The 58,335-nt window shown below is 51.3% G+C and overlaps 4 protein-coding genes and 1 non-coding gene across 7 annotated transcripts; all 5 read right to left on the bottom strand.

Annotated features, from left to right (window-relative positions):
* Positions 1-8,632: 8,632 nt before the first annotated feature.
* Positions 8,633-10,258, bottom strand: TSTD1 (thiosulfate sulfurtransferase like domain containing 1). 2 transcript variants are annotated; one of them, XM_037504454.2, is made up of 4 exons: positions 10,183-10,258; positions 9,771-9,893; positions 9,156-9,318; positions 8,633-9,069 (listed from the first exon to the last, which is right to left on the bottom strand). In XM_037504454.2, the coding sequence occupies exons 1-4, from the start codon at positions 10,190-10,192 to the stop codon at positions 9,018-9,020; spliced, it is 348 nt and encodes a 115-aa protein (XP_037360351.1). In that variant the 5' UTR covers positions 10,193-10,258; the 3' UTR covers positions 8,633-9,017. The 2 variants fall into 2 exon arrangements, with proteins under 2 accessions (XP_037360351.1, XP_037360352.1); XM_037504455.2 differs by lacking the exon at positions 9,771-9,893.
* Positions 10,259-10,318: 60 nt separating this feature from the next.
* On the bottom strand, positions 10,319-16,504 carry USF1 (upstream transcription factor 1). Of its 2 annotated transcripts, XM_037506654.2 has the most exons (11): positions 16,395-16,504; positions 14,090-14,182; positions 13,686-13,735; positions 13,413-13,528; positions 12,971-13,072; positions 12,539-12,734; positions 12,258-12,345; positions 12,076-12,134; positions 11,841-11,935; positions 11,468-11,596; positions 10,319-11,294 (listed from the first exon to the last, which is right to left on the bottom strand). In XM_037506654.2, the coding sequence occupies exons 2-11, from the start codon at positions 14,095-14,097 to the stop codon at positions 11,205-11,207; spliced, it is 933 nt and encodes a 310-aa protein (XP_037362551.1). In that variant the 5' UTR covers positions 14,098-14,182; positions 16,395-16,504; the 3' UTR covers positions 10,319-11,204. The 2 variants fall into 2 exon arrangements, with proteins under 2 accessions (XP_037362551.1, XP_037362552.1); XM_037506655.2 differs by lacking the exons at positions 13,686-13,735; positions 14,090-14,182; positions 16,395-16,504 and having other exon boundaries at positions 13,444-13,481.
* Positions 16,505-17,903: 1,399 nt separating this feature from the next.
* Positions 17,904-34,462, bottom strand: ARHGAP30 (Rho GTPase activating protein 30). Its single transcript, XM_037506652.2, has 12 exons — positions 34,171-34,462; positions 28,878-28,980; positions 25,981-26,125; positions 25,084-25,166; positions 24,839-24,946; positions 24,317-24,444; positions 23,661-23,832; positions 23,473-23,576; positions 23,317-23,394; positions 22,113-22,514; positions 20,599-20,864; positions 17,904-20,509 (listed from the first exon to the last, which is right to left on the bottom strand). The coding sequence occupies exons 1-12, from the start codon at positions 34,265-34,267 to the stop codon at positions 18,899-18,901; spliced, it is 3,297 nt and encodes a 1,098-aa protein (XP_037362549.1). The 5' UTR covers positions 34,268-34,462; the 3' UTR covers positions 17,904-18,898.
* On the bottom strand, positions 18,500-18,608 carry LOC119242412 (U6 spliceosomal RNA). The gene has a single exon (XR_005124428.1). It is a non-coding gene; the product is annotated as a U6 spliceosomal RNA (small nuclear RNA).
* A 1,308-nt stretch (positions 34,463-35,770) lies between the features above and the next one.
* Positions 35,771-52,436, bottom strand: NECTIN4 (nectin cell adhesion molecule 4). The gene is made up of 9 exons (XM_037506651.2): positions 52,273-52,436; positions 43,369-43,728; positions 41,333-41,623; positions 40,276-40,396; positions 39,186-39,334; positions 38,784-38,940; positions 38,303-38,378; positions 37,841-37,915; positions 35,771-37,514 (listed from the first exon to the last, which is right to left on the bottom strand). The coding sequence occupies exons 1-9, from the start codon at positions 52,349-52,351 to the stop codon at positions 37,290-37,292; spliced, it is 1,533 nt and encodes a 510-aa protein (XP_037362548.1). The 5' UTR covers positions 52,352-52,436; the 3' UTR covers positions 35,771-37,289.
* Positions 52,437-58,335: the final 5,899 nt, after the last annotated feature.

The raw sequence follows: 58,335 nt of genomic DNA, 5'->3' as shown, positions 1-58,335 counted from the left end.
GACAGGAGAGGTCTGCTGTGCCATGTGGGTCATCTTCCTCTCAGGGGGATTGAACTCCTGCTGCAGTGGCCGCTGATAGCTTCATAGTGCTGAGACTTAACCTCTTGCATAACCCAGGGAGATCTCCTCCCTTTCAGAATTATCAATACTTATCTTCTCACTGTAATAGCTGGGTGCTGACTAAGCCCCTTTTCTTTAGACTGTCTCTATACTCAACCTGTCTGTCAATATTTATGTCGTTACATTATTTTTTATTGAAGTAACATTGGTTTATAACATTGTTTTTTGTTACATCAATGTTTAACCGAAACTCATCCTCCACAGCTTTACTATTTCTAGAGTCTGTTTTCTAGTGATTTAATTTTAACTGACTTAAGGTTGCTTGTAGGGAAAACTTCCTGAACATTAACTTATTACAAGTAAAAATTCCACTTTTTCCCAAAAACAGAGGTATTCTTCGACTTTTTGCTTTCACCTTTGTTCTTATTCCTTTGTCTACATCTCTTGGGTCAAAGGTCCACTTCTGGGGGGTGTGGGGGGTGAGAGGATTCACCAGAGACAGAGCAGGGAACAGAACAGGCAGATTGACTGAAATACACTGCTGAGGGGAGCAGTGGGCCAGTCAGGAGGGGTTTGCTGCGACATGTGGGTCACCTCCCTGGCAAGGGATCGAACACCTGCTGCAGTGGCTGCCAATAGCTTCATAGTGCTGCGTCTTAACCCCTTGCACCACCAGGGAGGTCCACCTGGTTTCACCCAACTTAAAGCAGTTATAAAGCACCTGGTGGGAGCTGTAGGGGAATACAAATAAATATAAACCACAGTCCCTGGCTTCACATGGCTTACAGCCTACTTCCAGGACTAATACAGGAAACGAGACAATATATATCCAATGAGAAACTTCATATTACTATAGTATTACTACACTATATTGCCCACGTACAAAGCTCTACTCTTTACCCTCAAAGGAATTTAAAGCCTTGAAGAGAAAGAAGTATATGCCAAGTTATGTACCAGAAAAAAGAGGAACAGAGGGAACCAAGCACTGTGGGCTGTGATTGTAAGGAGAAGCTTTAAGATGAGGGACTTTGAGGAAGATTTTAAGGTGGCCCTCCCTGGTGGCTCAAGGGGTTAAGACACAACCTATGATGCTGTCCACAGCCTCTGCAATACTGAGTTCGATCTCTGGTCAGGGAGCTAACCCACATGGCAGGTGTAACAGACCTTTCCTGACTCACCTGCTGCTCCCCTCAGCAGTGTATTTCAGTCAGTCTGCCTGTTCTGTTCCCCACTCCATCTCTGGTGAATCCTCTCACCCCCAGGACCTCTGGCCTCTACCCCAGTTCTTGTATGCATAAATTTATTTATTTTTTTTTGGAGGGGGGCATGTTTTATTTATTTCTTTGTTTGTTTGTTTGTTTGTTCTGTTTATACATGCACTGGGTACAGTCAGAAGCACGGGAGGGTGAGAGAATTCACCAGAGCCAGAGCAGGGAGCAGAGCAGGCAGAAGGACCGAAGTACACTGCTGAGGGGAGCAGCGGGCGGCAGGAGAGGTCTGCGCGCCATGTGGGACCCTCCTCTGGTGGCCGGGGAGCACCCGGGGATCGAACCGGCGCCGCAGAGGCTGCGGGCAGCTTCGCAACCCAGCGCTCAACTGCTGCGCCACCGGGGAGGCCCTATGCATAAATTTAAACAAAAATTTTTAACTCTATAGAGAACTGGAAGGATTTCCCATTGGAAAATACTATCAAGTGTGGTTTCTGAGGTCTCTCAACTTTTGGATTCATACTCTCTTTAGTCTCTGACCACAAGTTTTGTATTTTCTCCTTTTTTTAAGATTTATTTATTTATGCATACAAGAACTGGGGTACAGGCCAGAGGCGTGGGGAGTGAAAGGATTCACCAGAGACGGAGTGAGGAACAGAACAGGTGAACTGACTGAAATACACTGCTAAGGGGAGCAGCGAGGGAGTCAGAAGAGTCTGCAGCACCATGTGAGTAGCTCCCTGGCTGGGATCGAACTCATGCTGCAGTGGCTGCGGATAGCTTCATAGGTTGCATCTTAACCCCTTGAGCCACCAGGGTGGCCGTTATATTTTCTCTTAATTTTAAAATTATGCTTTTCTATTGCATACTTCTCACATCCAACTGTGCTTACTGTTTGTTTCTTTGGTTAATATGAAATTTCAAGAGACAGTCTATTACTCCCACGTAAACACTAACCACAATGTAGCTAGTATAGTTGGTCTTTTTTTTTTTTTTTAAGATTTATTTATGGGGCCTCCCCTGGTGGCGCAGTGGTTGAACGCTGGGCTGAGAAGCTGCCCGCAGCATCTGCAGTGCCGGTTCTATCCCCAACTGCCTGCGAGGGTCCCACATGGCATGCAGACCTCTCCTGCCACACCCGCTGCTCCCCTCAGCAGTGTATTTCGTCGGTCTGACTGTTCTGCTCTTCGCTCTGACTCTGGTGAATTCTCTCACCCTCCTGTGCTTCTGACTGTACCCAGTGCTTGTATGTATAAGTAAGTAAGTAAGTAAGTAAGTAAGTAAATAAATAAATAAATAAAATTTTAAAAAAGATTTATTTATGTATGCATACAAGAACTGGGGTATAGGCCAGAGGTGTGGGGGTGGTGAGTGGGTTCACCAGAGACAGAGCAGGGAACAGAACAGGCAGACTGACTGAAATACTGAGGGGAGAGGCAGGAGAGGTCGGCTGCGCCATGTGGGTTGCTCCCTGGCCGGCTGGGGATTGAACTCACGCTGCAGAGGTTGGTGATGGACAGCTTCACAGTACCATGCTTAACCCCTTGCGCCACCAAGGAGGCCCATAGCTGGTATAGTTGTATTAGCAGATAAAATAGACTTTCAAGGAAGAAAGAACATCAGCGATAAGGAGGGACATAATGAGAAAAGGATTGTTCAGGAGAAAACATAACAATTATAATTTTTTTAATTTTTCACATCTAGTAACATGGTCTCCAACTATATAAAGTAAAAATGACATAACTACAAGAAATTGACAAATCAAATCCAAATCATAGTGGATTTAAACACACCTCAGAAAGTAGCTGTCAGAACAAGCAGACCAAAAATAAAACCAGTAGAGATATAAATTTGAACAAAATAAACTGGGCCCAAATACTGTAGAATATACTCTTAACAAGTATTCATGGGATATTTACAAAAATTGACCATGTACTTGGTCATAAAGCAAATCTCAGCTGAGTTTAATGACTCAAATCATACAATGTATAAGTTTTCTAGCCACAGTGGTGGTTAAATTCGTTTGTCCACTTTGTAAAATAAAGATGAGCACTTACGATGTCTGACTCTATTAAATATTTGTAACATTGTTAGGGGGAAAAGGATGTACTAAAGTTAATTCCATACAGGCTTTGTGGACTCCACCCCCACCCCAGGCCCACAGCCAGGCAACCCGTTCAATATCGGGACTGCCCTATAACAACATGACATACTTTTTCACTGCCATTTAGTTTCCCTTATACCCACTTGCAGTATCTATGCTCTTTTTGTTTCCTCCTTGTGTTTACTGTTCATACAATGTTTATTCACCTTTTTCTATTTGATGTTCATACTATATACACTGCTAAAGGCCTATCCTATTATGTGGCAAGTACTTTATATATGTTATTGCTTTATTTATTTATTTATGAAAAATTATTTATTTATTGAAAACAACTTTTTTTTTTAAGATTTATTTATTTATTTATACAAGCACTGGGTACAGTCAGAAGCACGGGAGGATGAGAGAATTCACCAGAGCCAGAGCGGGGAACAGAACAGGCAGACTGACAAAGTGCATTGCTAAGGGGAGCAGCGGGCGGCAGGAGAGGTCTGCGCGCCATGTGGGACCCTCGCCCAGCAGCCAGGTATCGAACTGGTGCTGCAGAGGCTGCGGGCAGCTTCGCAGCCCAGCGCTCAACCGCTGTGCCACTAGGGGAGGCCCAAAATTTATTTATTTATACATACAGAAGTGGGGTGCAGGCCAGAGGTACAGGGGGAGAGGTGGTGAGAGGATTCACCAGAGAGAGTGGGGAGCAGAACAGGCAGGTCTACTGTAATATACTGCTGAGGATAGCTCAAAGGTTGTGTCTTTTTTTTTTTTTTTTTTTTTTTTTTATAGAGGCATGCTTTATTTATTTGTTTGCTGGTTTGTTTGTTTGTTTTGTTTATACATGCACTAGGTACAGTCAGAAGCACGGGAGGGTGAGAGAATTCACCAGAGCCAGAGTGGGGAGCAGAGCAGGCAGAAGGACCGAAGTACACTGCTGAGGGGAGCAGCGGGCGGCAGGAGAGGTCTGCACGCCATGTGGGACCCTCCTCCGGTGGCCGGGGAGCAGCCGGGGATCGAACCAGCGCCGCAGAGGCCGCGGGCAGCTTCGCAACCCAGCGCTCAACCGCTGCGCCACCGGGGAGGCCCTCAAAGGTTGTGTCTTAACCCCTTGCACCACCAGGGAGGGCCCTTACTGGTGATAGAGCTGAGACTTAACCCTTAGGCCACCAGGGAGGCCCTACCTCCCCACCCCCACCCTTATCCCTTTAAACACAACAATCCAAAGAGATAAATCATTTTAACCCCCATTCTACAGATAAAGTGCTGTGATCACCAGGTAGCACTGTCAGAATTTGAACTCACAACTCAGATTCTTAGCCTTTAATTTTACTCTATATTTTTTTAAACATTTATTTTATTTATTTATGCATACAAGAACTGGAGTGTAGGTCAGATATGGGGGGGTGAAAGTATTCATCAGAGACAGAGTGGGAACAGAATAGGCGGATCTACTGAAATACACTGCTGAGGGGAGCAGCGTGTAATACAGGCGAGGTCTGCTGCGCCATGTGGGTTAGCTCCCTGGCTGGGGATTGAACTTGTGCTACAGTGGCTGTGGATAGTGTCACAGTGCTGAGACTTAACTCCTTCCACCACTGGGGAGGCCCCCGATTTTCCTCTTTAACAACATGCTACCATACCTGAATATTGTTCCAAACTTTCTCCCCTTGCATTATTTTCCTCTTAACATTACTAAATATCTCAATAAGAATTCAACATCTGGGGACCTCCCTGATGGCGCAAGGGGTTAAGACACAATCTATGGGGCCTCCCCGGTGGCGCAGCGGTTGAGCGCTGGGTTGCGAAGCTGCGCGCGGCCTCTGCGGCGCCGGTTCGATCCCCGGCTGCTCCCCGGCCACCAGAGGAGGGTCCCACATGGAGCGCAGACCTCTCCCGCCGCCCGCTGCTCCCCTCAGCAGTGTACTTCGGTCCTTCTGCCTGCTCTGCTCCCCGCTCTGGCTCTGGTGAATTCTCTCGCCCTCCCGCGCTTCTGACTGTACCCAGTGCATGTATAAACAAACAAACCAGCAAACAAATAAATAAAGCATGCCTCTATAAAAAAAAAAATGAATAAAAGACACAATCTATGAAGCTACCTGCATCCACTGCAGCACATGTTCAATCCCTGGCCAGGGAGCTACCCACATGGTGCAGGGGACCTCTCCTGACTCACCTGCTGCTCCCCTCAGCAATGTATTTCAGTCAATCTGCCTGTTCTGTTCCCCACTCTGTCTCTGGTGAATCTTCTCACCCCTGTACCTCTGGCCTATACTCCAGCTCTTGCATGCACAAATAAATAAATCTTCAAAAAAAAAAAAGAAAAAGAAAAAAAGACTCAACATCTACCAAGTATCTCCTACATGCCAGGTTTTGGTTAAATTGTTGGTCATACAACAATGAAAGAAACAGACCCTCCCCCTTAAAGTGCTAAGTCTAAAAGGGAAGAACCAAGCAAGCATGATACAGCATGGTAAGTGCTACAGGAGAGGTGTGCACAGCTTTCCCACTGCTCTGCATGTTGTTCTTGGTATTCAGCTACATAATTTATCTGGTTATTTTTCTCTCTTCTGTTTCAATTTTAAAGCCCCCTAAGGCCTCCCTGGTGGCACAAGGGGTTAAGACACAACCTATGAACCTTCCCGCAGCCACTGCAGCACAAGTTTAATCCCCAGCCAGGGAGCTACCCACATGGTGCAGCAGACCTCTCCTGACTCACCCACTGCTCCCCTCAGCAGTGTATTTCAGTCAATCTGCCTGTTCTGTTTCTCACTCTGTCTCCAGTGAATCCTCTCACCCCCCACATCTGTGGCTTGTACCCCAGTTCTTGTATGCATAAATAAATCTTAAAAAAAAAAAAAAAAAAAGCCCTCTACATGAGGACAAGTGTTCTGCCAGAAACATTCTTCTAATTCTTGTGAAATTCAGAGTGGTACAAGAGACTGGAAACTCCCCAAACAGGGTAAATGGCAAGTAAAGCCAGGATGAGGAAGGAGGAGTGTGCATTTAGGTGGCTAGCAAACCCAGCTGAGAGCAGGCACTAAAAGATAAGTTTGGAAAGGCCCGGCAATGCCTAACATGGACTACAGATTGCTCAAAAGGAAAGAAGATTCTTTGTGCTGGAACCACGAGGCAACAAGGACCTATTGTAAATTATCAACTCTGGTTGATAAGATTAAAATGTTATTTTAAGATTACTCAATCAGCAATGTTTTAGAAAGGCTGAAATCAGAAGATTCTGAAAGTCAGAGGCGGGTGAGCCTCAACAAATACCTGAGAACTCTGGTTCCAGGCACTGGAGGGCTAGGCCAGTTCCTGCCTTGGAGGAGCTCACAACCAATAGAGAAAATTAACAAAAATGTAGTGTAGTAGCTATGATGACACAGGCATTGGTCAATACTACAAACCTGGGGAGATAAAGTACAGGGAGAAGGAGCTACTGTAGAAAAGAAAGGAAAGGACACAGAATGGTCAACATCAGTTCTTCAATTTCACTTGCCGAAATAGTTAGCTATGAGAAAATGAAAGAGAATGTTAGAGGGCAGATAAAGAGTTGGGACAACCTGTCTAGATTAGGAACCAAACAGCTAATGAAGGAGGAAGAGGAATGTTCTCTTAGCAGTGACAAACAAGAGGGCATGGTCATATAGTGGGCTAACTCAGTTTCCTTCCAGGATCCTCTATTAATCCTGTTCAACAAAACTGAAGACAGCAAACAGTGTAGGATGACAGGCCAGAAAGGAAGCTAGAAAATAATTTATGGTTGCCTAGAAAGGGATTCGGCATGGAATTGATGGAGAGGGGCCAAGGGAAATGTCGGGGATTTCAGTGTTCTCTATCTCGTATGGATGGTTGTAACCAGTGAACATACAATTGGCCAAACTCAAACCAAACACTTAAGAACTGTGCATTTTATTATAAAGTATATCGCTATTTTAAAAAAGAAAATAAATGCTAACATGAAATTATAATACTTGAAGAGGGCAAGAAAATACTAGAACTGTTAAGACTCAAACAAAGATGGAAATAAGACACAAAAACAAATTTCCCAACCAGTCTGAGAACCAAAGGGATTTGGGTAAAGGGTAACTGACACCTCCCATTTACCAGAACCTGAAATAGACTCTTTAAGATTTATTTTATTTATTTATGCATACAAGAGCTGGGGTGTAGGCCGGAGATGTGGGGGATGAGAGGATTCACTAGAGAAAGTGGGGAGCAGAACAGGTGGATTGACTGAAAAACACGGCTGAATGGAGCAGCGGGCAAGACAGGAGAGGTCTGCTGTGACATATGTGGGTTAGTTCCCTGGCTGGGGATGAAACTTGTGTTGCAGTGGTTGCTGATAGCTTCATAGTGCTGAGACTTAACCCCTTGCACCACCAGGGAGACCCAGAACAGAGTCTTTTGTGTATGTCAGCTGTCATCTCCAGATCCACACTGTTCAACTAAGCCCAGATAGATATGATCTCCTGATCATCCCAGGAGAGAGTGGCCTAGCTGTTACAGAGAAGGTGGGGCCAGATGAATGGAAACATTATAGAGAGTTGCATAGACTGTGATCTAAACTATGTAGGAAGGCTGGGTACCATCAGAAGGTAGAAAGGAAGAGGAAAAGGAGGTGGGGCAAAGGCAAGGGATGCAGGAAATGTCTGTGAGAATTTCCTTAGATACTTGAAAAAACAGGAAATTCAGTCCATCTCTGACCCAACATTCTCTCCAAAAAAATTAAAGAGTAATATATTTTAAAATCAAATTTAGTAAGTCAAAACTCTGCTGTTGAAGTATTTAAAAGGTCTGGAAAAACAAGCATCCCACTGTGACCACATGAAAGGAATTTTACACCTACTGTTGAATTTTCCTTTGGAAAGCACCTTTTTTTAAAAGATTTATTTATGCATACAAAAGCTGGGGTATAGGCCAGAGACGCAGGGGGGTGAGAGGATTCACCAGAAACAGAGTGAGGAGCAGAACACAGTTATACTGACTGAAATACACTGCTGAGGGGAGCAGCGGGAGAGATAGGAGAGGTCTGCTTCGCCATGTGGGTTGCTCCCTGGCTCGCTGGGGATCAAACTCATGCTAGAGACTGCGGATTGCTTCATAGTGTGGTGCTCAACTACTTTTGCCACCAGGGAGGCCCCATGTCTAAGTTTTTTATGCTACCAGTTATTCTGAGATGCATCCTAGGCTGAAAACAATTGTTCTAGGAGAAAGAATCCAGGACTGAATAGCGGTATAGATGAAGATCAGAAGTGTTTTCAGTTTACCTGATAAATTCAGTGCTTCCAATACTTTGATCAAAGGCTTTATTTGATACTTTCGTAAACACAACACTGTAAGGAACTGCCCAACCCAACACATCAGCCCATTCTTCACCATTAAGGGGGTGAGGCAAGATCAGGACGCCACCTTCCAGCTGTCTTCTTTTTTTTTTTTTTAAACATATTTATTTATTTATGCATACAAGAACTGGGGTATAGCCAGAGGTGCAGGGGGTGAGAGGATTCACCAGAGACAGAGTGGGGGCAGAAGGCAAGACAGGAGAGGTCTGCTGCACCATGTTGATTAGATCCCTGGGATCAAACTTATGCCATAGTGGCTGGTGATAGCTTGAGAGCGCTGAGACTTCAACCCCTGCACCACCAGGGAGGCCCCAGTTAACCTTCTTTCTGCAACCATTCTCTGTAGGCCCCTGCATAGTTGCGAGCCCTGTGGAGACAAAGAAGGTGAGGGAAGGAAGACCTGGGAGACAGCCCCCAATCCCTCCCCAGCTAGCAAATCACCCTCCCCCATACCCTGCATATCCAAGGTTCTGGGCCAGCTGTGTGGCAAGGAAGCCCCGCTTGCCAATCTGACAGAAGAAAATGAGATTCTCCTCTTCCAGCCTTGGTTTCTCAGCAGAGTACAAAGCCTGAAAAGCAGCTGGCTCCATCTGCAGGGCACTTTCCAGCTCAGACACTGAAGGAGGAGTCAAGAGGGCAGGGATAGGGATGGCCCTCTAGGGTTCAGAGACTGGGTCTGGAAGGACGCCTGAAGGTCGAACAAGTCTCCAGGGGCCCCTAAACAACACCTGATGGCCAACATCCCGAGCTCAAGAAGATCCTGCTGTCCCATGGGAAATCAGTCAAACAACCTTAGATCGGATACACTTCCCGAGGTACGAGGAAGGACAGACTCAGGCATCCAGCCCCAGGGCGGAGAGAGCTGGGCGGCCCCCTCCCAGCCTGTTATCCCCTCAAACAGGAAGGGCAAATTCTAAGGCCAAGGTCCGCCTCCAGTCAGCAATCCCAGAAAACTAAGAGGTAGTGAAGAGAATGCACGACCGACTCCCCACCCCCCTACATGAATTCCCATTGGCTAAGACCCTCTAGAGCCTTCTACTTCACCCGGCGCCCCAGTCCAGCCCATACCCGGAATGTTGAGCGCACTGGGGATGGTCCCCGCGGCAGCCTCCTCCCGGGACCTCACATCGATGAGCCGGGCCTGGCCCGAGGCCAGGAGCGAACGCAGTTCGGGGAGCGAGACAGTGGGCACTGAGGTGGGAGCATGTTAGCAGCGACAGGCGTCTCCCCCTCCCCCGGCAGCACCCAGCCAAGGAGGGTGTGCACTGGGGCCTCCAACCACGCCCTCGCCCCCCCCCCACTGCAAGCACCACCCGGGAGCACACTCAGGACCGGACGAGCCCTCCGGACCCCCGCACGCGCCTCCCCCCGCAGGATGCCGGAGGCACAGGCAGGACCGGACGAGTCCTCAGTTCGCCCCCATATGCGCGATTACCCGGAGGTTCCCGCCGCACCCCGGGGGCACACGCAGCGCAGGTACCTCTAGCCATGGTGCGCGCGGCGCCGGCGAGTCGCTGGAGGGTGACCCGGCCAGCCGGTGGGGCGCCCGCGGCATCTCGCCCGCGCCCCTCCGGGCCGGAACCGGAAGCGCAGGGACTGCCTCCCGCCCCGCCCCGCCCCTGCAGCACCTGCGCAGGGTGCCCAGACTCCAGCCCGCCGCAGATATCCTAGTGATTGTGGGCTGGGGCGGGTACACATGGGTCCCGCCCAGGTGCTAGGGCTTAGTGAAGGGTTCAGGTGCAGCGCTAGGACTACAGATAACTTTAGGGGCAGTACCTGAGCCTGGCCCAGCCGTTACTGGTCAAAGAGCAATGTGACCCTCCCTTGTGCCATGGGCCCCACAAAAAGAGGAAAACCAGGAAACAACTGTGGCTCTGAACATTTTATCTTAAAAAAGAAAGAAAGGAAAAAAACCTCCCCACAGGCGGACGGCCCGGAGTGGGCCTGTTCTCCCTGGTTCCAGAGACCATGAGACTTCCTCATAGGCCTTAGCTGTGTGCAGGCCAATCTCCTCTTCCTGGGAAGCAGCCACTGCTAAGCATCCTATCCCCAAGTTTCTCTAAAGCCTATTGCCCAGAGTCCTCAGGTGCCCATCTGAGTTCCAGGGACAGGAAGAACCAGCGGAATTGCCAGAGTCCTGGGGCAAATCAGAGCAGAGCTTGTCAGCCGAGTCTCTGCTGGCTCTGTTAGCAAGCACAGGGCCAGCCCCGCTGTGCCCAGCATCCAGTATGGAGGCAGCACATGCACTGTGCAAGAGAGACAGAGGGGCCCAGGGGCTGCATGGTGGCTTGGTGAGGCTGTCCCTGCATGTCCAAAAGTGTCCCTGTTTCACACCCCTGAAAGCCTCTTTATCTCAGGGCCTCTGTCCAAAGCCACACCTCTGAACACCCCCAGTCCCAACCCAGAGGTGGGCAGTGAAGGAAAAGGGCATGGGTTAGCCTGCTGCTCCTAGGCTCTGCAGTTCTCAAAAGGGCTGGAGGGTCCAAAGCCCTGAACCCCCAGTTAGTTGCTGTCGTTCTTGATGACGACCTCGACTCCATGGTGCCGTAACTGAGCTCGCAGCAGCAGGTTCTTGTTTTTAAGATCTTCCACCTGACACAGGAAGGAGGCAGTAAGGGGAGTGGGTGTGAAAGCTGGCACTCCAAGTCCCTCACTTATTCAGACATCTCCCAGGAAGGGGCAAAGATGGGAACAAAGTAGGGAGGCCCACACTGGCTCAGTGGCTCCAGGGTCGAGGAGGGTGATCCTGGGGACAGGGGTCTGACCTGCTGGCGAAGTACATCATTGTCCAACTGTAGCTGGTCAAAACCCTGCAGCTCCTCAGACAAGCGGTGGTTGCTCTGCCGAAGCTCCTGGATGTAATCACAGGCTTTGGATAGAATCCCACCTTTACTCTGCAAGAAGAAGCCCATCAAAATGAGTACATGATGCCAGCTATGGGATTTTCGTCCCAAAGCACCCTCACACTTTGGACCTCATTTTCCCCTGAGGGTGTTGGTACGATAGCTCCCAGGGATACAGATATTGCAGAGAGAGAAGAAAAGGAAAGCCATGTGTGCCCATTCTCCACCATGTCTGGAAACAATACCAGGAGACAAAATTCAGGCATCCTGCCCACTACCAGTGTCTTTCCATGACCTGGCCAGACTTGGTGCTCTCCATGGAGCAATCTGGGATGATCTTGGACAACTGCACAATCCAGTTGTTAATCTTGTCTCGGCGGCGACGCTCCACTGTGAGGGAAAGAGGGACAAGGTGACTCAGAGAGCGTTCACCACAGGCCTCAGGGCACAATTACCTGACCTTGCCCCAGCATGACAGCTGTCCCCAGTCCCACTAGACTCTCCTAGCTTCACAGCTGGATCCTACCTACCTTCATTATGCTGAGCCCTGCGTTTCTCATCCCGTGTCGTCCTGGGAGCTTCTGACTTCCTGACAACAGAGAGGGGGTAGTCAGAATTAGCATGAGACTGGAGTTAAGGAGTAAAGAATCACATAAGATTCAACAAATATCCAGACCACTTGGGGTAATTGAGAAGAAATTAGGTTACTCACGGCGAGTAAGGATGGGTCCTGGGGGCAATGGAACGCTGGCTCCCTCCCTGCAATACTTCCTGTGGTGACATCATCACAAAGAACTGACCTGTGAAGAGGCAGGGCCTATCAGGCCATGGGACCAGGAACCTTCTCAAGCTTCAAAGCCAAGCCATGGGTACCCTTCTTTAGAAGTACAGGTTTCTTCCTGCTAGACCGCCAGTCCCAGATTCATGGCCTGCCCAGGTCTTAGTTTGTTAAGGGATTATGAGCATATCCCACCCCCTCACAAGGTATCTCACCAGTGCCAGGAGGGGTCGCCTGCCCCAGCAATGCCTCTGAGCCCTGGGTAGTAACAACAGCGGCCGTACTCCCCGATGTGGCGCCCCCTGCCCCGTCTCCCACCGCAGTGCTGGGGAAGTAAGTATAGTGCGTCTCAGCAGCTGTCCCCTCCGTATCCACTGCATCATCACTGGTGAAGGCACCCTGGATCACTGCCTGGGAAGGGAGCAAGAGAACAGAATCCAGTGACATTCAGATGCTTTCCAATGAACTGCTCTGCAGCTTCTGTTCTTTGGGGAAGGGAGAGAGAAACATCTAGAAAGGAAGAAACTAGTGTCTGGGAACAGGCAGCCCTCGATGCCTCCCAAGCCCTAGCCACCCCCCAACCTGTTGGTTCCCTTTTTCATCTTATAACTCAGTTCTCTAGTGTCCCCCAACCCACACCTGTGTACCTGGGTCATAGACTGAGTGGCAGGGTAGCCACTGATGGCACCAGTGCCCTCAGTCTGGCCATCCAGCTGCCCCTCGGACACCTGGATCACCCTGTACATCACCTAGATGGGGAAGGAAGAGAGAGGATGGGCAGAGAAAATAACAGAGTAAGTACAGAGGCTCCCATGACTCCTCATAAAGATTATCTTAGATAGGGCCCCCAAACAAGACAGATACAGCTATTCTCCTGACAGAGGTTTTAGAATAGCTTTCCCCAGAGGTTTTAGAATAGCCCCAACCCATTACCAATCTCTACCCCAAAGCTTATATCCCAACACCCTCCCCCCAAACAGTCCACACTGACATCACATCCTCCAAGTCAGGTCTCCCCACAACAAATTCCATCACCTCCCTCAATCCCAACCCCAGATAAACCTGTAGCCACCTGGCCCCCTCCCTTACCTGGCCCCCATTCTCAGTTCTGAAGACGTACTTGACGTTGGGATCAGGGAAAGTGGCAGCGGACTGGATGCTGGCAATCGCCACACTGGTGGGGTCCTCCCCAGTTGCCACTGCACCTGAATTACAAGAGCCAAGGAAAAGGCTATACATTCCTGCCTGTCACCCTGGGTTCCACTTGCAAGTCATTTAGAAGGCAAAAGGTGCATAGGAGATAGAATGGGGGACAGGTAGGGAAGGGGGGTATATTAGTCTCAGTTCAGTTTCTACACTCACCTTCCTGAATCTGAACTGTCCCCTCTTCAGTTTCGGCTGTCTTCTGCTGCCTGTTTGTGAAGGGACAAAAGGGAAAATAAGGGAAGAAGAATAAATTAAGAGGTCATTGGCCCTTAACATGTGGCTCCCAAACTCAATGGCCTTCCCCACAAACTCTAGGTTAGGTTAAAGTGACAGCAGCTAGTACTTACTACAGAAGTAGGCCATGAGCTGAAATTGAAGCAGGAACCATCTAATTTAATACTAAGAAGGGCACTTAGAGATAGATTAATACTACCTGTACTTTATAAATGGGGAAATCACACTGCTTGTAACTGGACCTGACTCCAGAGCCAGTAGTCTGAGACATCTGCATTCTCTCAGGAATCCCTCCACATCCCAGACCCCACCTCTTCTTCACTCACCCCTTCATCTCTCTGTAAGGGGGCGCATCCGAGGATCTGGTCCTGCTTTGGGGATCTTCAGATCTCCTGTTCCACAGGCCTGAGTGCTAAGTCCTGATAAAAATCAAGGAGCTTGTAGTAAGTCACGAAAACTGAACAGCCTCCTCTTTCCAAAACTAAGGCTCCGTGATGACACAACCCAGTCATTGAAAGGGACCACCCACTTCATTCTCACACCAATGGGACTCCAGTGATTGAAAAAGCAAATTTACAAAGTATTTCTCAACTCTCACCTCTCCCCCTTATATCAGTGGGATGATACTGGAAGACTGAAACAATGTATTTCTGGATGGATTACTCTTAAAGCTACTAAAATGTATCAGGACAGGGAATTAGGAAGGGCCACCATTATCAAAAAACACAGGGTCATGAGCACAAAGCTTCCCAGCCACATACTGTGCACCAAGAAATTTCTGTTCTGTCATCTAGGAAGGGGAAACTTGAAACCCAATGCTATGGGAAAACCCTCAACCATAAAGACCAGAGTTGGCCCTTGCACCCCATACCACTGACAAGGCTCTTGTTTGGAGGTGTCTAGCTTTATGTAATGTGTTAAGATTCTAAGTTCAAGTGCATTATCTTCAAGGCTTTTCCATTTTATTTATCAAGCCTTCCTGTAGAAAAACACAGTTGCTAAAATGTTGCCATGATCACTCCAAATCAGCTGAGCCTCAACAAGAAGGGAAAAACCATGTCTCCCTGGTGGCCTAAGGGTTAAGTCTCAGGGCTACCACCGCCTACCACAGGCAGAGTTCCGTGGTAGGCAGAGTTCGGTTCCTGAGTTCCATGCCCCACCAGGGAGCTAACCCCACATGGCTCAGCAGACCTCTCCTGTCTCCGCTGCTCCCCTTAGCAGTGTATTTCAGTGGCTCCACCTGTTCTTCTCCCCACTCTATTTCTGGTGCATTCTCTCATCCCTCCCCCCTGCACCTCTGGCCTACACCCGAGTTCTAGCAAAAATAAGTACAATCAAAATCTTATAATAAAGGAATAATTCTTTAAAAAAAAAAAAAGAAGAAGAAGAAGTAGAAGAAGAGGAAGAAGGGGAAAATCTCCAGGCTCAGGGTTCTAAGGGAGAAGAGAGAATATGGGAGAAATCCATTGCCCTAGGACCTAGCACCCCCACACCTATCCGAAGAGCAGGAAAAACAAAAGGCTGAGCAGAAAGATACCTCCAGAAAGAAACAGCACAAAACAATAAAATAATCCCGTCGCAAAAGGGGTGGGATTTTTGTAAACTCTCCACCCATAGGTCCCCCAAACCTTTCCTCTCAAGGAAAAACGAGCCTTGTAAAGCCCATTTTTACGTAAAGTGTTAACCCCCAACACCTACCCCCGCGCCAAAAATAAAAAGGAACTGAAAGTGAAACTACGCAGAGGAAGTAGCGCCGCAAGAAGAAAGATCCCAGTCCCTAAGGGGAAGTAGAAGCAGACTACTGTTTCGGGACCACCTACCTCCTCCCAATCGGCAAAACTGAGGAGGGAGTAAGCGCTCCCCCGACCTTGCAGCGGGCTGCAGGGGGAGGCAGTGACGCTAGCACGGGGCGCAGGAGGCGGCTCGATCGCCCACAGCTGTCAGGCGCGGCGCCCCCGAGGGCACCTAGCAGCGGGGTCAGACGACCTATTCCAGCCTTAGCTGGCCCTCCGGAAGCCTTTCCTGAGTTTTAGGCTATGCGATGCCGACACCGGCCTAGGACACGGCATGCTCAGGCCAGGAGGGCCCAGAGAGAGCACTGGCTAAGTCTGGATACAAAAGGGAAAAAACCCAAGCCCCGAAAGAAAGTCGGGCGCCTGGAGCAACCCCAGAACGCGGCGTCGCCTCTCAGGGCACCCTCCAGCCCAAAGCGGGAGCCCAGCCCCAGGCGCAATGACCGCCAGCTCGCCGCGCGCAGAGAAGGCAGGGGCGCGGGGGGCCGGGCCCCGGAGGCGGGGGGCGCAGGGGTCTGGATCGCAGGAGGCAAGGGGCGCGGTGGCTCGGAACGCAGGAGGCGGGGTGCGGAGGCCCTGGGTGGCAGAAAGCAAGAATCGGGGGGCGCGAGGGCTAGCAGCAGGCAGGGGCACAGGGACCCCAGCAGTCGCGGGCGGCGCAGGGAGGGCTTGGGGTGCGTTCGGCCCACAAAGGGGGCCCGAGATAAAGAAGCTGGCGCGGCCCCCTCCCTCAAAACAAAGGCGTGTTCTCGGGACCTCCTAGACTACAAAACCACGGCTGGCCGCCCTGCCAGCCCTCCCGCCCAAGTCTCCACACCCCGCCCGGCCCCACACTCACTGGCCTCGGTTGCCTCGCTCGCCGATCTCCCCCGACAGTGTGCTAGGTCTCCGGACCGGGGTCTCTCCATGGGCAGCTGCTCATGCGCACTGCCTGCCCACTGCCATGTTAGTGAGGGGCGGAAGTTCTCCCAGACGCGGCCCGCCCCCCGCGTCTTTGTGCCGCCCACTTCCGGTCGCGACATCTTGTTGCGGGCTGAAAGGGGCGGACGTAGTCGGGGTTCGCTAGCTCACGGGTCCCGCTGAATCGCGGGAGAAGTACGGCAGGAGCAGGAGGGGAGCTTGTGCTACTGGATAGGGTGTTTTTAGTTCCAGGAGTTCCAGGAGTTCCAGGAGAAGAGGGAGAGAGTCCAGCTTTCATGCAGGGAGGGACTTAGGCCGAAGGCGCCATCTTTAACAAGGGCCATTTGGACGCCATCTTGGATCAGGACACCTTTTGAAGAGCCTCACACTAGTGATCAGCATAGATCTGCGCATGTATGGCTTTGGACATGCCTCTGTGTTAGCGTCAGCGGTCACTAACCAAAATACCTTTAAGGCTACCAACTTCTGTGAGCGGGACCTTGACTCCAGTCTTAGGACTTACCCTTAATGGATTTGGAGACACGAGGTGTAATGGAGAATTCGGTCTCTGGGGCCAGACAAACCCAGTTTGCTATCCTACTTCTGTTATAGAGCAACCCCGATATTAAAATGGGTTCCTGGCTGTGGGTCCTCACCCGCGCGCTTTAAAGGGACTTATGAAAACTCTACTACACACACAAAGGTTAATAAAAGGTTTATTTACAAGAGAAAAGGAAATAAGGAAAATGTACAACTCAGGGAAAAAAATAGGGAAATAAAGTCTTTAATGCGTCCTACCCGATCCGACGACCTGGAAACCCAAAGTCACTCTCCAAGCTGGCGGGACCCTGCGAGCTGGCGGAGAGCCAAAAATGGGGGATCCTCCAAAGCCCACATGTCTGCCTTTTATATCCACCTGGCTGCTTAACCCCACCCTCAGGTCCCAGCCACCTTCCTTTGGTGATGGTGGGATTTGGAGTTCCCAGTGTCTTTGACTTTGACCTAGGGTGGGGGTGGAGTCCACAAAGCCTATATGGAATTAGCTTTGGGACATCCTTTTCCCCCTAACACTTCCACCACTTCTTACCTAAGCTCTTTGGCAAGTCTTTTAATGTTGTCTTAGTTTTCTCATCTGTAAAATGGTTGGTACTAGTGCCAACCTCACACAATTATTAGGTGTATTAAATAAAACCAAAGGCATAGATTCTGTGCACACAGACTATCCAGCCTTCACTGGCACCTAGTGAACATTATGTAAAGTAAGTTTCTCTTCCTCTTTTGCTAACCACCATGAACCCAGCTCTAGTTTCTAGCCACAGGTCTCCATGGCAACAACTAAGGAAAGCACCCAAACAACAACAACAAAAAGACAAGGTTTGGCTAAACATATACTTATAAGTCAAGGTTTCAATAAGAATAATGAGACTCCACACTATTTACATGTAAACATCCAAGGTTTATTCTGAAACATTACCCTTGACTAAAATGTGATGTGTGACCCCAGCTTGGAGATAAACCCAAGGGCTTGAGTGAGGCCATTCCCCTTTCCAAAAATAGGAGGAAGTGATTCCAAAGGGAATAGGAGAGGCCAGAGAGAGCTGAATAGGGTTCTCTTCCTCAAGGCCACTGGAGGCAGAGGGGGGCATAACTGGAATGGAGGTCAGTCCTTCCAGGGCCTCAACTCTAGAAGAGTCTTTGTCTTCTCTGCCTCCACCCAGGGTCTCCATGAAAAGGTCACAGCATCAGAAAAGGGCAGGAACGTAGCTACCTGAAGTTCCCCCTTCTTTTTTTTTTTTTATCATTTTGTTTTATATATTTTTTTACATCATTTTTCATTTTTGTACAACGTGTGCATTTTTCTCAGTTGTAGTTACTGAGAAATTCCCATCACCCATTCACTCTTGAACGAATTATCCCCTCCTCTCCAGGGCAGAAGGTCTCTAGTTTATAGTTGCCTGTTGATTTTGATTTTTACTTTATTATGATTACTTTTTTTTTCCCCGGAACCCTATTTGCATCATCTACATTTCTTGTGATAAATGAAAAAATAGGGAACGCTTCACGAATTCGCATGTCATCCTGGTGCTTGGGCCCTTCTACTCTCCTGTGTATCATTCAAATTTTAGTATATGTGCTGCCGAAGCGAGACCACCTCCTTTATTCTTTGCTTTAGAAGACTCCATTTCCTCTTTGGTCAGTAGCTTCAATCTTTGGAAACAACATTGATGACTCTTAAGCATCTCTTGGGGGATAAGTGCTTTGTGAATGAGCCACTCAGGGAAATGGATGAGTGCAGTGCCTCCTACAGTTCAGAAGTGAAGCTGCAGGACCAAAGTCTAGAGAGTTGGATATTACAGCTTCTCAGACTGCGTAAGAAACTGTCTAAAACTGAAAAAAGTCAAGCCCACATACCGTGCCCTTTGCCTAGGGCTCTAGTCCTAATCACAGTCCCTTACTTTTCCCAGGGTCATCCTGTGTTTCGATTGTATATGATCGGCACTGGGGAAGCATAATGGGGTCAGGGGGCAAGGATTCTCTAAGGGGAAGACTAAGACGACTCCGGGGTCCAGACCCTTCTTTGCCTTCAGATGACAGGTCCAGGCAGCTAAGGGGCCGAGGAGAATGGGCAGGGGCGATGCTACAGGGGGAGGTTCTGGGGATGAGGCTATAGTCCCCACCACCTGTACAAGTCTGGGTCCGTCGAACTCCGTGAGCCTCAGTCTTCTGGCGTTCCCGGGCTAGGGCCACAGCAGCATCAAAGGAAAGACTGCCCCCATTCTTCCAAGAGGAGCGGGAGGTTCGGGACCCCAAAGCCCTTTCCCCAGGAGTCCCATCCAGTCGACCAGGTCTTGGGCTTGGCTTTGCAGGCGCCACATGGATCTTGCTACACATTGTACTGGGCATCTTGGCAAACTGTGGTTTAGGGGGCACCACAGGCACAGAGCGGACCTGTTGGACTTGGACCAGGGTGGAAGCAAAGCGCATGCCCACACCACCAGCTGAACCAAGGGGACAGGGGCACACATGGCAACCTTCTGAACTGGTCTGCCCCTCAGGCTCCATTTCCTCTGGCTGGGGTGGTTCTGGGGCCACCTGTTTCATCTCACAGGACTGGGAATTGTCCTCTTTGGCATTGTCAACCTGCAGGGACTCTACATACAACTTTTCAGGAAGGGAGCCCTCTTCTAAATGGCCATCTCCAGCACTCTGGTCTCTCTCAGCCTCTCCATCCCCACTCTCCTGTTCCTTGCTGACCTCCTCTTCTTCAGCTGCTGCTTTTGCCCTTCTGCCATCTTCATCATCTCCTTGGTCTTCTCTTACCTCTTGGTCCCCATTCTCCCTCTGTCCTTTGATCTCATCTTCTATGACTCCCTCAGCCTCTTCTTTCTGAACAACTTCCCAGCTTTCCTTGTCAACTTGGCTTTCCTGGGCTATCGGCTCTGTGTCTCTCCCAGCTTCTGCCTGGGCCTCCTCTCCTTCTCCAGTCACTTTTTCTCTCTCTGTCTTTCTTTCCTCCTTATCTTTACCCTGCTCATCTCCTGTCTCCTCAACACACTTATTTTCCTCCCTTTTCTCATCCTCCTTCTCATCTTTGGACTTCTCTCCCTTGGTCTCTGTCAACTCCCCACTCCCTTCTTTCAAACTGACCATCACCTCTTGGCTTCCCCTAGTCTCCCTGCCTTCCTCAACAGCCTCTCTAGCCTCTACCTCACTCTCTGGACTTCCCTCAGCATCCTCCCTGATGTCCCATCTTCTTCCAGGCTCAGCATCCTTGTTCTCCCCAACTCCCCAACACCCTTTCTCTTCCTCAGTCAAAGTCCCACACCCTGCCACCTTTTCCTCCGGACTCCTTGGACCCTCCAAGCTTGGGGGTTTGGGCCCCAAAAGGGGACTTAGGTCATCATAGGCACTCAAAAAGACTTCCTCCCCACTTTCTTCCTCTGCTTCAGGCCTGGAGTCAGAGTTTGGGGAACAGCAGCTTGGAGCCAAGACGAACTGTGCCTCATCCAGAGACAAGTCATCCAGCGGGGGCTCCACAGAGAATTCCTCCACCTGTAGGCACAACATTGTGGCTCAGCACCAGTGGCCCTGTCTACTCTGGATTCCTTACCACCCCCAAACCCAGGACAGCTCCTCCTTACCTGAGGCCCAACTCCCAGGAGCTCCTCCAGGTAGCCCATCCCAGAGTCGTCCTCGCCAGGGGAGAAGGCTGCTCCTGTTGCTCCTGCCTTGGCCACCGCCCCATCCTCCACCCCCACCAAATCGGGCTCTGAGCTGCTTGAGTCCTCTAGGAAGGAGAAGGTATCCTGCACCTCCTGGGACAGGCAGTCGTCCAGAGCTGGGGCCATGTCCATTGGGCCTGAGGCAGCCAGGTGACCTGGGACTGAACCTGACTCTGACTTCTCATCTGTTGGGAGAGAGAGAGTCCCAAGAATACAAAGGTCAAGACTAGCCCTGGCTCTTTCCAATGTAGATCTTCCTAGCTAGAGTGTGGGGCCAACACTCCCAGTGTAGAAATTCCATATGGCTGTCCATTCAGACCAAATATCCTAATGGATGGCTTATGACTACTTTCACTGACCTTCTTCCAGGTGCCATACACCATACTATACATTTTATGATGTGCTGTCTTACTTTCCTTACAAAACACTCCTATAATTTATCCCTATTTTACACGTGAGAAAATTAAGCCTCAGAGAGCTTAAATGGTCTCTCCAAGGCCACAAGCAAGTGGCACCATCAAAATTTGAACTCAAGTCTACTTAATTCTATAGCCCATCTCCTTACCCACCACCCTCTGTTGCCTCCATCTTCTCATCCATGACACTTCAGGATCTGGAGTCAGAGCAAAGATCAGATCCCCACTAATTTACTGCCTATATCACCAGTAAATTGCTTCATATAAATATCAAGTTCTGGAGCCTCCCTAGTGGCACAAGAGGTTAAGCATCAGCACTATGAAGCTATCCACAGCTACTGCAGCATGAGTTCGATCCCCAGCCAAGGAGCTAACCCACATGGCACAGCAGACCTCTCCTGTCTTGCCTGCTGCTCCCCTCAGCAGTGTGTTTCAGTCAATCTGCTTGTTCTGCTCCCAACTCTGACTCTGGTGAATCCTCTCACCCCTGCAACTCTGCCTTACACCCCAGCTCTAGTATGCATAAAGAAGTTTTGTTTTTTTAAAAGATGTGTAATGTGAATTTTTAATTAATTAATTAATTTCAAGTTCTGCTGTGAGCAATACCTGTGTCTAAAGGTTATGGGAAAATAAGCTAATGCTTGCTGAGTCCTTAACATAGCACATAATAAGTTCCCTTTAAATGTTAGCTATTAGTATTAATGTTATCGTCATCATTCTCATCTACTATCTAGTCCCACTAGTATTTAGTAACCCCTGCTGTACATGTCTGACACAGACCCCCATTCTTGAGTATCTCAAAATCTGAAGGCTTCCAGAGATCCTCTCCCTACATATTTCATACAACCTGGTAATATTGCTGATTCTCCCCAACCTCAAATCCAGAGAAACAGCTGAAGGTAAAGCCCCAAAGTCCAAGGACTGAGGCCTCTGACCTTCCCTGAATAGTAAAATCAGACCTTCAGCCTAGAGTTCTGGTCCCTTCTTCTAAATCCTGGGCAATCCCAGAGTCCTTACCTGGAGGCCCAGGGCCGGGGCCAGGGCCAGGGCCAGGGCCAGAGGCAGGGCTAGGACGTGGCTGTAGAGCGGGGCACTCAAGGCCACGGGTAAGTCTGGTCAAGGAGACGTTAGAGATGATGTTTGGGGGCATGCTGAGGATGGAAGTGATGTGTAGAGGGAGGTTGACATTGTAGGGATCTGAGATGTGGACACCGGCACAGCGCTCTGCACGATTGCTGCACCCAGAGCGGATTGCTGACCGGCCAGCTCGAGGGGTGCCTGGCTCAGAATTCGTGCTGTCCAATCTCTCTGCCTCAGTCTCTTGCTCCTCCTCTGTTGCCTCCACAGACTCCATCTCAAGGCTCTCAGGCAGCAGTGGACATGGCTGGGGACTACTGGGTCCCACTACACCCTCTGGCTCTGGGAGTACAAAGAGGTAGGCAGTAAATCCAGATGCAAGGGACTAGGATGCCTCCGAAGGCTCTGGAGAACACTCCCTTCTTTCTCAAGTTGGAAAGGCAGGAAGGCACCAGGTCCAGCTTCCTTGACCACTACTATCAACCCTCATTGGTCCACAAGGTCATCCCACTTAATATACCTAAGGAGACCCCTTCCCTTCCTGCAGCTAAAGTCACTGCCATCAGGGGCCTCCCCGGTGGCGCAGCGGTTGAGCGCTGGGTTGAGAAGCTGCCCACAGCCTCTGCAGAGCCGGTTTGATCCCCGGCTGCTCCCCGGCCACCGGAGGAGGGTCCCACATGGCGCGCAGACCTCTCCTGCCGCCCGCTGCTCCCCTCAGCAGTGTACTTTGGTCCTTCTGCCTGCTCTGCTCCCCACTCTGGCTCTGGTGAATTCTCTCACCCTCCCGTGCTTCTGACTGTACCCAGTGCTTGTATAAATAAAAAAATAAATCTTAAAAAAAAAAAAAAGTTTAAAAAAAAAAAGAAACATGATTCTTTAAAAAAAAAATAATAAAAAAAAAATAAAGTCACTGCCATCAAACCCCTCCCACACAAACACCCCCCCCACACACACACACACTGTCCTTCCACATACTCATATGAACACACCCACAGACAAGAGGATAAGCCCATCTCTGGAAGCCTAGCATCCAGGACTGTGGCTACAATATAACAGGCACTCACTACATTTTTTTTTAAATTATTGAGCACACTTGGCCACATGTAGAGACATAAACACACAGAGTAGTGACACCTACACTCACCATCGCTCACCCCGGCAGCAGCACTCAGGGAGTCCATGCTCTTGGCTGGCCGCAGTGTCCCCTTATCAGACTTTTCCTCTGCAAGACAGGGATGTGCATAGGGCTGGCGTCTGGCCTGCACTCAACATAGCTCCCCCTACTTTTCCCCACACTTACCCCTGTCCTCAGCCCCCCGTAGAAATTTACGCTTGGTTTCATGGCCCGAGCGACCCAGGTTGAAGATAGATCTCCACTTCCTGACCTTCAGAGACCCCTTCCTCCTGGAGGGAATGGCGAGATCAATGGGGCGTCCATCACGGCCCAAGGATCAGTACAGGGAAGGAGGCCCCAGGTGGAGGCCTTACTTGTGGTCTGCGATCTCGATGATAGTGTGGTAGGGTCGCATTTGTGGGGGACCATCACCAGCCTGCAGGATGCTCGGCAGGTTGTAGGGCACTGCCCTCGGCATAAAGTCCTCAGGGTTGCCTGATGCACGGGCCCCGGGAAGTGACTGCCACCGGCCCTCCACCTCACCACCTGGGAAAAGCAGAGGAGTTGACCAACCAGAGCAGAGACCAGAGAGCCCTCTGGACCTTGCTCTTCACTGTTCCCTCCCATTCACCAACAACTCTTCCAAGGATACTCAGAACCCAGGAGACACTCCTTCATGCCTAACTCTCCAAGAAGGTGTCTTTGGGGGCAAAGAGGACAAGGAGAGCCCAGGACTTTGGCCTGGTGGGCTGGGGTAGGAATGACCAGGCACTAGGGCACTAGCCTTGAGAGCCAGGACAGGAATTGACAGATCAGTCTGTGCCCTGGAGAGAGAGCAGAAGCCTGCTCAAGTCCTGAGTGCCGCATCATCTCTCCAGTGTCTTCAAGTATCCATAAACACCACCTCTCTATCAGCCTCAGTTTTCTCATCTGCAAAATGGGGCAATGAACTGCATGATATTTGGGGCACTCTGAGACTCTGATATGATTCTCCAGACAGATGGTGGTGATGGGGGGCACAGCTACTAACCAGAGAGAGCAGCACCCCCAAAGAGCTGGTCCACATGCGTGAGGATGAACTCGACCACGATGGATTGCACACGCACCTCCATGAAAGCTGCCGTCCCATTGAAGCCCGAGGCCTCTATGTCCTTAGACCTGTAGAGATGTGGGTATTCCTCCTCAAGCCCTCCACATTGCATTATCTGAATTCTTCCCCAAAATACCACATCCTCTCTCCCCTGCATGCTTTTAACCCAATCTTTTCCTCTTACATCCCATGATGAATCAAGACTCAAATGAGGAAGTGTCCTCAAAGAAGCTTCTTCTTGGACATCCACCTCAAATTTTATATCTACTTTACTCACACTCAGAGAAGGGGCTCAAGTGGGTGTGGCGAATCTCACTCAATGTTATCTTCACCCTTCCTGCTTCTCACTGGGCTCTGTGTGACCCCCATCCCCTCTCCAGTGTATCCACAGAGTCACACCCCAACAGGTACATTCTCCAGGCTCTACTAGAATCCCAACATACTGCCCACACACGTGCCCACCTCAGCAGGTTGGGGGCCCACACGATGGCCAGGTTGCGAGCATGCATGTTGGTCTGGGCGCTGAAAGAGGCCATGTGCACCAAGTGCCGCATGAGGAACTCCAGCGTCCTGCAGAAAGGGGGCAGAATCGGGTAGGAGGCACATGGGAATCCCTTGGGAAGGAATGGGGCCTGGGAGCCAGAAAAGAAGGGTCTAGTCAAGGCTCCAGGGTAGAGAGAGAACATGGGCAGTGTGAGGGAGCCCACCTGTAGTTTGGGATAGGGAGTTCTCGCAGCACCTCCTGGATCTTAACCAAACGCTCAGGCTCCAACTGCACTGCCACAGCCTCCTGATTGGGGACAAGTGTCCAAGAAGTAGGAGTCAGTGACGCAGCATTTCCCATGCTCACTCCCCAGACCTCTGAGCCAGGCTCTCAGGAGGCATCTGTTCTGTTGCCCACATGTCCCACAAGACATGCAGATGAATCTTGGTTATGCCACTTAATAACTTTGGGACCTTAAGCTACTGTCACTCTCTGCCTTAGCATCTTCATTGCAAACCTAGAACTGGAGTGCATCGGTGGCACATCCATCCATCCTGTGGGTGCCCCTGGGCCTGAGAGTTATTCCAAGATCTCCTAGAAAGCCTGTGTCCGCCCAGTCTCGCCTCCAGGTTTCAAGCCTGAAGGTTTCAGGGTGTGGGGCAGTTGCTCTACGTCTCCAAATACTCCTGTGGGCAATGCAATGTATTTATGTTTAAAGTGTCACCCAATCCAGGATAGCATTTTTCTCATGTGTATGAGAGTTCATGGTGGTGCATCCTAGAAAAAGTTTTGACTTCTAAGAAGGGTTCTCATTCTCTTTGATGAAGGAAGGTCTGGGCTAGGTGATTTCCATGGCCATCCTACTCTGATCACCTGGTCTCTGCTCTGCCCCAGTCTCAAGCCCCCTACACGGGGTCTGCAGACCTTAGTGAAAGGACATGGAGGAGGGAAAATGAAGAGAGGGAGAAACGCGAGGCTCAAGGAGAGGAGTCTTTTCCCCAGTAATGTATTATGTATCATTCACGATCACTAGGATTCTGGCACTGAACACACTGAGAATGTGAAAACCAGAGCAATCATACCTGAGCCCGCTCTTCCACACCCCTGCCTTTCAACTCACAGCAAACTTGTCATAGAGCCGGTAAGTGAGCAGGGGGTCCGGCAGTTCTCTGAAGTAGGCCTTGCACAGGGAGGAGACGCAGTGTATGTCCTGCAGGTAAACATCTTTCCGCAGGTCTGGTTTCCGTTCAGCTTCAAACTCCTGCCTGGGGGGGTGCAGAGTGGTCAGGCGTAGTGGGGACCAGGGGATGTAGAGATGGCTCAGGCAGGGTTGAGGGTGAATATGTGTGGGATGTGGACAGAGACAGTTGGGGTTGGGGCTTGTATACACATGAGGCAAGTGGAAGGCTTTGCACATGCTGACATGTGGAGGATATTGAAGATGAGGTAGTGGATCTGTGCATGGACAGGGATACAGATCAGAGATATAGCTTCAAGTTTGAGTAGCAAATGAGGGTGTGCTGGTGGAAGTGGTGGTTGAGCCTAAATGCTTTTGGGGGGGGGGTAAACGTAAAAATAAGTGAATGTAATTCTTAGAAGTCAACATAAGTATAAATCTTCATGACCTGGGATTAGGCAACAGTTTCTTAGATATGACTGACACCCAAAGTACTAGCAACCAAAGAAAAAAATATGATATATTGAACATCAAAATTACAAACTTTTCTGTGTCTAAGAAAGTGAAACCAGGAGCTCCCTGGAGGTGGAAGGGGTTAAGCGTCAGCACTTTGAAGCTATCCACAACTACTGCAGCATGAGTTCCATGCCTGGCCAGGGAGGTGACACACATGGAGCAGCAGACCTCTCCTGTGTTGCTCCCTTCAGCAGTGTGTTTCAGTAGATCTGCCTGTTCTGCTCCCACTCTGTCTCTGGTAAATGCTCTCACCCTACCCCTTCCCCTGCATCACTGGCCTCTACCCCAGTTCTTGAATGCACAAAAAAATAAATCTTTTAAAAATTATTTTAAAAATCCAATCCAATAATAATAAAAAAAGAAAGCAAAGCCAACCCATTGAATGGGGGAAAATATTTGCAAATTGTAGACATAATAAACATCTAATATTCGGAATATAAAAAGAACTCTTGCAACTCAAAAGAAAAAAATTGGCCCTCCCCGGTGGCGCAGCAGGTTGAGCACTGTGCTGTGAAGCTGTCCACAGCCTCTGCAGTGAGGGTTCGATTCCTGGCCAGCCAGGGAAAACCCACATGGCATGGCGGACCTCTCCTGCCTCGCCCGCTGCTCCCCTCAGCAGTATCTTGGGTCCATCTGCCTGTTCTGCTCCCTGCTCTGTCTATGGTGAATTCTCACTCTCCCGTGCCTCTGACTATACCCCAGTTCTTGTATAAATAAATAAATCTTTAAAAAAAAACAAATTTAAAATGGGCACTGTATTTGAATGGGCATTTCCCCAAAGAAGATCTGCAAATGGCCTATATGCACATAAAGAGATGTTCAATATCATTAGCTACTAGGATAATGCAAATATAGATATCACTTCATACCCACTAGGATGGCTATAATTAAAAAGTCACACAGTAGGAAGAATAAGCAAGGATGTAGAGAATTTGGAACCCTCTTACATTATCGGTGGGAATGTAAAGCAATTCTATCACTATGGAAACCAATTTGGTAGTTCCTTAAAAAGTTCAACATAGAGTTACCATATGACTCAGCAATTGCGCTCCTAGGTATAGTTTCAAGAGAACTGAAACCATCTATCCACACAATACTTGTGATGAATGTTCAGAGCAGCATATTTATCATAGCGAAAAGGTGGAAACAACCCAAATAGCCATCAGCTGATAACTGGATAAACAAAATGTGGCATAATCATACAATGGAATGTTAATCAGGCACAAAAAAGAAATGAAAGTACTGCCACATGCAGCAGCATCCATGAACTCTGAAAATACGCTTAAGTCAAAAGAGCTAGACATAAAAAGTTAACAATTATATGACTCCATTTACATGAAATGTCCAGGAAAGGCAAATCCATGGAAACAGAAAATAGATTAGTGGTTGCCAGGGACAGGGGGAACAGAAAGATATGGAATGACTGCTAATGGGTCTAGGGTTTTTTTTGGGGTGATTAAATGTTCTGGAATTAGCTAGTGATGATGATTGTACAATCTTGTGAATATACTTTCCTATTTTTAATATATAAATTTAAAAATATTTAGTACACAAATTACTTACAACACAAAATTTTTAATAAATAACAATATAAAAATTAAGATTTAAAACAATATATAAACAATAAAATAATATATTAAAATGTATATATTATCTATAAATAGCTATAATATGTGACATTTATTCTAATATATACATTTTTAATATATAAAACCATGGAATCATATATTTATGTATGGTGGCTTTTATGGTATATGAATTATATCTAATTTTTTTTAAAGATTTCATTTATTTATGCATACAAGAACTGGGGTGTAGGCCAGAGGTGCAGGGGGTGAGAGGATTCACCAGAGACAGAGTGGGGAACAGAACAGGCAGACTGAGTGAAATACACTGCTGAGGGGAGCAGCAGGCAAGACAGGAGAGGTCTGCTGCGCCATGTGGGTTGCTCCCTGGCGGGGGATAGAACTCGTGCTGCAGTGGCTGCGGATAGCTTCATAGTGCTGTATCTTAACCCTTTGCACCACCAGGGAGGTCCCATATCTAATTTTTTTTAAAGCTGGGTATGTGTATGTGGGAGTGGAAGAGTGTGTGTGTGAGTGTGAGAGCGTGTGTGAGAGTGTAAGAGTGTGTGTATGAGTGAACTTGTGTGTGCACATGCTTGTGTGTGCACAGGCTGGGGCATGGGGGAGTGATCTCTCCTTTCCTGAGGAGATTGCTCTAGAACACCTCCCTTAGACAGTGCCTAACACCTATATCTCTTCCCCTCCCTTCTTGCTCCCCAGCCTCCTGGCCCTGCAGCCCGGCCTCACTGCCCCACTCACCGGAGCTTCTGGATGTTGGAGGAGACCCCTGAGAGGCGATAGATCCCATCTACCACACCATGCTCCTCCACAAAGTCTGCACAGCTCTTTAGCACCTGCGGCACTAGGGACAAAACACAGAGAAGCAGTCAGAATTCTGGGAGGGGGCACACTTCAAGGGGCCTGAGAAACAGAAGCTTGCGGGGAGGGGGCTGGGGAAGATTGAGAGCAAAACTCATGAAATAAAAACTTGTTCAAAAGATTCTTGCAAGACATCAGCTCCAACTGGGCCAATGCCTCTATAATATCCCTCCCCATGGGGTTTGGAGCCTCAGGAGAAGCATAATGTCCCCTCATGCCCCAGGGAGGAGGGCCCACTGCCTCTCCAGGCTTCCCAGCCCTTTGTTAGAAAGTCCTGCCTTTGTTAACTTGAAATTTGTCTCTTTATAATTACCAGTTGCTACTCCAGCATTTTTATGGGGCAGCAATCTGGCTGGAAAGAGAGTCAAGGAAAAGGACTGGTCTAAGAAGAGCATTTACATAAGTCTGGTTAAAGGAACATTGTGGGCGTGGGTGGAGACTGGGCATCTGGTGGAGGGCGTGGTGTGATAAATAGTTGCTGAGGTGAGAAGCTGCATCCTGGAAACCTATACAGCGAGGTTACCTCAACAAAAAAATAGAAAAAGGAACATCGATTCCTTGGTACAGTACCAATATTCCCTTCTGGCAAGAAGGTAGACAAAATCATGACAGCCGGTCAGACAGGCCAGCTCAGAAGAGAAGCATCCAGGTAGTTCAAGGCCCCTACTCCCATTTTACATACAAGGAAATGGAACATTCAGGAAATCACGAGTGCCCAGTGTCACCCAGAATTCAAATACAGGAGTGCAAGAGTGCAAAAAAAGTTGTCTTAGCTCTTCCAACCCCTGGCTCACCCCTGCTCCTAGACTAAGCTACTAAGGGCAAGATCTAAGTGTGGCCCATCTCATTATTCCTCAGATTGGCATCTCGCACCTGGGAAACCCTCAAAAACCCTCTCCACAAGGCCAGCTGACTCCAGAGTCATCTTTCTAAAGCACTTCCCTGCTTTGACTCCTTACGGAAGCGTCCTGCTCCATCCCAGTCTCCATTGCCAACTACAGATGCTGAATAAAGCAAGCTCCTCAGCATGGCATAGGAGACCTTTCACCACAGGGCCAGCTGCCATGCGGGCCGCAGCTCTAGCCAGTTCCCCAGCAAAGCCTGGGACCACGCCCTGTGCTACTACACCAACAAGCCTTGGTACCATCACTTATTCTGCTGCCTGGAAATACCCACTTCCCCGTCTGCCTGGTGAACTCCTATACATTCACCAAAACACATCTCAAACATCACCTCTAATTTTGAATCTTTTGTCTACATCTGTATTTTCCTTCCCCAGTCCTTGGATTACACACCTGAATTATAGTTCTTATGGCCTTTTGTTCTTAGTTTCTTTTGTATCCATATCTTGTGAGACATGGTAACATCCTCCCCAGCATTGTACCAAAACACAGGTACTCAATAAATATTTATTAAATGTCACTGAATGAATCAATCAGTTATGGGGCTTGCTGGAGCCCCTTGGTATTGAATAGAGAATATTGCCTGACACCGAGCATTGAGCCCCTCTAACTGAGACTCACCAGAGCAATCACCATCAGGTGTCAGTGGCAGGAAAAAACTGTGTTTCTCCTATGCTATCCCTTTTCTTTTTCTTACAGGCTTTATGAGTCTTGTACCTGATTATATTACTTTTCTAACCACAAGTAAAGCTCAGCTCCCATATTTAGGAATCATATAGAACCACCTGGTAAGCATTTCTGGGTACTAATCTTACCCTTGTTTTCCCTTCAACCCAACTCTTTCCCTCGTTAATTGTGAAGTTTTGGGTTTTGTGCAATTAAGTAAGATAGAAATATATAAAGAAGGCATTCATTAATACATGTATCAACCACTATTTTAAACCCTTCTCACATGACCTGGTGTCTACACCTTTTTTTTTTTTAAAGATTTTTCATGCATACAAGAACTGGGGTACAGACCAGAGGTGTGGGGAGTGAGTAGATTCACCAGAGCCAGAATAGGAAACAGAACAGGCAGATCTACTGAAATACACTACTGAGGGGAGCAGCAGGAAAGACAAGAGAGTTCTGCTGTGCCATGTGGGTCAGCTCCCTGGCTGGGAATTGAACTCGTGCTTTAGCAGTGTCTGCAGATATCTTCATAATGCTGCATCTTAACCCCTTGTGCCACCACGGAGGCCCCAGTATGTCTACACCTTTTGCCCTTCTGCACAGAGCCACAATTTGGGTGAGACAAGGAAGGTATCTTCCAAAATCTAAGGAAGCTCTCAGTCTTTGGGTTGTGCAAATGCCAACCATGCATGTGCACAATCTTGACAGTTAGGCTTCCTTTAATTTTGCATTCTCGCACTTTGCCTTAGTCCTGGCCTGAATCATACCTTCAGGACCTTTACCCCCTTGCCAGGGTCGCCTGACCTCAGTTCCCAGGACTAAATGCAGAGTTCGGGCCGGTTCCACTCTCAGTGCCTGATGCTGTACCAGCTCTTCTGGCCTGTTGACCACATCAGCCTGTTGACTCCTAAATACCTACTGTCACCTACTCTCCAGTTCTTCCACATGTGCTGCTAGGTCTTCCCCATCCCATTCTACTCTTGATTTTCTTTTTTTTTTTTTTTTTTTTAATAGAGGCATGTTTTATTTGTTTGTTTGTTTGTTTATACATGCACTGGGTACAGTCAGAAGCGCAGGAGGGTGAGAGAATTCACCAGAGCCAGAGCGGGGAACAGAGCAGGCAGAAGGACCCAAGTCCACTGCTGAGGGGAGCAGGGGGCGGCAGGAGAGGTCTGCGCGCCATGTGGGACCCTCCTCCAGTGGCCGGGGAGCAGCCGGGGATCGAACTGGGGCCACAGAGGCCGCAGGCAGCTTCGCAACCCAGCGTTCAACCGCTGCACCACCGGGGAGGCCCATACTCTTGATTTTCAACCTCCAGAAAAGGCACTGCGCGAAGGCATTGGAGAGCCTGAGGAGTTACAGCCAAAGAGGGAAAGGGTCAAGGAGGTGTAGAAAGAGATAACAGGCCAGAGAGGTGGAATTAGAGGTAAAAATCAAAAGACGGTTGGGGTGATAAATCAAAGAATAGAGATATCAAGAGGGTGGGTGGGGCCTCCCCTGGTGGCGTGGTTGAGCTTCAGCGCTGTGAAGCTGCCGGCAGCCTCTGCAGCACTGGTTCGATCCCAGCCATCCGGCGAGGGTCCCACATGGCGCGGCAGACCTCTCCTGTCTCACCCGCTGCTCCCCTCAGCAGTGTATTTCGTCAGTCTGCCTGTTCTTCTTCCCACTCTGTCTCTGGTGAATCCTCTCACCCTCCCACGCATCTGGCCTGTACCCTGGTTCTTGTATAAATAAATAAATAAATAAATAAATCTTAAAAAAAAAAAAAAAAGAGGGTGGGTGGGCCACAGAGGCGGGTCCCAATTTTAGGGACCTAGAGAATCAGAAACCCAAACAGGGTATCAAAGAGATAAAGAGAAGGAAAAGTAGAACTCAACACATACATGGCTCAGGAGGAAGAGACCCACCCAGGGCTAAGAGCTGGGATATGATGGTGAGCTAGAGCAAGGGTATAAGGATGGGTCCAGGATAACTGGATAAACTAACCGAATCACAAATCTCCACTGGCTTGGCTTTCATTCCTGCTGGTGTTGGATTAAAGGGAGAAGCCACCACCAGACACTGTCTTTTCGCTCACTGTTTCTGTGCCCTAAGGAGCTGGGGATAGCAAGGAGGGTGGGCTCTATCCTCAGGTGTGCAGGATCTGTCCCCACTTGGACTCAGATGAGGTGCTGGTGTGGGCAGGATGTGTTTCCCACTCCCTCTGGATACATTAGGATCAGGACCCAGCAACCAGGTGTCCCCCTCTAAAAGAAAACATGCAGAAATGCAGACAGAAGAAAGGGGTGTTCCTAGAGTGGAGTCTGGCTTGGCTATGCCAACATGGGATTGGCAAAGGTGCCACAGGGAAGAGGGTGGGTGGGCCCATGAGGAGACTGAATGGAGGATATGGGAGAGAATGGGAGAGCACCAACCCCAGTGAAGCCACGTGATCCTCAACCAAGACCATCTTTCTTTAGCGGAATCTCTTGAGAAAAGCTCTACCCAGTTATGGGAGAAAGGCACAAAGAAGACTTAGCTGCTTGACACTCTTGCTTGGGGTCTGGGCTTTCCCTTAACTGAGGCCGATGAAGATGGGGGCCCCTAGGGGAGGAAAAAAGGGAAGGAGTTCTCTGGGGACACAGAGGCGGAGCCTCTAGCAGGAAATGAGCTGGGAACCACCAGCACCCTCCCTCCTCAGGCCTTGAGTACAAGAGAACAAAGAGGAAATGACAGATTGGGTGGGGGTTGGGAGAGATCGTGCCCTTCTTTGGGAGGCGCTCAAAAGTGCCACAAACAAGCTGGACTGGGCAACCTGTGTCCAATTTCAAATCATATTATCAACTTTTTTTGGCTACTCCAGGTCAGGCACAGCGGGGAGCCTGGTCATTGTGCTTGGTCCTGCTGGCTTCCAGACACCCCCCAGCCCAGGTAACTTGGACGAGCTGCGTGAACTCCACAGACCACCCCTCACCTACCTTCCTTTGTGCCCCACCCATCTTCAAATCAGTGACTGTCTGGGGGTTCCCCATTTCAGTAGCTTCAATCCTCGCCCTCTACTTTGAATGTTTTTCTCTTTTGTAAGGAAGGGGACCAAGGAGTCACAGGGGCAGGGTCTCTCCCTACCCCACATCTTGGCCTGTGGCTGGGTCAGAGCCCAAGAACTTTATCCCTGGGTGCTCTCCTCCAACTAGAAACCTCCATCCTCCCTAAGTGCCTTTTTCTTGCTCTCCGGGGTTCCTTCATCCAAGGATCATCATAGCCCCTCAGCCACTCATCTCCTGACCCTGTCCCACAATCTCTTTCTCCTGACCCAGTATCATCCCTACACTCTGCTTCCTCTACCTCTCCTGGCTCTCCAATCTCTCTGTCCTCACCTGAGATGCCCCCAGAGTGCCATCCTCACTCCTCAGTCTCCCAACCCAGCAGTTACACAAGGGAGCCACCCTATCTTCTTCACCAAACCGTATTTCCTGCCTTGCCTACTCATCAACCTCCTAGACGGTGAACCCAAGCCATTACCTCTGCCCCAGGAACAGCAAAAGCCGCATCTGTCCTTGAACTAGGAACACTCTGCACCTCCCCACCCACCCACCAACACCTCTGGGGTGGCTCCTTACCCTCCAGGCCGGAGTGCTGCAGGTGCTCCTGCAAGTCGCACCCAAACACCCGCTCCTTCGAACTGCCTTTCTTCTTTCCCTTCTGCCGAGACTTCATGGCCGGAGCCCCAGGGCTCAGGCCCAGCCACCTCGGTCCCCCAAGACCTTTACCCTACCAGTCCCCCATGTAAGCCCCAGGCAGCCTTTGGGCTTGGCCCAGCCCCAGGGGGGCAGGGCTCTGAACTGGGGGTGGAGGGTGACCTGGGCAACGGATAGCGACTCTGGCCTCTGGGTCCCCGACCACACGGAAGTGGCTGTGCAAGAGGAAGCTACCAGGACCCTGGCAAGAAGCTGTCTCGTGGCCCGGCCTGGCACTCACTCTTCGCTACACAGCCCAGCGAGGGGGGGTGCAGGGGGCAGGAAGCTGTGCAACTTCTCAAACCCACTTCCTGTTAGAGCATCTTTGCAGCCACAGGGGTGGGGGAGGTAGCCGACATGCACACCCTCACCGTCGCTGGAACAGCGACTATTGGCCAAGGGAAGGGAACGTCAGAGCCCCAGGGTGGAGTGATGGTGCCTGGGGCGTAAGCAGGTGACGACACTGAACAGAACAGAATTCGGGTTCAAGCTGGAGACCAGATACTGGCTGGGGGGCAGGGGGGTGGAGTGTCACAGGGCCATGCCAGGCACACCTTGAGGGAGGCCGCCCAGATGGACCTTGATTCAGCCGAGTCCGTTGCTTTATTGAGATGTTTCCACATGTATGAAAACGAAGGCAGAAGAAAATAGACGGTCTTAAATCCTCAACTGACGTTCTGTGGAAGTCAGTTGAGCTTCGTTTCTTTTTCGGTAAAACACAGGTGCTACTGTGTCCCCCGCTGCCCTTTATCCACCTGAAATGCAGGTGGGGGTGGATAAGGGTTGACCATCATGCAAAGGTCCTGGCTGTCCTGGGAGGGGCTCGTGGATCCATTTTCCTACCTGGAGGCCCTTGGGGCAGCTGAAGCTCTCATGGGACCATGTCTTTCCCTTTTCTCTCCCAGTCCCTGGCACCCAAACTGCTCCCAACCTGGGACCCAATTGTTAGGGGGAAAAGGATGTCCTAAAGCTAATTCCATACAGGCTTTGTGGACTCCACCCCCCACCCCAGGCCAAAGCCAAAGACACTGGGAACTCCAAATCCCATCACCACCAAAGGGAAGGTGGCTGGGACCTGAGGGTGGGGTTAAGCAGCCAGGTGGATATAAAAGGCAGACACGTGGGCTTTGGGGGCCCCCATTTTGGCTCTCCACCAGCTCGCAGTGTCCGGCCAGCTCTGAGAGTGACTTTGGGTTTCCAGGTCGGCGGATTGGGTAGGACGCATTAAAGATTTTATTTCCCTATTTTCTCCCTGAGTTGTACATTTTCCTTATTTCCTTTTCTCTTGTAAATAAACCTTTTATTAACCTTTTGTGTGTGAGTGTAGTAGAGTATTCATAAGTCCCTTTAAAGCGCGCGGGTGAGGACCCACAGCCAGGAACCCATTTAATATCGGGGTTGCTCTATAACACTAAGACAAGAGTCCAGGGGTTCAGGGCTCACACAGTTCAGAGGGCAAGACAGGAACCAGGCAAAACAGGTTTTATCTGTTTATTTAAAAACAGAGTATCATTTTATGTACAAATATGCACATATTTACACAAAATGTACACACCAGTACCCAGGATCTCCAGGCTGCCCCTCCAAAGCCCTGGGCTGGCCAGGGATCCAGGAATGGGAATCTCTCCTTTGGTCCAAAAATACAGCAGTTTTCAGGCCAAGCAGGATTTGGGCACTAAGCCTAGGGATGCTGACGGAGTGTATTTGGCTGGGCTAGGCAAAAATGGGCCTTCTCAAGTACCAGCCCACCCAGAGAAATTGCCAGAATAGCCTGAGTTAGTGACCCAGAACCTCTGTAGGAAAGGAGACGTTCTTGCCCCCAACAGCTCCTTCACCTTCATGAACGCCCACCCTCCCAATGTCCGTAATCACCACTTCTCTCTCCCTACACCACAACTCAAGCAGGACCCCTTGCCACCCAGTTCCAGCAACTCCCAAGGGACTACAAACAACGGTGGATACCACAGAGTAAAGAGATGAGGTCAGGGGGAGTGTTAAGGAACAGCAGGGTCAAGGATTCAACCTACCGTCCCTTAGCCAACAACCAGTCTCACACCCATGGTTCTGATCCACCAACTTTCTGGATCCCTCCGAAGAGGCTGCCTAGATTAAGGAGCCTTAGAACAGCATCTTTCTCAACCAGGAATCAAGCCCCTGGGTGGGATCTAAGCAAGCTCTGGCTGCGCCAAAGTCCTGTGTTGGCTCGACTTTCAGTACTCCAGATAAATCACAAGTTTTTTTGTTTGTTTGTTTGTTTGTTTTAGTTTTTTTCCTTCTCTTATTGAAAGATCTGGAGCAGTATATCTTAAAGAGCTCCCCTGTGGAGGTTTATTTACAAAAAATATGTACATGCAGCAGGTCCCAAGGCCACCAGAGGGCAGAGGGTTTCTTCTGTAACAGTTCCAGCCTCTGGCAGAACCCTTAGGGCTGCTTCACACTCACCCCAATGCCCCTGGGTGGTGGGAGCCCCGCTCCCCACTCAGGAGGCCAGATTCCAGCTCCAGCTCTGCCTGCAACCTGGGTCTGGCCCATAGTCTCCACCTCTCTCCTCCAACCTCTGCATTATTAATACTGCTCTGGGGTCTGAGGAAAACACCTGCGTTTCAGGCAGAGGTCACACAGCCACACCACACACGCTCGGCCACGCCACACACAAACCAGTCCCACGTTGTTCCCCAGCCACCAGCATCAGATGGCTCACATGCACAGTTCACTGGACTCTGACACACACCACGGCACACTCACCCCTCCACACACACACAGCCAGCGACACTCACATACCACAGGCATACACAGTGACCTGCACACACATGGGAGGGACTCAGCCAGGGGAGCCCTTCCATCACTGAACAGAAGGGTTGGAGAAAAAGGTCGAGCAGTCAGTGGGGATGGGGAGCATCTTCCTCAAGCAATAGGATGTTTAGGGAGGCTCCCCTCCTCCCCGAGATGAGCGGAAATCCACAGTGTCGGCAAAAGGAGCCAGGGAGGGAGGTAGGCCTGGGTCAGACCAGGTGCCCGCGCCCATTGATGTAGATGCCATTGCCCGTGGGCTTGGCCCGAAGGGTCCCATTCTCCTGAACAAAATGATTCATGGCCTGTTTGATGCCTTCATCCCGGTCTTCCTCTTCATCTGTCCGCCCAGAGCCTGGAGACAGCAGCTCTGTCTGCGTTTCAATCTCTCGCACGGTGGTCAGCGTGGAGTAGCTGCGACCCTCTGGCTCTTCACTCTGGGGACCAAGGATAGAGGACAGGTCAGGGACAAGGCGGGGTAGCCAGATCTGACGGGGCCATGGGACACAAGGGGTGAGAGGTTAGGCCCAGTAAGGGTCATGGTTGTTCAGAGGTAAAGGGTTCGGAGACCAGGGGTCAGGAGTGTTAGCCAGGGGCAAGGGGAGATGGGAGGACCATGGCATAGCAGAGGTGTGGGGCTGGGCAGTGCGAGCCAGGGTTGTGATGAAAGGGACAGGTCAAGGGGCTGCAGACCACCACATCTGGGATCAAGAGAGTGGCCTGAGGAGACTTGTGGGGACACCGGTGGGGCCGGGGGCCTCACCATCACAGAGCAGCTACTGTTGTCCTTGAGACTATCAGGGTGGCCCTCGGCTCTCAGCCCTACACTCTCCTCCGGCTGTAGGGCCCGGACATGGGGAGAAGTTAGAATAGGGCTCAGCCTCCTCTCCTCAGCCCCCTCACCTCTGTCTTCCACCTCTTCCTCCCAAACTACCCTCCCCCCTCCCACCCGACACATCCATTCTCTCCTTGACACAAACCTCATCATTCCCCCACATCCCTCCCCGTAACCCCACACTGCAACCAATATTGATGGTGGCTTCCCAGAGCAGCCCCCAGGCCAGCGTTGGGGTGAGGGGAGCCCCAGCAGACCCAAGCAGCTCTGCACCCCCAATTCCACCCCCTACCCAATCCCAGCTATGCGTCAGCGCCAGACCTGGTGGGGCTGTGCTCCTGGTTTGCAAGGGGGCCCCAACCCATGAAGGCATCCAACCTTGGCACACACCTGGCTCCTGGGATCTGAGTGATGGGAGTGCAGTCTCCGGATAGAGTTTTCCCTGGTCAGGGTCAGCTCCTCCTCACTGGAAAGACATGTCTTTGTCAGGAGCTGAGTGCAGCGGGAGCCTCCCCTGGGGAGACTTACCTGGCCAACCCATGAGCCTGAGCAAAGTTGTGGGTGTTGCTATGTGCTACAGGTGGCACTGTGGCTGAGGAGTTCGTGTGCATGTGCACATGCACACATGCGTGTGCACTTGGTGGTAACTGATCTGGATCAGACCCTCTCAGGCAGTTGATTCTCCTCACTTCCTATGGTGTAGGCTCTAAGCACCTTCTCTCCTCCCAAAAAAACTTCACCCAGACAGGTCCAGAAGTCCCCCAGATGCCAGACCCCCAGTCTCCTCACTCCCCTTGGCGCTGGCCCACCTCCCAGTTGCCTCCTCTTCTGCCCAGAGTAGCTTTGCTGGCCCAGCAATGGCAGGACTCACTATTTCTGGGTCATCTGCTGGGCCTTGCGCCGATGGTATCGGGACATGAGCACAATCACCACCACCAGGAGGCAGAACAGGAGTGCAGCAATGACGCCCACCACCACCACAGAGGCTGACACCAGGTCCAACTGCTGCACATGGGAATCCTGAGGATCTGCAGGAGACAGCATTGTCTGAGGCAATGCCAGATCCCTAACCCACCACAGACCCCACAGTCCCCCCGCACACTCACCCATTGACCTCACAGAATCCATCCCAAGCCCTCTGACCCTCTGCAAAGGACACAAGGCCCAGCCCCCTCCAAATAAATGCTTTCCCAATTCACTTTCTCGGTCCTGCCCCCCACCAGGCCCTTGCCCCCACTCCCAACCCATCCCTATCTTCACCCCCAGTGCTTACCAACAACATCCACAGTGACCTGAGAATCTCTAGAGGATAGCTCATTGCTGACGTGGCAGACATAGGTGCCGCTGTGCTCAGTGGTCAGTGGGGGAAAGCCCAGGGTGTCCCCTTCTGCTCGAACCCCACTGGGCAGAGGCCCGTCCAGCCTGGAGGACAGGGAAGCTGCTGGGTGCTGGCTGAGGCAGGCTGAGGCTGCCACCACCCAACGTGCCCAGGCAGCTCTCTATCCCCCTCCCAATGACGTCACCCATTGCCACCGGCTGTTCCCACGGTGCCCCTCCCTCCCCTAGGCAGGTCTGGGCAGGGGCCCTTTCTCCAGGCTGCCCAGCCTGACCCGGGCACCCCCCCCACACATTCAGGGAAGATCCACATGCGTGCCATCCCACATGCAACCCGTCATCCTGTACTGGGTACCAGACAGACATATAAAACGCACACCACGGGACACTCATGCCTAGCTGGACTCAGATGTACTTGGAAAATGTGACCACAGCCCTGACATCCATGATACATGGCAGGCACACAGTCCAGGCACAAGGCCACATGCACAGCTCATCGCTCACATGGGAGAACATGGCTGTCATGGGCCCACACACATGTGCCTCTGACCCCTCTCTGATTCTCCCAGCATCTCAGATCCTGGGAAAAGCTGAGGTCTCCTGGAGGCCACTGGTGGAGGTGATCAGGTTCCTAGGAGATGCTGGCAGCACTGTGGTGGTTTTAGGGTGTTGCTTTAACAACTGTGACAGTCAACTCACTCTTTTTTTCTTATCCACATTAAACACTTACTTATATATCTAAAACGTCAATATTTAAATACTGTGCTATAGTTCCTAATTTAAAAGGCAGAGGGGAAAGCCAAAGATTTATTAGCTTACTCCCTACCAGTGACCACATAGTCTAGACTTGCTGATACAAGCCAATAATAATATTTGGTGACCATGCACATTCTTGTGTTGGTCTGAACACGTGACCTGAATTTATTTAAGGTTCAAAATATATTGTCCCAGTCCATAATGAGTATATGCTGGCATGGGAGGGAAGAACCCTGGTTCCAAGCTCCGTCTCCCCCAGGCCAAGTCCTCACCGTGTCCAGTTGTATGTGGGCGGAGGCTGCCCTTCACTCAGACACTTGAGTGTGGCTCCTTCTTTGCCCACTTGCCACTGCTTCTGGTCTTCAAGTCCCCTCACGGAGGCCTCAGCAAGGACTAGAAGAAGGTGGTTAGAGAAAGAATGGGAACAATGCCTTTGATCCTGCTTTTCTCAAAGGCCCCCACCCCATGCCCCACCCTGCCTAGAACAGGCCCTCCCCTTCACTCCTGCTGCCAAACCTGGCCTAGCCCCACCTTGCTGAGGCCCCCTTCCCTCTTGAGCTCAGAGTCCACATGGGTTTGCCCATGCAGTAAGCCTGGATGTCCCCCGGCATAGCCACGCATTGCACATTGAGTCCCACGCTGTCCCTAGCAGAGTACTAGGCATAAGAACACGGTAAAGATTCCCTGATTCTCCAAAGGCTTAATAACCTTACTAGTTGATTCATCTCTTTAACACATATGGGTTGGAGACCTACATTGTGCCAAATGCTGGGCATCTGGCGCTACCCCCAGAGGCTCAATGTCTATGCTGGGAAGACAGTGTCTCCCATTCACGAGCACCTTCTGTGTACAAAGCCCCATGTAACATGCCCTCATTCGTGGCTCCTAATTCCCATCAAAACCCTGTAAAGTTGGTCTAATTATACTCATTCTGTTGATGAAGAAAATGAAGCCTCCACCAAGACTGAGTAACACCAATAACAAGCAGAAGAAGAGCTTGTCCCATGTCTATCTGTCTTCAAATCCTAAACTGTATTTTACAAAGTGTTTATAATCCCATGTTTATATTTGATTCCCCAATAACCACGTGAAACAGGACAAATTCCTTTATGAAGAGAAGGACACTGAGGGTCAGAGGAGTCTAGGTGATTTGCCACAGTCATGTGGGATGGGCTTCAAGTCTTTTACCTTGGGTCTATGCTCTCTTAGCCATACAGTGTGGTCCCCGGGACCCAGGCTGGCCAGACTGGTATGGTTCAGGGTTTCTGGGTACCTTACCCATCCTCTTGGAGACCGTAAGGGCTCCCTAGCCCGGATCCAAGTACTCACAGGCCACATGGAGGATGTGGGTGATCCTTTGGTCCTGGAGCAGGCCAGGATGGGACACCACGCAGGTAAGTGGCTGCCTGTTCATGCTGCGACTGGGCACCAGGTGGAACTCTGAGGTGACAGCTGCTGAGCGGGAGTGCTTGAAGGAACGACTGGACGTCGTGCCCTTGACCTCTGTGTCCCAAGTCACGCTGGGGGCCGGGCTGCCCTCTGCTGTGCAGGAGGCTGCCAGAGTCAGGCCCTGGCCCTCTTCTAGCGCTGGACCAGGATTCAGTGAGGGCAGGGGAGGCACTGCAGAGGGAGGGTAGCTGGGGGTCACCATCCGCACAATACTGTCAAGGACCCCACCCCAACCCCATTCAGCCTTGTACGGGTGCAAAGCCTCAGGCCTCCCTTTCTTATTTCACCATAAGGACACCAGAGGAATGGCAGAATTGCAGCTGACTTGGTGCCTTTCTCCATTGTTTGAATATTTTAGAATGAGCCTGGGTCATTTTTTAATAAAGATAATGAAGTAATTAAAAAACCTAACCAGATAACATCTATGTAATAATAGTAATAGTCACCATTTATTAAGCATTTATTATGTGCTAAGTATTATGCTAAACACTTTACAAACATTTAATCCTGGCAACACACCAATGAGGTAGGCATTGTGATCCCCATTGCACAGGTGGGGAGACAGAAGTTCAGGGAGGTTCCCCATCTTCAGCTATAAGTGAAGAAGCCTGGATTCACATTCAGGTTTTCCCACTCCGAGGCTGGTGCTACTAACTTCCATGTGGATAAAGGGAAACTATAAAAAGAATTTTGTTTTTATCTTCATAACATTAACAGCCCAAGCACAGACCAGAAAAGACTGAAATTGACCAGAGGTCTTGGGCATCCATGGACTGAGTGTCCACAATGTCCAGTGGTGGTTTAGAAGGTGACTGTAGACCAAATTCACTAATAGTCCAGATCAAATCAAGGATGGGCCTCACTGTTACACAGGGTCACACTGGCCACAGCAGGTCTGCATATCTCCATCTAGATCCCTGTTGGGTTTTTTTTAATTTTTAAAAAAGAATTATTTTTATTTATTTATGCACACAAGAACTGGGGTGTAGGCCAGATGTGCAGGGGTGAGTGGATTCACCAGAGACAGATTGGGGAGCAGAACAGGTGGGTCTACTGCTGAGAGGAGCAGCGGGCAGATAGGAGAGGTCTGCTGTATCATGTGAGTCAGCTCCCCAGCTGGGGATACAGCTCAAGCTGCAGTGACTGGCGATAGCTTGATAGCTCTGATACATCCCTGTTTTAAATCCTCGAAGCAGGGCCTCCCTGGTGGCACAAGGGGTTAAATCTCAGCACTATGAAGCTATCTGCAGCTATCCACAACTACTGCAGCACAAGTTCAATGCCAGACCAGGGAGCTAACCCACATGGTGCAGCAGACCTCTCCTGTCTTGCCTCTGCTCCCCTCAGCAGTGTATTTCAGTAGATCTGCCTGTTGTGCTCCCCACTCTGTTTCTGGTGAATCTTCTCACCTTCCCCCACTTCCCGCACCTCTGGCCTGTACCCAGTTCTTGTACGATAAATAAATAAATCTTTAAAAAATGAAATAAACCCTCAAAGCAAAGGAAGTTTTGAATGAGTGTCTTTAGTGGAGCTGTTGCAGAAACAGGAGGTTTAGCTTGGAGAAGAGTCATTTTGGGTGGGGTGTGACAAAGGTCCTCAGTTCTTTGAATGGCTGTGTTGCAGAGGGATCAATAAGCCTGTGCCATATTCCTATAGCGGGAAAGCAACAGAGGGGGAGATTTCAGGTCAATAAGAGGAGAGGAAGAGCTTCCTAATATGTTCATTCTCCTCAGGACTGTAGGATCAAACTGTTGGGGTCACTCAGAGAATTTCCAGATTGGGTGAGAAGATGGGCAGGATCCCACATCCCACAGTATCCCAACTCTACTCATCCATTTCTGCCTCCCCCTAAGGTCCAGTGCCTCTGCACACACAGCAGCCGCCCCCAGACTTGCCCACTGTGGGTCTCTACTTACCCAGAACGCGAAGCCGCAGCCGCGCCTGGAAGCTGCCTGCAGGGAAGGTGCTAACGCGACACTCATACTCGCCCTCATCCGCCTGCACCGCATTGCGCAGCAGCACCGCTCCATCCAGAGGGCTTCGTGGGGGCGCCGGCTGCTCCACGCGACCCTCGTAGGCCTCACTCACGTGCAGCCCATATTTGGAGTGCAGCAGCGCCAGCTCCCGGACGCCCTCGCTCGCATCCACTCGTGCCCACGCCACCTGGCCCACCTGCTCGCCCGGGTCCCCTCGGTAGAAGCAGGGCAGCTTGGCATCCTGGCCCAGCACCACGGTCACTACGTCTGAGGTCTCCAGCTCGCCTGCCCGGCACCGGCCTGCAGGGGGCAGATAGGAGCAGCCAGGGTGAGGGATGCAGCCTGAGCTGGGGACACTTATTCATAGTGATAATGACCGCGAAGGCAGCCGGAACTCGTAGCATTTTGTGCTTGCCAAGCGCTTTCAGTCCATTACCTCATTAGACCCACAGAACATTCCCAAGAGGTGGGCGTTATTATCGCCATTTAACAGATGAGGAAACTGAGACCCAGAGAGAGGAAGTGCTTCCCTAAGGCCACACGGAGGAGCAAAGGAAAGGCCACACCCTGTTCCAGCCCAGGCTGGCATCCAGAATTGAAGGGTGGGAGGCTGTAACCGGAGCAGGGACCCAGCCTCTGCCCTCAGAAACTCACGGTCCTCGCAAGGAGTGGATTTTATGTGCACAAAAGTAGGGAAAGCCACAGACAGACTTTCACTGAAGGCTCAGCCTACCCAGGGGGTTAAAGTAAATGCTTTCAGGAGCCACAGCAGGGGACCAGGGCAGTTGGTTCTGGGAAGGGCCCAGAGTGTGGGAAGGGTCCATGTCAGAAGGCCTTTCAAAACATTCTTTTCATGGCTTGAAGATGAGAGACCTGGATTCCCAGAGAGAAGGTATTCTATGTGGGAGGAATGGCACGATCCGAGGCTCAGAGGCAGGAATGAGCAAGTCACTGAAGACAGAAAGGCCCCAGGTCAGAGATCAGAGAGATGAGGTCAGGGGAGATACACAGCAACAGGGTCGACGGTGAGCCAGGGTCAGAGAAGTAGGGTGGGGACACTGGTGAGGGCATGTTCCTTGCATTGACAAGAGCAGTGGGTACATTCAGGGCTATCTATCCTGTAGCCTTCTCTGAAAATAAGGACCCATTGGTCACCCTCATGGAATCTGAAATCTGTTCAGAGACAGACATGGACACGTGTGCTGATTTCTGGTTTAGTCTCAGCGGTATGTGACAGGCCAGTTGTGGGGTGAAACAGTCACTGCAGACCTGGGTCACAGGGGAAGGCCTCATGCATTAGGTGGGTGGGATTAGGACAAGAAGAGAGCTTGAAAGACATTCCAGGTGAGGGGCCCAGGTAGGCAGCTTCCAGGGATGGAGAGGTGGAGAGACTAACTAACTGGTTCATATAGCAGAAAGGACCAGCTGTGTGTTGAGCAGGAGTAGAAAACCTGGTTGGCCCTAATTTCCCAGGACCTTGCATACTGTGCAAAGGAATTCTGATTAGGTCAAGAACTGGTCAGAGCCCCTGGGGCTGCCTGGGTAGAGAGGAGGGCACAGCTCCTGGGGAAACTTGGTAGGATTTGGTCGCTGACTAGAAAGAGATAAGAGAGAGGAAACTCAAAGACAAGACCTAGGTTTGTAGGATGGTTAAGTTAGGAAGGAGGTGGGGCCTTGGTTGGAAGCTCTTGGGTGGAAGTCAAGGACTAAGGCATGTGAGATCTAGGACAGGGGGCAGGGAAAAGGTGCCCTGGGATGCAGGAGTTCCTCTCCTGGGAATACATAACCAGCAACACCCTACAGTTTGCAGCCCCTGCCGCTGGCCCTACTTCACACACCTCTACCCTCCCCGGCTCACCCTGTGCCCCACCTGGAGCACCCTCCTCCCTATGTCTGGTAGCGCCTACTCGTCACTGTCTGGATAACTCCTACTCATCCTCTAAGACACGCTTAGACATCACTTCCTCCTAGCGTTCTCCCTCCTCCACCCATCTCTGGCAAAGTCAGCGGCCCTTCTGTCCCCCCAGTGCATGACTTTTACCCCTTCACAGTCCTTGTTCCCATAGGTGATCTTTGCTATTTTCTTGTCTGCCTCTCCCACCAGACCGAGCACCTCAAGAGTAGAAACTGGGTCTCAAATTACATGTGGACAGTTTTTAAGTTAGTGCTCAGTGGCATGTGGTCTGCATTCCTGGTATATAATTGGTGCTCAATTAATGTTTATTGAATGAATGAATGAATGAATGAGTGGGAGAATGGATGGATGGATGGATAGATGCATGGATGGATGGATGGATGGATGAATGGATGGGAGAAACATGCAGGAGGAAGAGAAATAAGCAGTTTATGGTTGGGCATGGCAACCTTGGGGTGGACTGGCTAGCTAGATTCACTGTCAATGGGAGCAACTTGCAACTGGATACAGGGAAACAGGAGGGAACAGAGGGAGAAAGTATGAAGGGAGGGTGAAACCCCACCACAGTGGACAAGGGGTGTTCAGAGTCTTGGGCAGAGGAAGGGGGTCCTGTGGCCCTGCTGGCAGGGGTGGAGAGAGGGAGGATCCCGTTGGGAGCTGGGAGGGCCTGAATGGGACGGGACAGACCTGCAGGGCCAGATACCAGGGCCCTGACCTGCCTAAGCTGATGTTGGTCCCACCCAACCCAGCCCAGGAGTCCAGCTAGCCATTCACACCCTTTTAGGTACCTCCACACCCTCCTGGCACCAAGGAAGCAAGGCTGCCAAAGAGGTGAACTTGAGAGAGGGGCTTCCCTGCACATCTCTGTTCAAATGCTGCCATGTTTTCCATACCCATCCCTACACTTGCCAACCATCTGCCCATCACCACCACTAATTACTCACATTTCCCCCAGAATACCTTCTAACAACAGGTGTTGGGTAACCAGCTCATACCTAAATCCTAGTCTTCCATGTTCCTGCCTGTGATTCCAAGATTCCCACTCCCAAGAAATAAGCATAAACTTTGCAGAATGAGGAACCCCGTAAAAAAGGAAGGTGACCCTGGATCTCTCCTACAGTGCCCATTGTCCTAAACAATCCACTGTTTATTTTGGGGAAACATGCTCTTTCAACACACATACACACACATACACACACACACCAGGCTAACATGCTCTTTCAACACACACACACACACACACCAGGCTACAAGAGAATTCAGGTTCTAGAATCCCTATCCTAGATTAAATGAACCCAGAAGCCAAGACTACCAGGCTGAGGTAGGCCAGGTCTGCCTCCTCTTTCTCCCCACCCAGTGCCCGCCCGCCCCGGCGTCAGCATGATGATGTCATCGGAGTAAAGAGACATACCGCCTGCCAGTGAGGTCACCCTGCGGGCATGTAGTGGCCAGGCCAGACCAAGCCCACAGACCCTTTGCTGCAAGTTGTTTGCTGAGGCCAGTGGGCTCTGCTAGCTGGGCCCTCCTCCTGCAGACCCTGCCACCCCTCCTCCAGAAGCACTAAGACGCTGGTCAGAAGCCCGGGTGATTCAGATGCTGCAGAACAGCGGCAGGCCCAGCCACAGCCACCACCAGCCACCACCTTGCGCAAGGGAGAGAACAGGCCCAACTGGCCAGACGGGATCCCTGCCCTGGCCTCCCCCACCCTGGCCAGGCCCCCACGGGCCTCTTTTGGGGCCCTGCCCTCTGTGTACCCCACCTGCTCCCAGACAAGCTCTCCATTCCTACTTGGATGGCTGGCCACTCCCCACCTGTGCCTGGGTCCCCTATCTGTGTGAGGCCCGACCTCTGATCTCAGGGGGGAGACTGAGACTGGCACCTACAGATAACAGTGTCTTTGGGGGGGGGGGCCTTCCTGGTGGCACTATTAAAGACAGTGCTATCAAGCTATTGCCAGCCATTGCAGCGCGAGTTCGATCCCCAGCCAGCCAGGGAGCTAACAAACCCACATGGCGCAGCAGACCTCTCCTATCTCACCCACTGCTCCCCTCAGCAGTGTATTTCAGTAGATCTGCCTGTTCAGCTCCCCACTCTGTCTCTGGTGAATCCTCGCACCCCACCCCCCACACCTCTAGCTTAAACCCCAGTTCTTTTTTTTTTTTTTAATTTTTTAAAAAAGATTTATTTATTTATTTATACAAGCACTGGGTACAGTCAGAAGCGCGGTAGGGTGAGAGAATCCACCAAAGCCAGAGCGGGGAACAGAACAGGCAGACTGACGAAGTACATGCTGAGGGGAGTAGTGGGCGGCAGGAGAGGTCTGCGCGCCATGTGGGACCCTCACTCGGTGGCCCGGGATCAAACCGGCGCTGCAGAGGCTGCGGGCTGCTTTGAAACCCAGCGTTCAACCGCTGCGCCACCGGTATACCCCAGTTCCTGTACGCATAAATAAATCTTTTTTTTTAGAACAGTGTCTTTGGGGAAGGAGATTTTTCTTCATGGGGAGGACCCTCCTCCACCATAACCCCTGCTAGTACCTATAGGAGCTTAAGAGGTGGGGGAGTACTATGGTGAATCTGTAAGGAAGAAGTGAGGATATTTGTGTCTCAATGTATGATCGATCTGTAGTGAGGACTTGGCCAGTACAGCACTGGTTCACATCCATATCAGCTGTCTCCTCGCATGAACATGGGGGTGTCTGGCACATATGCTCATGTCTCTCTCCACATGAGTCCGTGCACTTGTCTGCATCCACAGCACAGTTATGCACTGACGCGCGTGTGAATGAACATGTGCATGTCCGCGTGTGTCTCACGTGCTCCATGTGCATGGCATGCATTCCTGTCCCCGGAACTCTGCACACACAGTAAATATTTTTATGTTGGTTTCTCTGGGCTTCCGCGTGTCTGCTGCCCTTGTTCAGTGGCTCTGCACCTCGCCTCTATAGTGTCTTAAGTGTGGCCCAGGCATCCCTCCTCACCTTGCCTCAAGACTCCAGGGCAAATTCATCTCAGGTGGAGGTACCTGGGGATGAGGTCACTGTCCCCCCAGGTGATGGGAAATTGCCATCAAGGGCTCCCCAACAGAACAAAACAAAAGCTCTCTCTACCCTTGCTCCTCAGGTTCCAGCTAGAAGGACTCCCACCCTCCTCACCACCCCCAGCCACTCCCTTGGGCCCCCAACACCTGTGGCCCCCCAAGGAGGCCTCTCCCTGGGAATCTCTGTCAGGCTTTGCTGTTGCCACCACCAGAAAAACCAGCTCTCCTCCAGGCCTGGGGTAAGGGTTGTCTGGTGTGGGTTTGGTGGGAAGCGGGGAATCCTGCCTGAGGCTAGGGGGAGGGGTCCAGGCTGTCTAGGGTCCCACACTCCTTTGTTAACTCCTGCCTCCCCTCACCCACAGCAACAGACTCCTCCAGAGAGCAGGAATATATGGGCCAGTTAGGGCTAAGAAAAGACCTGGGAGGGAGCACTGGAGCCTCCCATTCAGGACAGGTGATATAAACAACCTGGCAAGCCCCTTTACTTCCCCCGTTCCCCCCCATAACCTTGGTGTGCTGAGGAAGGGTGAAAACCTGGAGATTCTCCCTGTGCCTTCATCCACCTCCCTCACTTACCCCCCATTGCCCTAAGCCCCCCAGCTTAGTGAGAGCTTCCCAGTCCGGGCAAAGCGCCCACCCACAGATTAGTGTCTGGGGAGGGGGGCCAGCACAGTCACAAAGGGAGATGAGAACAATGGAGGAGGACAGGCTTGAGGCAGCCCCTGCTCGGCTCCGGCCCAGACACAGCTCCCAGCACAGATAAGTCCCCTAAACCCCCCGGAGCCAGAGTCTGAGCCGGGCTGAGTCACCACAACAGCCACTCTGTGGGTGGGAGACCCAGAATTCAGCTTCTCCCAAACTCCTGAGATCCTAGCCCCCACCCCTGCCATCTTGGCAGTCAACCCCCGCCCCAGTGTGGCCGGCTCTGCCCCACCCCAAATCACAGCCTCAACCCAGCTCTCAAGACAAGAGGGTGGGGAACAAAAATCTATGGGAAAAGCTCTTGAAGCCAGAGGTTCCCCCTCCCATGAAAGTCATCCCAACCACCACTTTTAGACCTCCTCCAAGAGACTGGTTCTGAACTTGACCTCGGAACTGCAGATTCTGTTCCCAGATGCAGCACCCAGTTCCTCTGCTCCAGTCTCTCCTGACTCAGCTCCACCCCGCCCCCACCATTGTCGGCAGCAATAACCAATTGGGAGATTAGAAAACCTAGGCATGCTCTCCTCACTGGACCTGCTCCCCACAGTCGTGCACCCCAATCACTGTGCCTGGAGAGCCCCAGGATCCTGAGGCTGTTGTTAGAGGCGGGGACCAAGGACTCTACTGTGGTGCTTCACTGCCATCTCTGGGCCTGGGGTCCCCTTAGCCCAGCCCCCTGAAATATGAGGGTGGGACCAAGGTCAGCGGGGCCACAGGGCTTCCCTGGGATTCTCCCAGCTTTCTCACCTGGGGCGGGGAAGCTGCCTCCCTTTCAGGCTTTCCTGGGTTTGGGTAGGTCCTGCAGGAAAGGGCCTGCCCCCTTTTGTAAACAGGAGTAGAAAAGCAGGGATGGGGCCCCTCCCTTTCTAGGAAACTAACCTCAGACTGAAAGTTGATCCTCAGCCTCTGAACCCAGAGAGCCCCCATTCTCAGTCCTGCAGAGCCCTATTGGACCCAGATAGGGAGCTGGAAGAAGGATCCCAGTGGAGGGGTATCGTAAATTGGGGCTCCTTAGCCCTGGGGCAGGAGATGGGGGAGGGGACCTCACCCGGAAACTCATCCCATTAAGAAGAGACAAAGAGCCCTGGTGTGGTGGCGCCTCCCAAGCCTGGCCTCCTCTCCCTGTCAGGGTGGGGCCAGGCCCCTGCGGCTCAGAGCCCTAATGGCCCAGGACTGGTGTGTGTGTGTGGGTGGGGGGCACTAATTTGCAGTATTTCAGGGGCAGAGGCAGCCCCTGTATCCACTGAGAGATGGGCCCAGGACCTTTTCCCCTCCTGTCTGCACAGCTAGGCCCACCACTTCCCTTGAGCCCCAGCCACCCCCTCAGTCAGGGGCTGCACAATCACAGCCACAGAACCTCAAAGCTGGAAGCAGACACCTGGTCCCACCTCTTGGTCTGCTGAAGTCTACCTTCTCAGTTGTCCAAGATCACCCGGCAAATGAATATAGAAAAGGGGCCAGCACCATACTGACTCTTCCCAGTCCGAGGCTTTTTCAGAGACAAGAAATACTCCAGCCCTGGCTGAGATGTCCACACACAGAAGGGCCACAATGGGGGTGGTCACGGCGGTGGAGTTGGACCCATCCAACTCTGGGGTCTGAGTTCCCACTCTCAGAGGGCCCCCCACCACCATAGTCCCACCTTCTCCTATAACCCACCTCTCTAGGCACTTGAGAGCAGCAGCGGCTCTCGGCTCTCCGTGGCATTGGGTAAGGTCAAGGGTGACGCCCTAACCATAAGGGGGCCTTCTTCCCTCCCCTGGGCTTCTCTAAGAAAGAACAACTTTAGTAGAAAGGAAGATTGGGCCTGCACCTGGCTCACCAGTGCATCTCCAGCATCGGGCGCCCTGGCTGTGTCAGCGCACGCAGTAGAGGCTCCTTCCTTTAATGAACCAGGCTCAGGAGACCAAAGCACTGCCCCAGTTGTGCTTCCAACACTGGGTCATCTTATGGCTCTCTCTTGCCTGCCTATTTCTCTCAGTTTTCCCATCTATAAAACGAGGGAGCTCTTTGATCCCTTCCAAGTGCGGAGACATCTCAGTTCTATTCTTTAGGTGTGGGTAGATCCCACAGAAAAAGCACAGCTAAGCACCCAGGCCCAGAACCAGCCAGCCCCACCCTCTGGGTCTGAGCAAGTGAGCAGGGCAGTGTGAAAGGTGGGGATGAAGTTGTGGGGGCAGAGGGTGGAGGCTTTGGACCTCTGATCCTGTGGTTAGAGGATCAGAGCAAGAACATCCACCGCCATCCATACCTCAGCCTCACTCCACCAATAGCTTCAGCTGGGGACAGAGGTGGGGATCTGCCGGGTGGCTGGACAACAGGGGCTCTCTCGCTACTGCTCCTAGTACTGGGAATCCAACTATCTTCTCCAGATTAGGCCCTGTCATTCCAAGGAGAAAGATTTCTCAGTTACTTTCCAGGAACAGCCTATGGAATCCCACTTCGCTCGCGTGTGCCTACACTCCTAAACACACACACTTCCTCTCGCTCATATCACGTATATCTGCTATGGAGTCATTAGACAGGAGTGACATGAGGCATCTAGTTGAGAAAATGGGGGACAGGGATGAACAAAAGGAGACCACACTGTCCAGAAGGAGCCTTGCCCTAGACACCCCCACCTCATCCAAGTCATACCTATCACCACCTGGCAACAGTGGCCCAGGAAGGGGGCCGGCGTGAAAGGAGCTCCAGACCCCACAGTCCCCCAGCAAGTGGTCCATCCTAGATTCTAGAACACTGGGGAGACAAGAGATAGAAGCACCCTCTCTACTGTCGGCATCAGCCTTCCTACACCACGATGACAGCACACACCAGCTCAGCCCTGACTCAGCCCCAGTTCCAGTCAGCACTTCTGAACCTCCAGGAAGCCCTGGGGTGAAAGGGCCCCTGTTCCCCTCCCTGCTCACTTGCATAGAATCACTGTATCTCTTCTCCCAGAGCCAGCTCCAGCCAGGGCAAGGCTTTGGCAGAGATAGTAGGGACCACAGACATAGTGAGCTGACCTGGGGGCTGGAAGGGGATATGAAGGGAAAAAGCCTCCCTGGCACTCGGTACCACTGGCATTTGGGGGTGGGAGAGAAATTGGTTCTTCAGTCCAGAGTCAAAGGAAAAAGAATGGGGTGGGGGACAGCAAGGAGACACCCCCTGGGACAAGTGAGGGTCCTGATGGTTCAGGTAAGTCTTACCTGTAAAGGACGCCAGGAGCAGCAGCAGCAGCAGCCAGGCCTCAGGCCCCCACATCTCGGCTCCCAGGGACAGGGCCATCAGTTGAAAGACAGGGCTGCCCAGTGTTTCTGAAGTTCCACCGCGTTCTCCCTGGGAGCCGGCTCTAGAGCTGGGAGGGCACCAACCCAGAAGGCGGGAAGTCACGGAGTCCTCGACCACCGAGGCCTCTGCCTCTCCCACTGGGGTCTCCACTAGGGGAGCTGGCCCCGTTCTACCCACCCAGCTGTAGCTGCCCCCAAGAAGCCGTGATCGGGAGCTCTGAGCTCCCCCAGAGCTGCTTCCCACGCCGTGGCCAACAACGACGGCAGAAACCTGGGAACCTGCTCAGCAGGTCAGAACAGGTGCGTCTCCGGGGGCTGGGCCTGGCACAGAGACTCGCAGCCACCGCCCCCACGGCCTGGGCTGGCTAATGGGCGCCAGGGAGGGAGGGCAGGACCAGGGGGGGGATCCCGTCTCAGCTCCAGGTTTTGCCTTGGAGTGTGTGGAAGGGGGTATGAAGGGAGAGACAGGAAGGTGAGGGGCAAGGCCTGAGTGGTCCCAGTAGGGCACCAGGCCAGGATGACCATAGACGAGGCCCTGTTGGGGAGGAAGGAACCCAAGTATCCCACATCCCAGCCAGCCCCCCCCCCCCCAAGGCCTGACCCGTTCCCCAGACTCTTGAAGGGCTGAACTCTGGAGTCAGAGTCGATGAAGGTCAGAACTGGCCCAGATTCCTCACCCTTCAGATGAGGAAACAGGCCAGAGAGGGGAAGGTGCTTGCTGAGGAGACACAGCTTGGGTGGAGTCATGGTTTACTCAGACACCCTGAACAGGAGCTAGTTCAAAAACCCCTGAGAAGGAGCTTAAGTGACCGCCTGACCCCACCCATATACAGAAGCCAAGGGATTGAGCGAGGACTTTGCTCCACAGGTTCCTGGCTCTCTGGCAAGGCCCTCTCCCAATTTTAACATCTTCTTGTTACCTGGCCAAGTCCCAAGAGTGCACCAGCACTGCTGGAGCGGCGGGAATGCATCCCACCGTACCGACGGCCCTCGCTCATTTATCCCATGTTCGGCAGGCAAGACCACAATCTGAACTTTGCAAGCTCGATCTTGATTTCAAATATCTGTCTGCAGATTCCTATAAGTATAACCATACTTGGAAGACCAGGTATCTCCATTCTGGGATGCATGAACGTGACTACCACATTGTATGAAAGTGACCAACCTAGGCTAGCGGAGAAAGGGGCACTGAACTCTCTGAAACCTGAACTCTCTGAAAATTTCCAGAAAGCTAGGGGCAAGATTCCTGACACACTGGGGCTTGAAAACCAGGTAAATACAGAGACCGAAACCAGAGAAGAAATAAGACATGGGTTGAATCTTGCAGCAGGACTGTCTGGGGAGAGGCAGGAAGGAAGAACAAGAGCAGCAAGGGGGAGGGGAATATTTCACATCTAATATCCTCTCTTCAGCTCTACCTGTCAAATCAAGCACATCTTTCAAAACTGACCTCAAACGCCACTTCTTCACGAAGCCTTCTGGGCCTTCCCTGACATTAATCTTCCTCCCTTCTGTTCTCCTCAGCCTCTGCCCACCCTTTATTATAGCTTGTGTCCTCGTAATTTGTGTGCATCTTATCTCCTTAACTAAATTGTAAGTTTCAAGTGGAGAGGCATTGATAGAAGCGGGCCGTGTGCCAGTGGACCCGGTGGAGGTGCGACACTGGAGGGCAGACACGAGTTGCATGTGGTCCGTGGGCTCCTCAAATGTGGAGCTTGTCTCACAAGCTTGTCCTCTGGCTAGGACAGTCCCCACATTTCATGGGGATGGAATTCACTTCTGGTGAAGGCCTGAATTTGTGATAGAAAGGATATTGGTTTAAAAAGGTGAAGGGTCGGGGAAGCAGAGATCCTGCCTGATTTGCCTAGATTTGGGGGCTGTGACCCAGGCTTTAACTCTGCCAGGGGCCCATGACCCCCTGCGCTCAGCAATGACCATGGCAGGGAGCTCTTCTTCCAGAGCTATTTCCCATAGGTCATGGGGCAGCCTCAAGGGCAAGGCCAGATGCCCTAACTCCTGTTTCTCTCCACCTCCACCTTGGCGAACCCCTTCCTCTCTTCACGTCCCCACCTGTGCCAGGGGAGAGCCCCACCCCGATGTGGCTTTGAGATCCGCTGTGGCGGGTGGGGTAGGGCCGGGGGGGAATGGGAGGGGGAGCATCCTGTGTTATAATTATAATTATCACACCTTGGATCCTATCGCCTGGTTTCAGAGGAGCTCCTTCCCTTCCCACGGATTCACCCCTCCTGGTGCAGGAAACCACAGGAGAAACTGAGGTACAGAGTGGGAAGGCAGCTAGATCACACAGTGGGCATCCAGTGCCCACACAGCTTCAGCCTTTCCATTCACAGATGCCCCCCACCTATTGGGAAGTCTGTGAGCCCCGAGGCGGAACCCCTAATTACTTACCAAATATGAGCCGTAAGGAGCACAGCAGGGAGGCAGAGCTTTCCAGAGGGCCTCTTCAGACCAGGAGGTATCCTGTATTTTATCATGGCTAAGTGCAGGTGCTAGTAAGCACTAGGGGTGACCTTGAAGTAAGACTAAGAGCACCCTTGGGTGGAGAGGGAATGCGTGACTAGGGAGTACTCCAGGCCTTTACTGGAGGGAAGGGTCTTTCTCTCATCTCCAAGACTCTGCCTCTCCATACCCTCAGTCCTGTTTGCCTCACAAGGGCCATGCTATTGGAGTATATATCTTCATGCTTAGCCTCTCCTCCCCTCGTTGGGGATGAACCCAGGGAAGGTAGATCCCAACCAGGGATTAGGGAAGAGTTTCCAGACCAGTGCTGGTGTCCTGGGTTTGTTTCTTTCTTCCATCTGAACCCCCATTCCCCTCATGCCTCATGACCCACCCTTCTCCCATGTGCATTCTGGGACCTAAGAATGGGAGCAATTCAAGGTAAGGTGGCATCTCCAGCACAGACATTGGTAAGAGGGACATCACTGCCTGCACACCTGCACACCTGAGTTCATTCAACAGACATTCGGCAAGCGCTACTCTTTCACCAGGTTGTGGGGAGGGAACGGAGACACAGACACTGCCCTCAGGAAACTCTCATAACATACTCTGTGCCTCTATCACACCTTCCCGCAGGACCCTGTGTGTGTGCAGACCGTGTCCCTGCTCGCGGCTATCTCTGCACACAGCGCAGGAGCTCCCTAGCTGCGTGTGTCCAAGCATCCGCTGGTAACCATCTCTGTCCTCACGGCAGGCTGCACACCTAAGCCAAACCGGTTGGAGTGGGTTGTGCTGAAATTTTTGTTTGTGTCAATGGGACTTGGAGGTGAGTCAGGGAGGGACAAGGATGGGTGGGGTGATGTGGGGGAGAAGAAGAGTGAGAGTGAGGGTCAGGGTAAGTGAGGGGGAGGCCCAGAGGGGGTCAGGGTGGGAAGGACTGGGTGGGGTGTTGGAGGCTGGGTCAAGGATGGGGAGGAGGGGTTGAGAGAGTGCTTGCATGAGTAACATCCTGTTTGTCTGCAGTGAGATCCTAGGTCAGAACAGAGGCAAAGGCTAAGGGGAGACCCTGGGTATAGGGACAGAGGAAAACAGATAATAATAATGCATCAGAGTGGAACTCACTGGAAATACGGTGCAGACATGATATTTTCTATCCATTCCCACCCTGGTCAGCTTATCATACTCCTGGTCTGCTCTTTGCCTGGTGTCTGCAGCTTGTACAGAAAGTTATTAGGGGCCTGATTGACACTGTGGTGGGAAATTACTGACATGGGACTCAATCCAATGTGGGACTCAAAACCAAGGCTAGTTTAGGTGGAAGCTTCAAGGTCACTCCTCCTGCTCCTTCCCTGGAGGAGTGCGGAGGGACTGCCACAAAGAACACAACTTCTCCTCCCTTGTAAGGCCTTGGGCTCTGCAGCAGCTGCTGCTTCACTGTGTCCAGAACTAGGATAAAAGCACCCTGTCTTCCAGGAGATTCCACGAGTGCCACATGCAACGTGGTTCCAGCCTGCTGTCCTGCAGACCCTGTGACCCCCCCAGTGCCAGCCTGGCCTTTGAGGACAGCCCACTTCCTTGTTGCCCAACTTCCCTTGGAGCTCAGGGGCTGGATTTACTTGTTCCTGGAGATCCCTGAAGCTGGAATGAGCCACCCAGGGGAGGAGGTAGCTGAACAGAAGGCACATTTGGGCCATTTCTCTAGAGACTATCGTGTGCTCCTTGCGCTCCCTCAAACTTCTGTAAACACACATGAAAATAGGTATCCTGTGTCTCAGGATGGGAAAGTACTTTTAGAAGGTTAGAAGTGGGTCCTGGATGGTCTAAGAGGAGCGGTGGAGTCCCTTTGGAAATCAGACTCTTCCAGGTGGTGATTGCAGCAGCAGAAGGTGCAGCAGCAGGGAAGAGGGGGGAGCAAAGGTTAGCAGATTCCTGAGAATCTGGTGAGAATGAATTTTAGTGAGAACCCCTGCATGCTCTCATCTCTGTCCCAAGCACAGAAAGAGCCAGGCTGCTCCCTGAGAATCCCCTGCAAGAGACATGGAGGCAGCCCTATGCAGCCAGCCTGGTCTGCAGCACTTGCAGCACATGGACCCCTTCAGTAACACCGGGCCTCAGCTGCTCTTTGCACGCATCTCAAGCAACAGCCTAGATACTGCAGGTGTGGTTCCTCTTGCAGCTGAGATGGCTACTTCCCAGCCATTGGTCTGCCACCACCCACTGGACCTCACAGGGGAAAGCTTTCCGAGGCCCTACAACCAGCCCCTTGGACTGGGTGCTGAGGAGGGCAGGACAGCTATGGAGTAGAACATGGGAGAGCAGATGGAAACAGAGACATGGGGTTGAGGGGGGAGCTTAGGAAATAGATGGGGGAGGTCTGAGGGAAGAGGGTATGTGGTGCAAGAACCCTGAGGGAGACATTAAAGGAAAGGGGCAGGGCGCCTAGTGGTTGAGTCTCAGTGATATCACTGCGATTGCCCACTTCAACGGCCTGGGTTCTATTCCCAGCCAGGGAGCTGACCCACACATGGCGCAGCAGGCCTCTCCTGTCTCTCCCACTGCTCCCCTCAGCAGTGTATTTCAGTGGATCTACCTGCTCTGCTCCCCGCTGTGTCTGGTGGATCCTCTCACCCCCCGCAACTCTGGCCTACACCTCAGTTCTTCTATGCAAAAATAAATAAATAAATAAAAGGTCTTTTAAAAAATGGAAATAAAGGAGAGGGGCAAAAGCAGAGAGGACTCCCAGGAGGGGGCAGGAATTGTCAGGGACTGAAGTTTTCTGCAATTTGAGGGCAGATTTTCTTTTGAAGTTGTCACTTCTCTGTCTTGTAGCTCCAATTGCCTTCTTTCTTTCTTCAAGACCCAAGTCACTCAGCCCTGCAGCATGGCCTGCTCCATTGGCATGCTGGGCACTCAGCAGGGAGGGTATTTGCTCTGGTCCATGTGGTGCAGCTGTAGGGAAGCTCATACCCCGCTGCTTCTTGTTCCAGACAACCCCTCCCCAAGGCCCCATCACAGCAGGACTTGTTCCCATTGCACTCTGAAACTGACCTTGCCCCACATCTGTTTTCAGTCCCAGACACAGCGAGGTTGGGGACTTCTGGGCTGAGGCTAGGGGATGAAAGTCCTAGTCTGTGGGTATACGGGGCTCGGTGCCTAATAGGACAGGCCCTTGTCTCCCTGCTGAGCATCACCCTTCCCTAAGTTGTACTTCATGCTTTTCTGCAGGAACCCCTAGTAATCCCCCTCAGCCTCACTTGAAGACTTTTGGAAACTTAATTTCTCCTTAAATTCTAGAAGTGGCATAAAGAAAAAGAGTGCCTGGCCTGAGACCCTGAGCAATATCAGAGGTCACTGGTCCATGCACTGTAAGCAAAGGGCAGAGGAATAGATTGGAGTTTAATTTCTCTTATCACCTATTTCCCACCTGGGCTCAGGTCTCTATGCTCCAAGGTCTTCTGTGGGGAATTCTGCTCCCTGGAAAGGCCACTCAGGCCCCATTGGTGAACAATACCCAATGACTGT

The sequence above is a fragment of the Talpa occidentalis genome, unplaced genomic scaffold (assembly GCF_014898055.3).
Source record: "Talpa occidentalis isolate TD23 unplaced genomic scaffold, MPIMG_talOcc4v2.1 talOcc4.12, whole genome shotgun sequence".
Taxonomy (NCBI): Eukaryota; Metazoa; Chordata; class Mammalia; order Eulipotyphla; family Talpidae; genus Talpa; species Talpa occidentalis.
The sequence above is the reverse complement of the archived record's forward strand: the minus strand, read 5'-3'. Positions and strand labels throughout refer to the sequence as shown.

Excerpts from the sequence above, each read along its gene's own strand:
- TSTD1 (XM_037504454.2), bottom strand. Across the intron at positions 9,319-9,770 it reads CAGTGCGCTCAACATTCCGG|TGTCTGAGCTGGAAAGTGCC; the intron begins GTATGGGCTGGA and ends CTCCTCCTTCAG. Across the intron at positions 9,070-9,155 it reads CAGAACCTTGGATATGCAGG|GGCTCGCAACTATGCAGGGG; the intron begins GTATGGGGGAGG and ends TTGTCTCCACAG.
- USF1 (XM_037506654.2), bottom strand. Across the intron at positions 12,735-12,970 it reads CCACTCAGTCTATGACCCAG|GCAGTGATCCAGGGTGCCTT; the intron begins GTACACAGGTGT and ends CTCCCTTCCCAG. Across the intron at positions 11,295-11,467 it reads ATGATGTACTTCGCCAGCAG|GTGGAAGATCTTAAAAACAA; the intron begins GTCAGACCCCTG and ends TTCCTGTGTCAG.
- ARHGAP30 (XM_037506652.2), bottom strand. The coding sequence starts at position 34,267 with ATGAAGTCTCGGCAGAAGGGAAAGAAGAAAGGCAGTTCGAAGGAGCGG. Across the intron at positions 24,947-25,083 it reads CTCCCTATCCCAAACTACAG|GACGCTGGAGTTCCTCATGC; the intron begins GTGGGCTCCCTC and ends CCCTTTCTGCAG. Across the intron at positions 24,445-24,838 it reads TGGGCCCCCAACCTGCTGAG|GTCTAAGGACATAGAGGCCT; the intron begins GTGGGCACGTGT and ends ACATCTCTACAG.
- NECTIN4 (XM_037506651.2), bottom strand. The coding sequence starts at position 52,351 with ATGGCCCTGTCCCTGGGAGCCGAGATGTGGGGGCCTGAGGCCTGGCTG. Across the intron at positions 38,941-39,185 it reads GGTCACTGTGGATGTTGTTG|ATCCTCAGGATTCCCATGTG; the intron begins GTAAGCACTGGG and ends TGTCTCCTGCAG. Across the intron at positions 38,379-38,783 it reads CAGCAGATGACCCAGAAATA|TGAGGAGGAGCTGACCCTGA; the intron begins GTGAGTCCTGCC and ends ATGTCTTTCCAG.